Source organism: Corvus kubaryi, unplaced genomic scaffold (genome assembly GCF_017639235.1).
Source record: "Corvus kubaryi isolate FWS band 111438036 unplaced genomic scaffold, C.kubaryi_AGA036_p1.0 37398, whole genome shotgun sequence".
Taxonomy (NCBI): Eukaryota; Metazoa; Chordata; class Aves; order Passeriformes; family Corvidae; genus Corvus; species Corvus kubaryi.
Genome location: NW_024581137.1, coordinates 31513184 through 31585272, shown reverse-complemented (window position 1 = coordinate 31585272; position 72089 = coordinate 31513184). Strand labels below are relative to the sequence as shown.

The window sequence follows — 72089 nt, the reverse complement described above, 5'->3', positions numbered from 1 at the left end:
GAAAACACCGCTAAGAGAAGATCGTGGTTAAAAGCTATAGCTGTGGATTCTGTCCCAGGGGACAGATGCTATTACTGAGACAACTCCATGACCTTACCACTCTGCATGTTTCCCTTAACGTGTCAGAGAGATGGCTTTAAATACATACTGTGTTTGAGAGTACTAATATGTAAATAATCTCTTTTTCGTTGTGCAAATGTGCTTTCTTGGTATAAATGTCTGATCCTGTTCTTCACGAGATGTCTTCATCAGCTATTTAAAGTATATAAAATTAATATTTAACATCAAAATGTACTTTTTTGCTGCTACCTCTGGAAGGAAATACAATTGTACCTGCTCAGACTTTCAGAGTTTTACCACATGACCATCCTTAGATAGTGAGTTAACAGTACATTGAGAAACCTATCCCAAATTCAGTCTCTAACATATGCCTGAGAAAATCTTATTTCTCTGTCTCATTTTTAGCACACTCGCATAGTAGACTTGAATTTTGTATCTAGTAATTTATTTAAAGTCAGTCATATCGTATTGCTTAATGGCTTGGACCCAGACTTCAAAACTAAGAAATTCCTGAATTCATTCCCAGGTTCTTGAATTGTCACCTTTAAAAAAGCAAACTGCCTTATTGTGAAAATGTGGATATTCTTACTTGTTCTTTACAGACAGACTGATCAGGATGTAATATTTTCACGATCTGATTTTAACCATTATTATTAATGCAAATCAGACTATGAAAAGCAATTTTCCTATTGTATGAACAAGACCATATTTGACAGTTACATGTACCAGTGTATCTGGAGTGCCATCTATTTTCTTTAGACACTTAATTTTGTAAAAAATGGATATCTGGTCCAAAAAATAGCCTGGGGTGAATGAGTTATCTCTTCATATTTGAGGGAGGGAAAATTCACTGGGTGTAAAAGTTTAGTGTAACAATAAATGCAGTGATCATGTTTGTGTGTCACATGTTCCTCCATAGTTTTTACATCTCTAAGGCACTGCAGAACATCTCTGCTGTTGCAAAATATATTTGCGGTGACCATGCAACAGACAAACTGGTGTTGGATTTTAGGTTGATGAGGATAGCTTTTTTAAAAAATTTATTTATTTTCTTAGTCTCATCAGCTATTTCAATAATGAGTATTAGCAGTATTACCTTTCAGGGTAATCAGTAGAGCCTTGATCTGACGCTGTAATGCACTTAAAATTAGCTTCACTAAACACATTCCTGGCATTCCTGTTTTGTTTTGGGAAAGTCTTCTGGACAGCCTTTTTCTGCTACTGATGATGTGATACTGAAACTGAAATGTAAGTGGGTAGAATCTCATGCATTACTACTTCTGGCTAATTGTTCAACACCAAAAGTCCATGTTCATATGATTAACTATATCCAGCAATCCAGACTCTGATTCTTCACCCTTATACCTTCAGGAAAGTTTGGATCTAGGTTGGCAGCTTCTATTGTGAGACTCCAGCAGGTGTGGTCACGTTGCCAGACACTGTGGCCGTGACCTCTGGTGAATTGCTGTAGTGCAGCACTGCGGGGGTTTTTGGTTGGTTTCATTTCCCAAGCCTGACCATTTGAACTAATTACTGAAGAGATTTACAAAGGAATGTCCCCAGGTTTCTGGGATTTGAGTTCCTGTGGGAGAGCATCCTGCAAACAGCTTCGCTGCTTTGCAGTAGGAGTGGTCACTCCATTCCAGCAGCTGATGGATAGAGGTGGATGTGCAAAACACAGAAGTCTGCAAGGAACTGTCAGGAGACATGCTGGGGCCACACAGAATCTGACCCAAGTCTCATCTCAAGTGTCAAGAAGAGCAATTACTTTATTACAGAGGTATAGGAGATGATGGGTGATTCAGCCTGCGTGCCTATGTGCCTGTGCCACGTGTACACTTTCCCACGAGGGCTTCTGATCCATTGCAGTTGCAGCTTCCCCCTCATGCTTGTGAATTCTATGCTGAAAACTCATGGTAATAAATTTTAACATTAGCATAAGACTGTTCACAAAAGGATGGATTCAGGTGTGTAATTTGAAGATTAAACAATACTTTGTGTTTTCCACTGTGATTATCCTTTGGATCAAGTAAACAAATTCTGCTCTGAAAAACATGCATTCATATTCCACAAATGCTAAATAGTGATGTCATCAGGGTAGTTTAGAGCTGATTTTACAATTGATGATGGTGTAAAAATCACAGAAGATCTTTATTTCTGCTCATCACCACTAGTCATGTAGTGCTTCCACTTTAGCCTGAGAATTGTCAGGACTTTCACTGAATAACATCAAGTGTCCCTGGGAAAAAAAAGCATAAAAAATGAGGAATATTGAACCCTTGTGTAAGTAGCAAAGCATAGTCATAATTAGGAAAGATCTGGATATATAAGTATGTGCAAAGTTATGGAAACATTAAGTCTTTGTTAACAAAATCCTCTTAAATGGCAAACTAACTTCTTTGGGGTTGATGCGATACATCGTGTAATAAGTGCGTTGGTGAACCCTACTGGAAAACAAAATGTTAAAAAATAAATTATATATATATTAAATATACCATACAATGTGTAATATATAATATACAAATAATGTTCCTATACTGTGTATAATATGTATTTTAAGTAATACATGTAATATATACACACTCACAAAAAGCCTCAGTATGTGTATGTATATATATATGTGTGTGTGTGTGTGTGTATCCCAATAGAAATTACCAGGCAAGAAGAACAAATATGTTAGTTCTGCTGGGACTTTACACTGAAATGCTGAATCTATATTTGATATATTGATAAAGTGGATGGGTTTTTAAATATCCCCTGGACAGCGAATGAGATTTGCATGGGTGTTGTACCTTCCAAAATTAATTCATTTCAAAGATAGATGAATATGCATCTCAGTGGACTCCTGGCTTCTGTGCTTTGCTCTTGGGCAAGAATATGACTTCTTATTTAATAGATCTAGATTCTGTATTTCTCCATTTGGCAGATAGTGACAGGAAGCAGCAGAACCTGGAGAAATTAAATTGTTCAAAGAATCACTGCCAATGAACTAACTAAAAAATAGCCTCAAAAGGAAAATTAGCTCCTGCATAACAAAACTATCTGTATGTAGGTATCAGAGGGAGGAATGCTAAAGTCAATACAAAAATCAACTTTACAGCATTGTTTAGCTGTTGTTTTCTCAGATGGAAAAGAATATTTCCAATTGTTTTCTTTTTTTAATAGAAATAAGTATTATGTAGTAGGTTTTTTTTGTCATTGCCTGATACAAATATACTGGGTGATTTCCTTTGTCAACTTGATCATTAAATTAAAGATATAAAGCAAATAATTTTAAGTAATTTTGAAAAATTAAGTGTCCTTCTAATGAAATATTAAATGTGCCATATATAAGAAAAACAGTCATTCAAATGCAGCAGGAAGTTAAGTGTAATTAAGATAATGTTAGTAGAATTCCAAGTAGATGGATAGAAAGATACACTGCTCTTTCCTGGTAGGGTTAAAGTATGATTTATCCCTTGCACACCTAATTCTATTAAAAAGTAAAAAATAAAACAATCAGGGAGGAAGAGCTGTTTTATTAATGTAGTACAACACTCAAAGTCTGAAGCAATTTTCCACAGACATATGTGGCTTTTGTAATTTTAATATCTTGATCTTTGTTTTTATAGACTGCATAATCTGTAGATGTTTGCAAATTACTACTCAAATGCCTAAGTCTTAGCATTAAACTACCACTGCTGACTGAAATTTGATATCCATGGAAAAAATTGCATTTTGTTTTGAATCAGAAGAAAAATCAGGAGTTCTCCAGGTAGCATTATGCTGATTACAATATACTATGGAAACTCAAACTATAAGGATGTTAGCAGGTAATTTATTTTACTTTGCTGTAGGAGCAGGGTCCCAAAGGCAGCTTCAGTCCCTGTTGTGGTTTGTGGGTGGGGGATCTGGGTTACAAAGAAACACTGGAGATTCTATGGAATCTCATAGGTATAGCTAAACCCAGGATTTTGGAGACCTAAAATTGTTTAAATCAGGAATAGAGACATTTGAATTTGGTAAAGACTTTAATATGAGACCAATTGTGATTGGTTTGCCTACTAGAAAAAAAATTAAAAACAATGAACTAGACATTGGTAGTAGCAGTACCATTGCTGTTCTGACAGCTTTCACCCATCAGGTTTGTTTCTCTTCAGTGCATAAAAGTGCATTATAATTTTGACCTCCAGCACATGAAGAAATGTGTTTATGTGTATGTATACACATACATAAACAGACATTTTAGTTACTAAGCTCTGAAGGCCCATGGTAGAAGACATAAACATTGATGGGGTCATTGAATCTAAGGATTATTCTGGTTTTTTGCTGATGAATAGGCTATTAGGCTTTAATATCACATTGTTTAAACTACATTTCTGTGGAAGAATTATTATATAATGACCATCTCTGCCATCTTTGTAATATACTGATGGTCTTGACAGATTTTCAGGAGCCATTTGTTAACAGTCCCGGGGGGGGTGTCATGATGATAAATAATGACTGTATCATCCAGTGTTGTCTCTGGAGAGATGTTCCCTCCAGAACAGGGTGACTGGGGAAAAATGGCTAATGGCTCAAACTGAACTGACATACAGACTGAAGGTTTCATATGACAGTATTTCACGCTAAAGGCTGATTCTGTATATTGGTATACATCACCCCTCCTCAGTGTGTCGTTATCCAAATAATTTCCTGACACAGTTTATCCAACAGTGTTTCCTGCTTTCCTCTGACCTAATTTCTGCCTTCAAGTGGTGCAGCATCCATTCATAACGTGTATGATGGAAGTCTCTGGCTTGTAGGCTGTATCTGAAAGCATATTAAGCAAAAACACAGTAGTGCCTGTAAGCCATAAGCCTGGACATGTCAGGTGGATGATGCTGGAAATACAGTTTCTAGTTTAACTGTCATTTGAGATACATTGAAAGTGAAGTTACTATTTATACAAGTAACCCATGTGTTTTCCTGGGACATCCAGGACAAAACTTTCCATCTGTCCATGTATGAAATGAGTCTTACAGCCTCACAATCCTTACACTGTCCTATCTAGGTACACTTTTTGTGCCTAGCTCACAAAGGTGACTCAGGTGATAGCAGATCTCCAATGGCTGCCCAGGCGGGCAGCTGGAGTGGGACTGTGAAGGAGGAAGGACCAAACATTAAAAGCTTCATATATTCTGTGGATGAAATACTTGATATCCACAAAACACATTCACAGACTTGAAGGAAGAAAATTAGAACGCAAAAGAGATGTTCCTCCTTAGGGGTTTCTAACCTCCCCTTTCCCCTCTGTGCTGGGGTGTTTTCCAACAAAGCCATCTCAAGATTAATTTCCTTACATTAAATTTTTGCCATTCCCAGCAAAAATAGTCGCACCTTTTTGCTGGCAGGAGATTACTTAACACATTTTTTACCATATTGTCTGTTTCTATTTATTCTCATGAATACATATGCCTGTGCACATATCCAGAATACATGACTTATACATCAGATTGTAGTGGAATCTGCAGCAAGAAACATGAACAGTATGAGGCCAATAATATTCATTAAAAAATTATTAGCAAAACTTATTTCTACACTTCTGGTTAAACCTACAGCATTCAGTCAGAAACATCCTTTTGTGTCACATTCTGCAAAAACCAAGGTAAACAGTCAATGCAGAATGAATTGTTCATTGCTCCACTGGAAACTAGCTATGGACTAGGTTTAAGCTCCAGTATAGTCAGGATAAGACTCACTGAACTGAGATTTTGGAGCACAATTTACCTGAAACAAGGAAATTATTTTTCGTTAAAATTTTGTTCATGTACTTGCTTACATATTTAAAGATAACTTTTATTAGGTATCTAAGTTTTAAAAAGTTTTGTTAAGAGTTTTGTGAAGTTTATGAAATTTTGTTGAGATCTTTGGTCAAACATTATGTTAAAATGTTACTGAAACTTTTAATATAATTTAAATACAACAAGAAGCTGCTTTCTTCTTTCAAAGCCAAAAAGAATGTTGTAGATTAGATAATGTGCTTATTTAAATTTTTGGTTTGGGCAATCATCACTCTGCCAAGGATTTTAATTTGACCTGGAAAGGCTGGCACCTCTAAAGCTATGGTAACATTTGCTTCCTGCTCAGAAGCAGCACAGAGCTGGATCTGGGGAGGAGTTAAACAGGAGAGGCTGCTGGATCCAAGTAATATCCAGAGGTTGTAATGTAATGTGAAGTACTGTCTGGACACTCTGACCCATTCCATTTGCTTGTGCACTGGATGTGACAGTCCTGTTGGACAACTGGAAAATAGCCCTTAGTTTTGTGGTTGTTCAATGTACCTTCAAGCTGCTCATCTGGTGAACTTGTCAGTCACATTCCCCGTTGGAAATGCAGGGACAGAAGGACAGGGTGGCAGTGCCAAGGTTTCATAGTGTCCTTTCAGTTTCAGGTGCAGACACAGCACCCATGAGGAGAATGCTCTAATACATCTTACACCACTTCATGGCTTCTGCCTGAGTCCCTGCAGCTTTCCACACTCTTCTGCCTTTTCCCAGCAGGTGCTCTGCATGTGGCTGCAGGTGCTCCATGGACATGGGGTGGCAGGAGAGATGTGCTGTCTTACACATCTTTGTGTGTGTCCTGCAGCAAAGTCCCTCGAGCCTTTCCTCAGGGGACCTCCATACCCAGTGTGACAAACCCTGCTTGACAGACCCCATCAGTGTGGGGATTTCATGTCCATAGACAGAAGTTATTTGTTTATTTAATATTAATTCCATGCCTGCATTCAAGGCAAAGACTTTGTGCACGTTTACTCCCTCATATATGCACACTCACACTCTTGCACCTTTGGGTCATTGTACATTTAGCTGGAAAAAACACATGTAAGGGTAATACACTGTTAATATTTAATCAAACTCTATTAAGATTTCCACCAAACTAACGTTCAGAAAACTGAACAGATTAAAAAAAAAAAGGCAACCATCATAAATGGGGTTATTTTTTAAAGTCACAGGTGAACTAGGTTTATATAATGTAATATGTGATGGATAAAATACTGTAAATAAGGTAATCTTTGCCATGTATCTTCATTTTCAGAAATGAAAAATGAAAGCTCTGTGGGGGCTCATACTGCAGATATGGTTCCCACAGTCTTCTATATTGTTAAACAACATGTGCTTGGGTTAGTTAGTGTCCCATCATAAATTCAAGCAAATTCTGACAAATCCTAAACAGAATTTAATTACATTAGGAGGAAGAAACAAAGGTATTTCTTAGGCTAAGACTTTGCAGAGAAATGTAAGTTCCATCCCTCCTTGGGCTGTCTTGATGCAATGTAGTGACTGCAGCCAGCCTGAACCAAATCCTAGAATTGTCAATGGGCTTTTTATCCCAGGTCTCTTGCTGAAAAAGTCACTTTTCTTGCGGATATGCTTTCAACTCCGTGATTGAACTGTGAATTAACATTGCAAAACACTGTCTATAGTCTCTGGTTCCTGACTGTACAGCTTCTGCTTGCACAAAGTCTCCTCTGAACTGTGGAAGGGCTGGTTGCATCTATCCAACACTTAGACCAAAAAAAATTGCCATTTTTAATTTTGTGTGAACAAACACTTTAAAGCACTGTATTACAGTTGACAAAAATGAAAGCAGATTTTCTCATGTAGACAAGTTTACATGTCATGTCAGTGACCACATTGACAGAACTTAAGGTTTCCACTTCCTTAGCCTCATCTTCAGTCTCTCGGGCTACAGATTTCTTCAGACTCCCAAGTTTCAACCATGGAGTTGAGCTCAATGCCCAAGTTAATCTTCTGCATTTGTCAATGCTCTCTGGAGAGGGATGAGTTTGTTCTGTCTCCACCTTCCCAGGCACTGGCATGGTTTCTGTTGGAGCTGCACCACTGGTCCTGTTCCCAGCCTGCTGCTTGGCTCACAGGCTCTGCACAGAGCATTCTTTCCCTGAAAAAGGTCTAGCAGAGAGATGAGTCCATCCCTGGTGCATCTTCAGGGCACCACAACCCTGCTTGAGTGTTAACAACAGGGGAGGGCTGTGCCCAGCTCCCCAGTTTCTCCTGATAGGAAACTACCTAGGCAAGAACATTTATCCTTTCACAGAAAGACATTTACCATATAGTTCCTCTGCACCCTAATGATTGTACTTCCTTCATAGTCCCTGCTGCTGTGCCCCAGAATACTCCATGCTCTAATGGATAACACAGATCATTGCAATGCTGGCCTTAGTGTGTTTGTACTTCAGATTAAAGGATGTGGTTTTGACAAGACATCTGCTGAGCAAACCACTTTTTCCTTAATCTGCATGCTCTGCTCCTATCTGCTTAATCTCTTCTAACTCTCATGGCAAAAATAATCGAGCCCACAATCTCAGAAGCATAGGCTCTTAGGAGATTATTTATGGCACTGACCAATTTGGGATTTATTTCTTAGAGGGATTCTGTGTCTGGAAATCTAGGCACCCCTAATTTGCCTTCCCTTAAAACTTTTATTACACTGTCAGGAACTTTCTCTTTTCCATTTTTTTTAACAGTAATTACTCTGTCAGATAAATCAGTAAATCCTTTAGATTAGATATTTTGCAATTGGTCCATTTGTATGTGGAGTCTTCAGTGGTCCAAAAAAGGGGAATTTTCCTACAATTTCTACTTTTGACATCTCTTTTTTAAATGAGTATCTGTTTTTGCAGCAATTTCAAAGGCCTGATATCTCTGTTGTCTTCACTTCTGTGTTTGGTTGGTGGTGTTTAGTAGGTTCAAAGACAATAGGCAAGCTCCAGTCAGGCAGATAGACTGTGTGTATGCGTATTTATTTCTCTAAAACCAAGCTGAAAGCTTATAGTCCCTGTTCCATTATGATTGCACTTGTTAGCTACTTCATCTGTGGATTTGATTCACATGATTTTGATTTGGAGATGCCTTGAAAAACTCCTTACGTAAATGGGATTCTGTGTGATGCAGGAGTCAAATAACTGAGTGCCAGGTGAATGTGAGAAACCTGACAATCTCTCTGCACCATGCCCTGCAGGTGAGGGACATGGTCATGAAGGGAGTATGAATGAACAAGCTTATTCATGAGATACACAGGCATCTTCCATCAGCCAGTGTGACTTTGATGAACTTGATTTGGAGCTGGTTTCTTGAACTGGCTTCACTGCTGAGTCACTGTGTGTTGGTGGCAGAGGATGATATAAATAAGCCCCAGCACCTGTGTCCTGCTCCACAGCTGACTGAAGACTGAACTCAGTGTAGTTATTTGCTTTCTTGATGTTGTAGTCTTCCCACATCTGAAAAAGGTGGGGCAAAAATGAACTCGCCTTTTCTGGAGCCTGGACGCTTAGGAAGATCCCTCTGTAAATGCAAGTTACAACTAATTTTTCTTCTCCAATGTCCTGATCAGCCTATCTCTTAAGGGATGTGCTGAAACTTTTTATTCTCTTGGTGATTTATTTGGAGCTACAGATCCCAGGTGTTGTTAATGACATCACACAGGCAAGCAGATAGTCACACAAACAAAATTAAATCTAACTTTTCCTGTTTGTCACTGCAGTGAGCAAATATTCACATGCTGAACCAACTGTAACTCTGAGATGAGGAGGAGGTAGCTGGTATGAATCTGTGCAAGGAGGGTGGAAGTCGGAGGGTCAAACACTGGCAGGAATTGACATCTCTGCCTTTGATATGTGTTATCAATTGTGGAGAGCAGGAAGTAACTGCAATGGTGTCAGGAGCATGGTTGCTGTCCTTAATGACATATTTCTTTGGGGATTGCTGCATTCCTGGTTCATTTCAGAAAAGTGTGGCTCCCTGACCTGCTGTGCACACCCACTGAGTCAGGGCAGCAGCTGGGGCAGAGCACACCTGGCTCACGGCTCATGGCACCAGGTGTCTCAGAAGATCCTTGTCGTGATGCCCTCTGCTTTTCCTTTCTCTCTCCCGCTGTTGCCATTAAACAGATATCACCTCTGGCCAGTGTCACACTGGATGAAGCTGGCTCTTCCATCCTGGCCATGCAAAGGTGAAGCCATGCTGGTCCTGGCATGCTCATCTGCGCCTTTGTGACTGCTCAGTTGATGCTGTAACTCTGTACAGGTGAATCGGCACTGCAGGCACGATGTCAGCGTTTGGCTTCACCTGTTTTCCTGGCTCTGAGGAGAGCCTATCACCTTCCCCAGAGTGGGAAGGAAAATTATGTCCCTTGCTACTTTCTATGTTCTATAGAAGAATTATGTCTTGTGAAAGGGAGGAAAAAAATGTTCCTCACCTTCTGAAGTGCTCTTACCTCTTAGAAATACTCTCATGAAATGCTCCAAATGAAAAGCTTTTGACTACAAATTTTATCATTTAGCCAGAAGTGCCAGTGTTGTGGAGAGGCTTCATTTATTTCTTTGCTTAAGTGTGGAGTCCTAATTTCTGGTTTAATCTGAAGACTATTTCAGACTTGAGCTCTTTGGGAAAAGGAAATGAAAGTGGGCTCAAGAGTCCTTTGTTTCTGAGCCCCTGGTTACCACTCAGTAAAATGCTTTTATGCTACAAATGGATAAAAACTACAAGGGTTCATTCAGGAGTGGAACATCTATTTAATTGATCCATTCACTATCCCAAAATTAAAGACAGAATTTATTAGGCTTTGACATATGGATTGAGTATGCTCCTTTTGTCTCTAGATGACGTTTTCCTCCTCTCAAGTTTAGCTAAAAATGTAATAGCCCCTCAGTTCAACAGATTCACAAACATCCTTTGTCTCTTCTTGGCCAACCATTGACTCTTTGTAAAGCCCAAGAAGGAATCACAGTCTTAATGGATAGTCCCCTTATGCTGTGGAGTAAGAAAACCAAAAAGGACTATCATGAATTACTTATAAAGTTCACTGAGATACAGTGACTGACAAGAAGAGTAAGGACTAGCTCCTAGGCTTAGCTCTTCTAGGCTTTTCTTTCTTTTTCCTTCAGAAAAGACTTTCATTACTGAGCCACAAAGGTGTAAATGGGCTGACAGTGTTTCCTGCATTCACAGAGTGATGGAAAATCTAACAAGTAATGTAGGACATGGACATTTTTCATGGCATCATGTTTTATCTTTGAATTCAGAAGTACCAGCTTCTTCAGATAAAGTTTCCCTCAAACATGAAAGATACCTCCTGTCTTCTTCTTGACTGTGCAAGTCACAGCTGCTGGGCCTGTTTGGAATCCACCAGGAGCAGGTTAATCAGATCCCATGGTAATTTCTGTACTAAGAGGAGAAGCACTAACTAGATTCCTTGGAATGTGTGTGTGAGATTGAAGGCAATGTGGGCTAAGGTGGGCTTAGGGCATAGCCATGCTTTTCTAATCAGTGCTGTGCTAGGGGCTGAAGCAGTGAGCAGCCCTGAGTAGAGCATAACTGGGTTTCTGAAATGCACTGCTAACTGTCACCTCTGTCACTTGGACCCTGCTACAGAGTTACTGTTTCTGCAATGTCACGAGCTGCTGATAGCCATAAACTACATCAGACAAACCATGCAACACAAACAAAAACATTATTCATTTATTTAAGTTCAACCAGACACAAAAAATCCCACTGTTTCACCACCCTGCATATGTAGGATTTTCTTGCACATCTTCCAAGATAGCTGAGTCACCTCAGACTAAGACAGCTGCTTATGTGGGTAGGTTAAGGTGCAGACCTCTGGGCTGTGATGCTGATGAACCCTCTGAAAAACATCCTCCCACTCTGCCAAAGAGCTCTTGGAAAGAGCTTAAGGTGTTTCTCACCAATTCTGCCTTCTCCCCACAGCAACTCCAGCTCCCCCGGCAGGTTTCCCTCACCTCACAGTGAGACCTTCACACCTAACCAAGTCAAAGCCTCATCAAAGCTGCAGGGCCAGTAAAGTGCTAGTGTGGGCAATATAAATCCTGTTCTTTTGCAGTTAAAACTGGGAAACTCATTTCCTAACCTCACTTTCATGTTTGCATGGCCCTTCCATTGTTTTGTGCTCAAGAGCATTGATAAGGATGAGATGCATGTTGTGGACAGCACTTTGCCAATTGCTTTAATGCTGTTATGTGCTGGGATACAAGAGCCCTCAGCTCCACTGGTGAGAAGCTGTAGCCATTTCACCAGCGTTGCTGATTCACAAAGTTACCATCTCAATTTCTGCTGGCCTCCTAGACAGCAGGGAATTGCTTTACTCATCAGTCAGGGGCAGTGCTCAGCTGCCTTCCTGTTACCTGTCCCTCTTGCCATTGGTACTGTGTAATAAAATGGTACATTTTTCGGCTGAAACCTCACTGTTTTGAAAGATATTTGCAACAGAGCTGTCCCAGGGAGCTTTTACTTCTTGCTTTATTTAATGATGAGCCCTAACAGTTTTGTTTAATTAACAGTGTATCTTTTAGAAACAGGGTGATCCTTGCAGGCAGATACCCAGACTTTAAAGGCTACATGTATATCACCTGTTTAATTAAGCGTGGTATTTGCCTAGGACAGCTGAAATAATTTGCCAAGAGAAAACCAGATTTTTCCATCCCTTGCAGCATTATAGATAGAAACTTTGTTATGAAATAGGCAAATTTACCATTGTAGCTTTAAAGTTATTTAACCTCTCCACATTTTACCATCTGATACTTTTAATTTAATATGGCTTGCAATTAGCTTCTGCAGGCTTCATTCAGAGGAGCTTGTTCAAAAGCACTTACCAAAAACCACTCCTTTGGCACCATTACAGGGAAATGCTTGAAGCTCTGGGTGTAAGTGGGGCCAACCCCCTGCCCCCCCCACAGATAAGGAGGGTGAATTTTTTTCTACAGTGTGTGCTTGTCACTTGTGCTAAAAATGAAGCCAATTTTTTCTACATTTACTTCAGACGAGCTATATAGTCTTATGCTAGAACAAGTAAGGTAAGTGTGGTGGTTGTGAGGTTTCTCTTTCATGATGATTTTTTTAAGCTGTGTCTGAGGTGACACCAGGATTTCTTTCTTAGTATTTTGCAGAACTGAACTCAAACTGAAGCCTACAACAATTTCTTTTCAGATGTTGTTGGAACAAATAAAAAACATTTTAAAATATGTCCAATTTTTTTACAGTTTATGTTAAATTACAGGTGTCAAGGTAAAAGTATCAGCCTCTCTTTTTCTTCTGTGAGACTCATGCTGAGGTCTTTTGAGTTGCTGAGCAATAGAAAGTATAGTTAGAGCTTTATATTGATTTTTATGTGAATCACATATACATGTGAACCATCAGATGCAGGCAATTTAGAGGGACATTTGCTGCTTCCAGAATGTATTCAAATTGCTTGTTTTATCCAGCTATCTTGGTTATAAACAGTTTTCACAATGTTTGGTTTTGCTTTCTCATTTCTTTGCTGTTTAGCAATATTGAACCTGATGGAGAAACAGATTTGTTTTCTTTTTTTAATGATTATTGTCTACGCTGATGACTTTTCCCCAGTAAAATGTAGGCCAATTGATTAATGTTGTGAAAAGTAATTTGTGTTGTTTTGTAAAGCTTGCAATTGTTTCTGCGTTGCTTTTATGTTAGGCTGCAGACTGTAAGCCTGATTTTAGGAGCAAATCATAAGCAGAATGAATACGTTACTGTGAGAATAGACTGGGAACTAAAAAGCTGTGATAGACCATCCAATGGTGCTTTCCTCCTGCCTCTATTACCTCTCTAAATGACAAGTCTCTCATTCTTCAACAAGCTTTCTTGTGAATGTCTTCTTCCCAGATCATGTCAAGCTGTGGAGTCTCTCTAAAAGTAGTCCTAGTAATAAAGAAAACATACTCTGAACATTTTTACTACTATCGAGTCTGAAATGTAGCTCAGACAGAGGCTGAATTTTTGCTACAAAAAGAAAAGGTGTGAGAAGAATATTGCAAAATAAAAAAATAAACAATGGTATAAATAATAAATAAATCTCCATTTAGATGATGCACAATACAAATTGGTCTAAACAGTCCTCTATTAATCTGTTTATATCACTTTCTCTCACATTTCTCATCCTAAATATTTTAAATTTGACATTGTATAAAATATCAAATGAATGCTGAGCAATTCTTACTTGCAAGAACATAAAGTGGAGTGAGCACTTTACATATCTAACCCAATATATAAAAATATAATAGCATATGGCATAAAATTAAACTGCTGGCTGCTGTTCCACTGAACTAAAAGGTTTTTTTGGTCAGAGATGAATCACAGTTGTGTGTTTTCCTGTGTGCAAATCTTAACACGGTGACATATTGGATAATAGTGAATCTGGGGTAGATACCCCTATGGCACACTGGGGGATGATAGGGCTGTAAAGCTACACCTGGATTAGTGTATTAAAAGTATCAAGGTTTGTTTACTGATGAAGAGACCAACAGGCATGATGTACCCTGCCCATGTAAACAGTCTTAGGCTATGAAACAACGTGGTGGGGCACACACTGCTTGCTGGGAATAGTCCTCAAGGAGTTCATCCCTGTAAATGTCCTCGGGAGTGACCTGTGAGAACACTGGCTCATATGGCCAGGGACCAGACTGAGGGTGTGAGCTGTGTCCTGCAACACAGAATTTGCCATTTTCCCAGTCATGGTCCCTGGCACTGTTTAATGCAAACCTACAGGTTTAGCATGATCTTTGTGCTGGTTTCATATCTGCTCTTGCTGTTCAGCTACAGACTTGGTTCACATCCCAAATCCATCATGTCAGACCCATTTGTGGTTTGAAGGATTAGAGCTGCTGCTTTGCCAAATAGAGTATGGAGGGGAAGGATGACTACTCAGGGGGAAATTCAAAGCTGAACACTGGGAGGCCTGGGCACACTTTGTCCTTTAAACAGATCAGGAAATATTAGAATGCTGAAGTACCACTCGTAATATGTACAGTCAACAAACAATCATCTAATTGCACAGTCTGGAAATACAATGTACAGAAAACAGTAAAAGGAGTAATTAAGTAGTCCAGAACATGGGATTATGTGGGATAGACATGTTTCTGTTGCCTCCATGCTTTTACTGCCTTTTATCCTGACTTCAGCTGTTTGTTTCTTTTTTCACAGTTTGGATTTTATTTGTTTTCAGTTCCTTGTTAAGAGTTTACCCCACCAGTTTCATCAGAAACTCCAGGACAGCTATGTGTGATACCCAGATATGGACAAAAGACTTTTTCTGTCACTGTTTAATGGAGATTGAATTTAAAAAATCTACAAAATTGTTATTTTCTTCTGGAAAATGGAAATAATACAGACAGGATTGATTTTCAGTGGGCTTTAATTTTTGGCTGATTCTAAGCAGAATAAATTAAACACTCATTCTTCTTCACAAAACCAAACTAAAAACCTCTGCCAAGGCAGTTTGTATCATTACTGTGCATATGTTAATATGGAATTGTATTTTGGAATCAAAGACTACAATCTAAGGTGATCAACAACAACAACAACAAAAAATCATAATCATAAGTTCCATGTTATTTTTCTATGGCTGTCTTTTTTTGACCATATCAGACAGTATCCTGTTTGGATTTGGTAGTTTGAAAATACTTCTTAATTACACTCCAGTATAATTAAGATTATTTGTTACTAAGTAGGTATAGTACCTATATGCTGGATGTGAACAGAACTTAAACAGAACAGAAACTGAGGAAGTTATTGACAAGGAAGAATAATTATGCTTCTGGCCAGCAAAAAATCTAGTATGTTTTGGAGGGGAAACAAAACCTCAGGGGGGAAGGAAAGGCAGCTAGTTGCCATCAGCGAATAAGTGGCAGGAAGTCATACTTCACATCGAACTAGAATAACACAAATGACACAGTGAAGCACAAGCTAATAACTGCAGCCATTTTGCTGGGGGCAAGTAATTGAGAGACATGGGAAGCAGTTTTAGGAGTGCCAAAAAATACATCATTATTGGCTATTTGATGGGACATGTCAAAAAGGCACAGTCAGCTGAATATTAAGACACATTTGAATAGACATATCTGTAGCAGCTCAGACAATATTCTACAGATGGAGAGCTAATGCTCAGGAATGACATAAGCAGAGAAGACATTAAGGTATTTACACTCCACTTTAGCTCTGCTGTATCCATAAACTGTGAGCAGCTCACCAAGTCCCAGTGAGACAATGGGATGCACTATATGGGCTGTGCAGATTGCTGGGTCATCTCCTTCTATTACAAATCCATAATGGCCAGTAGCTAATGTGAGGATTACAAAGAAGACAAAAATTCTTACAGTCTCATAATGACTCCATTCACTGCACTAGACTGTATTGTGTGTTGACTTCCATGTCTGCTTATGGATAATAGCTTAGAGGAGAAACAGCTATGAATATGGAATTATTCCATGTAGGTGTTCTTAGCACCGAAAATAGGAAATAAAACTTTCTTTTTCCAGACTATTAGTTTTATTCTTATTATGAAACAGAAATATAACACGTGCTTTTACAATTTTAATTTTTGCAACTTCCCTTGTTTCGTACCACTTTAAAATCAGTCATGCTTGGCTTTGGCTATATACTGCTTCTTTTATTTCTGTGATTAGGCTCATTGCAACAATGGCAGTAACTCACAAAAACAGTATCCACAAGTACACCTGCGAATAGTAGCATTGGCCTGCTGTTGGCCAGTACCTGGGCCACGACACTGGTTTTGCACCAGGGAGACTCCGACTGAGTGGTTTTTGAGTAGGCAGAATGACTGCTACCTGGTTTTGATTGTGTTGCTCTAGAGGAGCTGGTGTCCTCCTTTCCTTCTCACAGACTGGGCTGGCAGGGAGCCACTGGTGGGGTATTTCTTTATGATGAGAAACATTTTCTTCTTAGGGTTATTTGGCTTCTCTAAATTTTCACTAAGATAATTCCAGGCAGGTTTAAGCAAATGGAGCTTTTGCAATGTCTTTCATATACTTTGGTTTCTTTCTGAGGAACAACACAATTTTCTCAACAGGTTGATTTTATGTACTAAGAGTTTTTGTTTGTGTAGGGTGTTGGTACTGGATGACTCAGAGGGCTAAGAAGGGGTGCAGGGACCCAGTGTCTTTGGAGCCATTGGGATGGTGCAGATTCCCATTAGCCTTATCTTCTTCTGGCAGTGTAAAAAGCCAACGGTGAGTCAAGCATTAGTGATATTGATTACTAAGTGTGAAGGGCAGTTTGAATTGCATCTGGAACACTTGAATGCCACTGTTGAGCTGGCTGGGGAGGGAAGTGATGGCCCTTCATTTGTGATCTGCAGCCCACATGCTCCTCTGAGTGCCATTAAAAAGAAAGGGAAATGGAGGATGTATGATTTATAGAAAAGAGCATGGCTGTTTTGTCACTTTCTTCCTTGCAAATATATATTGACTTGCACATGCAGGGGCATCTTAATTTAAGGTGCCAGGGCAGCAGGACACCAAGTTTCTCAAAGCAAGTGACCAACTTTAGAAATTCTACTCGACAGCAAAAAACAAGTTTTGACTTTACTTCATCAGCCATGTGGTTTATTTTAGCCCATAAGCTAATACAGCATAAAGCATGAAAATTTCAGTCCTGTAAAAATTAAGTCAAGCACCCTCTAACAATGATTTGTCTTAAAACAGTGTCCTGTAACCTGTGTTAATTCTGCAATCCGCCTTAACAAGCCCTTAAAATAAATTCACAGAGCAGCATTTGACATCCTTTACTGTAGTATTTTTGTCAGCCTCTGTAGTCACCAATCCAGGGTCTTAAGACAGAACAGAATGTCTCCAAAAATGAGCAAATATGTATGAGACTGTTAGCACAATTTTATATGCAGATATGTTCTTTTGAAGGATTTTGCTGGCAAATACTATTGGTGACATGTTTGTCACTAGTTTTCATTGCAGCAAAATAAAAATATGGGTATGAAATTATTTTTAGAAATGAAAACTTCTGCCACTGGGAATCATTTTAGAGAAAGGATAGAGATATCATAATCTAACAGTATTAACTGAATTGTATTTATGTTCTTTTATTCTGTTTTGACTTAGAGAAATTGCTAAGACCCTTCTTGAAAGTATGTAAAAAAAAAATCTAAAAAAGGGGAAGGTCTGTTTGGTATTGTCTGGTTGTCTTGTTTAGGGCACAGAAGAGGCTAAGTAATGCAGGACTGGACTTTTTTGTCACTTTTTAAACTTCGGTTATTCCTTCCTCCTAAAACAAGACAGAGAGCATATGTTCAGTTTACCTATTAATCTCCAGCCAGCAACATGCAATTTGGAACCAAAATCCTCTTGCATAGAAGTATGAGTGCTGAAAGTCAAAAGTGCTAAGCAGCTGGGCTTTTATTAGTCTCATCTTCATCAAGTGTACTCAGTTAAATTTGTATAGTCAGTGTTTTGGGTTAAGTTGTCAGAAACATTTTTGCTGAGTTTTCTTCTACTGTGTTTCAAGTCAGAGCTGTGTTTGCTGCAGCTCTGCACTCTTCTGTTCATCATCTAAGTTTTATATATATGGTACAACATCCATTATACAGCTCTGGGTGGTATCAGCACAGAGGTATGGGATCATTTTGTGTCCATGGGGCGCATTTCATCCAAGGACCTCTTAATTTTAAGTCTCCCAGTGGCTGGCAATTAGGTGCAGAAAGATATCTCTTTTATTTACATTGAATTACCAGCTGTGGGGACCAGGACCCCAGATTTTGGTATCTGCCAGCTATGTTGATGCTGAATTTAAACCACTTAAGAATAATCATGAATAAAATAATAATTGTGAAATGATCAGGTGATAAAAGGAGAATTGTCCTCTCTCCACACTGGCGATTCACATATAACTTGCAATTGTAATTTTGTAACAAGGAGAAGGAAGCTTCCCAGAAGAGATACAGCCTAAGAAATTGGTTTAAAAAAATGTCAAACGACAAAATCACCTTAGGTAATGCAAGGGATGGCACTGTTAGTGCTTGTAGATGGGATGTCTAAACTAGTGAATGGAGAATCTTATGTCTTAGAAGTATGAATTACAGGATTTTTGGACTCGGACTGTGCTAGAATGCCAGGCCACCTCAGGCTCTGTTTTCATGAACATGTATTCCCAGGTGTGCATGTATGTACAAAGTTGCTATTTTGCATTTATAAAAAGTGAAATTAAGAACATCATTATGCACCCTTTCAGGAGCTCAAAAGATACACACACAAAAATAAACTTCTTAAACCCAACATTTTTTTACATTACGATTTCTATTTTTTTTTTTTTAATCTGCTTGAGTTTTCTAGGATTACACTCTTAAATCTTTGTCACAAGTTTTAAAATTCAATCAGTGCAGACAAAAGTGTCCATCAGAGTTAGTGTCCATCAAGGGGTTGAGTTTAAATGGAGCAGAGTGGTGTATAAATGGCAGAGAGAGCTGAGCTCAATGACTGGAGATCACCTATGTAATGGGGTGTTTAAAGAGAGACAATGACAAAGATCAGGTTTTTTTCTACAAATGTTAAAATTTTCTGGATATATTAATTTCCTCCAGCTGTTAGCCACACATACATGAGTCAGAGTAGATCTGATACATTTTTATTGATATTAATGTTCATTTTCCCTTTTTTGTTTGTTGGCTAACATGAATTTTAATTCAATATCAACCTGTTTGCTCTCTAGTCATTAAGGATTTTAAAGTTTCTGGGGCTCAGATTCCAGCTCTGTTCAAGTTAGAGGTGTGCTCCCTTGAGAGTCAGTAAGGAAAGATGATGCTGCCCAGTGTTTTTTAGATGAGTGACGGAGCTCTTTAGAAATAAACTACTATCTGACCTCCTTCTTTTCACATATTCATTTCCTGGCCAGACAAGCCCAGATCACATGAAGACACATTTGCATTAGTCATGCTGTCCTGTTTCAAATGTGGACCAAACAATACCATGTATACTTCCGCTTTGCTATTAGCTCTAAAAATGAGTTGCCAAAAAACTTTTTGATGTCTTGGCATGTATAAAGTGGTTATGCTGTTTAATTTTCCCTCAGAAGTGATGTGAAAATGAATACAAGCTGGAAACATTTACAATGAATTTTAAACTTGTAAAGGGCTTCTAAACTTCTAAGTACTGTTTAATTGAGATACCACTTTCTTTTTTCAGATGTCGATTTGAAGCAATATATCTTAACAAACATAAGACAGGAAAACCCTAGAAATATGTATTGAACCAGTTTTTTAACAATCAGCTGCCAAACCTAAGTCTTCTCTGTTGGTGGACAGTAAAGAACTGATTGTAGTTTTTCCTTTTTTTTTTAAATAAGGGAGCATTCAGAGTGCTGATGCTTTGAATGAATTCCAGCATGAGTAATTACATCCTACCATATTTAAATATCAATTAGATGTGGTCCTTTTTTTATTCATTTCCTGTTTCACATTGCTGGATAATGTTGCTGTGCACTGCTGAACAGTAGCCACATTCACCCTAAAGCTGGCAATGTTTCTGTGGCAGACAAAGTGATATCTTTATGTCTTAAGGATGATTCTCTGAATGCTTCCACTCACACTAATTTTACTCTGGGACAGCTTCAGTAGTGTTGCTTTGGCTTACAGCAGCCTAAGTGTGTATGGGGATTATGATACAATAACAACTAAATAAATATCAAATCATCGATAGTGCTTGATAATGCAGGAAGTTGATTGATGAAAGCTGAATCCTGTAAAATTCACTACTAAATATTAAAACACCCTATCTTAGAATTAGTATTTAGCCTCTTGGTTTTTTCCTCAAGTTAATCAGGATGAATTGTGAATATGGACTTTCCACTTCAACCGATTTACAGAACATTAGGCCCCTGGTATTTGTACTGTGTGCAGTAGCGTGGTATCTGAGTTTTACTCAATAGTTACACCAAGTGCTATTCAATTATTCTTTTCATTGAATATTATGCCAAATTTCTCTGAGGGCAAAATATAAGATTCTGTGACCATAAAAACCCCCATATTTATTTCTGAGGGACATGGCTGAGAGCCCAGGAGTGGTGAGAAAATCAAATTATTTTCATTTTCTTGCAAGCCAATTTCATGCAGTGCAGAAAGAAAAGCAGATGAGAGAGGACTATTTCAGTTTGATGGTATTGTGAGCTACTGAGTCCTCTAAACTCCAGGCCAAACACAAATTCAAGATAACCATGCAGTATCATGCCCATTATTTGCCAGAATATAGTCTGATACTATAGTGCTGACAAAAATAAAGTGTTTTCTGGATGGCTCTAAAAGAAGCTGGATGTGATAGTTAAGTGTCTTGCAGTCTTGCTTGCTAAGAACCAAGACTTTGGTTCTTAAGAGTCATTTTTGTATATTATTCATAATTAATTAATAATTAATCATAATTAATAATAATTTTTGTATATTAATCATACATTTGGGTTCCACTGACGGGTATCTGCTCAGCATCTTTCAGATGGTGCATCTATAGAATGGGGCTGGTCTCAACACCTATAGCATGAGCAGAAATTCCCTTAGTTGAGACTGACCTCAGCTTTCAAGTTAAATTGGGTGTTATATTTGTGCAGAAATTTGATGTCTCCTGGTTGCAGTGGCTAAGCAAATGATCTGCAGTGGAATGTTAGGGCCTCGATTTATAAAATTACAATTATGAAGTAATGCTTTATGCTTGTGAAATCAGATAAAGGGTCACTGGTCTACTGGCTCTGTAGAAATTGAAGGTTTCTTAGCTTAGACATCACCAAACTATCCCAAAAGATAGAACAAGATCCAACAACAAATTAAGGTTACTGCTGAAAGCTGATCTGTTTGCCAAGCAGCAAGACAAGCCTTGACCTTTTTTCGCAGTAGTCTTTTAATGGACAAAAGAAACACCCATCAGGAAATTTAAATCCAAAATTCAAAAGAGGGAGTAGTGACTCGGTGACCTTGACTTGCATGGAACAAAGCTTCAAACAGAGTTAAACTGTTCCTAGTGAGCCTGGCTGGTCTTTTGACAGTAATTTTGTATTACTTTGGGTTACCCAGAGTCCCCAGGCAGAGATTTATTCTGCACTCTAATTGCAAATACCTACATAAGGTGGCAATCTGAGAGATTTATAACTAATTGCAATGATTAAATTGTTAATTCTGAAATATCTCACATATACCATTTTCATGTTTCTATCTAGTAAGCAAGATAAATCTGTGAACAGGAACTTCAGTGCACATCAGTCTTGTTGACTAAAGATCATGTATTGAGAGTTTGCTATTATGTGAAGAAAATTACTTATTAGAATAATGGTTTTGAAGTTGCATACAGGGCTGGCATCCTTTGGATTAATGTATTCATTTCACATAAATTAAAATAGGGTTTCGTATTATGGAACCAGGGCTAGGTGCAGTAATGGAGACAGTATGTACATGCAATCCACAGATGCCCTTAGTTTTGGACACCAAGAAGAGTTGTGCCTGGAAGTTGTGGATGAATGTTTGTACACAGCCTGTACATGTATAATATTTCTGTTCACCTAATTCACACATAGACATGTTTGGAAATAAACCCATATATCATCTTCCTTCTTTAAGTGTGGATGCTCAAAAGCTAGAAGCAGAGAAATTTTCCAGCTTTCTGCCAGAATCCTGTGAAAGTTTTGCTTTCTCATGGAGGCTAGATGAAAACAGTGAAGAGGTTTTTGTAAACCAAGACTTTATCTGCACCTGCAAGCTTGTTATGCAGTATTGTTACGGTACATTGGAGAACTATTTTGAAATGGGTGTTGTAGGGTCTTAACCAATCATCCTGGGAGGTGGATGGTCAGAGGACCAATAACCTTATGCCATTCAAGTGAACCAAGTTATATAAATGAGTTTGTAATTTATTAAATAATTCCATTCTTCCTGGACCTGACTTATGTCATTATTCTCGCCGTGCCCGGTACAACAGCAACATTTTAGCAGAACAAGAGTGAGTTTCATTCAAATCCCACTGAAGCCCAATTGCACTGGAAGACAGATCACTATTCAAGCTGTCAACAAAGAAGACTGATGTTGGTCATAAGTCCCTATTATCTGACGTGGGCTTGAGTTGAGATACAGCTGTGATCAATGCTACTTGACTGTACCATTTCCTGATGGCTCATCTACACGTGGTAGAACAGAGACCAAATTATGCTGAAAAGTACTTATAAATGTGGTTGCTACCTGTGATGCTACACTGATAAACAAAGCATCAGCTCTGGATGATGCATTTTTTAGATGTACTTGGGTACCGCACCCAGTGCAGCTGTAACAGTGCAGGGATGATTGTGCCAGAGCCTGAACTGCACATACTGCGCAGGACTAGTAAAGAGGTCAGCTGTGGAATACACCTCCTAACATTACCTCTCATCCCAGCAAATCTAGTTGATTATTGAGATACTGACATTTTATTAGCTGGTTATGTATCACCACTGCACAAGTACCCTATAAGATTTTGTATCCCAATTTCTAGGCTTATTGTTTCCTTGCAACTACTACTGAGAATACGTTGTGCTATATTACAGCTGGCTGACTCATAAACTGCCATGGCTTCTGAAGATCTGAGCTTGTACATCCTGAATATTTGTCACTCTGTAATGAAATAAAAGCCTCTGAAATAGGTGAGAGACATGTGGGCATGCTCTAAGCTGGCCAGAAGTGGTGTCTTCCCATAGGGTCGTTGGGACCCTTGTTTTGTACCTGCTTTGCCTTACATGGAGCAGAATCTCAGACTCCAGGTGAGCATCCTTATTCCCATAATATACCACTCCACAGAGTACCTTAACTCTGATTATAATGGAGACTTCATTTCTTCCCTGTCTTCTTCTTTGGGCTGGACAGCAGTATCCCTCAAGAGGCTATTACATATTGCTATGATACAGTATTTCAGGAGGATGTTGACACAAAAATGAGCCTGTGAATATCCTATGGCTAAAACTGCGTTATTTTGGTTTGATTTTGAAAAGAAGTATCAAAAATGACCATTAAGGCAAGACTGAATGAATCTAAATTCTCTTTGTCTAACTCTCTACTTAAAAACTTCATTATCTGCTGTCTTTTTTTTTTTTTAATCAGATTGTGCTTCTAAGGCAAAAGCATGTTGGATGCCTGGAAGCATTTCTGTTTTCAGTGAGAACCTCTGTTAACGTGACTCAATCCCTTGTAAATGCAGACATGCACTCAGCAAATTTGATAAGCCCTGAGATGAATTTAGATGCACAAAAATGGTGGAGCAGCCTAATCCTTCCTACAGAAGATAATGTTTAAACAAATTTACTTCATTCAGTGAAACACCTGGGCAAGCTTATTTAATATAGTCTTTGCATTTAATTATCTCCTCTGAAGGGGCACTTGCCATATTTCAAAATATGATTATTTTCTTTGGTATTAATTATTTTAAGATCCTCAAAGGAAACTGGGAGGGAAATAGAAAAAGGGGGTCTTAATTAACCTGAGCCACAAAAAGTCATCTTTTGGAATACGGAAGATGGGATATGGAACTGAAAATAAATAGTGCTTTAAAAATCATGAATAATGAAGAACAGCTCTTAGAACCTGAAAAGAATTCTGTATGGAGGTGTTGTTGCTAGGCATTAATATCAGAAAGGCACACTTCCACATTAAACTGTCTTATGGAGGAAAGACAGTAATGGAAAAAATATTTCTGTGAAGAAATCAATATGGACAAAATTACTGGCAGAAATCAAAGAAGTGCAAAATTATGATATACCCAGAGAACAACACAGCCCAGAATCGGCATCTTTAGTTCTTTTCTTCTCTCATTTTGCTCCTGTGGGGATGGCATAAAGAAAGCTATTCCTTTTGGGAAGGATTTATTCCACAATATATTTCTGGCAAGTAGTTTTACTAAAAGTGGTATCACTGCACAGTCCTGTTACTCCTGTCCTTGCAAGAAGGAATACTGTATGTGAAAACAGGAGGCCCTGTTCTCCCCACCACAACTGGAACTGAAATAGGAATGGGATGTTCTTATTCTAGATAGCAAATTAGCACACTATGGCAACTTGTGCATAAGTAATTAGATCACTGGGAGGTTTTGCTTCATCAATACTACATGAAAGGATATTTGCTATGTAGGTTTGCACAGGACAAATGTAGTTGTATGTATGTATCCTCTAAAAGTTGCTTTGGTTGCCTAGGCACAAGCAAGAGGGAATTGTGCATGTTTTGGGCAATTACTCAGTGTGGAACTTCCAGGTTACTCATTTAATGGTAGTTTGCTACTTGAAAGTCTAAATGCAGTCTTGCAAAGATAATTTTATATGTGCCTTAACCTTTGCAAGAAGCCAGACAGCACCTCATGCTGTTAGCAACAGATTTGCCTCGTATTCTACTGCTATGAACTGTATGTTCCACGCTCTGTAGGTGTGAAAAGGGATTAAAACCGGTTTTACAGAAGACATTCCTCTGACTTTTATTCTGTCAATTGTGAGGCAATCACACAAATTTTAATTTCCAGACAAAGTGAAAGCAGTTACCAAATCATACTCCTGCTTCACCTAGAAAACAAATTAAACTCTTTTATGCTACTTGGAAAAGTAATTCTAAGTCAGCTCTCACAGTTGAAGACAAGACTTGGTTTTCCCTTAGTTTTTTAAAAGGCATGAGATTTATTTCACTTTTCTGTAGACACTGTGTAGGTGGTTAAAATCTCTCTTTTTCATTACTGATCATTCCAACTCATCCGAAAATGCTTTGTTGGGCTGAGTCTTGGTGTTGAAAGTGTGTGCTTTTTCTGGGAAACTTTTGAAATGATAGGAAATGCTTGTGAAATACTGGAAATAATGAGAGAAAAATGTTTTCTGATCATCTATGTGTTCTTTGCAATGGAATATATTTTCATGATCAAATTAAAATATATTGCTATTTTGTCACAGAATTGTACTCAAGCCATTCCCAGAGACAGCATGGCAAGCAGCAAGTCCAGAGGAGGGCAATCAGCATGCTCAGAGGGCTGGGATACCTCTTCTATGAAGCCAGGCTGAGAGCTAGAGCTGTTCATCCTGGAAAAGAGAATATTCTGGGAAGAACTTAGAGCACCTTCCAATACCCAAAGGGCCCACAGGAGAGCTGGGGAGGGAATTTTGACAAGGGCATGGACAGGACATGGGGGAATGTCCTCAAACAGAAAAAGAAGAAATTTGGATCATATATAAAAAAGAAATTGTTTATTGTGAGGGTGATGAGGCACTAGAACAAATTGCCCAGAGAAGCTGTGGACGTCACATCCCTGGAAGTGTTCATGGCCAGGCTGGATGAGGCTTTGAAGTGGAAAATGTCCCTGTTCACGGCAGGGGTGTTGGAACTAGATGATTTTTGAGGTCCCTTCCAAATGAAGCCAGTCTATCATTCTATGAGACCCATACTCCTCTCCTCTGTAAGGTGACAGTGAGTTCAGTACGTCAGTCCTCTCTGAAATCATCCTTTGAATATTGTGTCACCATATTCACGTACGGCACCCTTGAAGATTGGAAGTGTATAGAAATCAGAGTCTGTAAGGTCTCAAACGGGGCAGGAGCTCAGAGCTGTGCTGTCCTGGAAGTAGTGGCAGGGCCAGCAGCCGTCAGGCATACCAGCAGGCAGGTGCTAAGGTGGGCTCCTTATCAGACATGCCGTGTGACTGCCTGGTGGATGGATGGTTCGCTGCCAGCAGAGGCCTCTGCACCTGCAGATAAAATCACAGGATGAGTCAGGTTGGAAAAGACCTCTGAGAAGATTGAGTCCAATCTATGACTGAACCACCACTAAGTAACACGTCTAGTCTTTCCTTAAACACTCGCAGGGATGATGACTCCACCATCACCCTGAGCAGCCCATTCCAACGTCTAGAAACCCTTTCTGTGAAGAAATTCCTCCTAATGTCCAACCTAAACCTCCCCTGATGCAGCTTGAGAGTATGTCCTCTTGCCCTGTCCCGTCGCTGGTTGCCTGGGAGAAGAGGTCGACCCCCCACCCGGCTCCAACCTCTTTTCAGGCAGTTGTAGAGGGCGATAAGGTCACCCGAGCCTCCCGTTCTCCGCAGCCCTGGCCCGGCCCGCTCACGGTGACCCGCTGGGCTCACGGGCGCTCGGGGGGGCTCCCAGCGCCGTGACACGGCACGGGGGGCCGGCGCCGAGGAGGTGGAGGAGGAGGAGGAGTGGGAACGGACTGAGAGGGTAAAAGCGGGGGGAGGTGAAGGAGCGGGGCTGAGAGCGGAGGAAGCGGAGAGGAGGCAGGAGCGCCGCGGGACGAGCTGCCCGGGCCCGGGGCTGCCCTGCCGGGCCATGTGGCGGCGGGACGGCGGCGGGACGGGGCTGCCGCGGCTGCTGCTGTGGCTGTGGCTGTGGCTGTGCGCGCTGGGCCCCGGCCCGGCCGCCGCCTGCAGCCCGCGCTGCCGGCACGGAGGGCTCTGCCTCGGCGACGGCTCCTGCCTCTGCTCCAAGGGCTACGAGGGCGAGCGCTGCCAGCACGGTAACAGCGGGCGGGGTGCGCCGGCTCCGGGGCGCCTCCGGGTGCGGCAGGCATGGGCACAAGCGCTGCCTTCGCGCTCTGTCAGGCCAGCCCTCCGGCGACTATTCCCTCCGGGAAGGTCTGAGGAGCTGGGGTTTGGATCTGGTGTGAGAGGCGGATAGTGAGGTGCCGGGGATGACCTAAAGACGGAGAGGTGGAAGAAGAGAGTTAATGCATCCTTTGGTAAGGTGAGGCAGTGATAGCAAACTGATGGAGCACAGCCAAGAGCCGGCGTGAAGACCTCACGTTGGTAAGCAGACGCCGCTGTCAGAAACGGCTGTGGGTCCGTAGAGAGCTTTTTCCCACTTGGATGTTGAGTAAGAAGCCACTCACTAGACAGGCTTCGGCGTTTTATTCCTCCTATTGCTTTAACTGTGCATGCTTAAATACTCCCCTGGAAGTATTTAAGGAATCAGAGAATCAGTCAGGTTGGAAGGGACCACAGTGAGTCATCTCATCCAACATCCCTGCCCAAGCAGGGTCATCCTAGAACGCAATGCACAGGATTGCATCCAGATGGTTCTTGAATGCTTTTAGAGTCTTTACAGCATTCTAAGCCTCAGTAGCATTTAACTAGTATTTCTAGGTGCAATTAGTCAGGACTAGTCATTAACAAAAACATAAAAAAAGTGTGTAGAAAGTAGATTATTTTCCGGGTTCCTTTTTATTTAGAATATGTTGTGCTTGTAAAAGTACTGTAGTTTACTTCCTGGATGTTACCTGACGCACGGAGTCATTTGTACATCCCCTTTCCACGGTAGGAGGCGTAAAGCTAGGGTTGAGTCTGTTCCTGTTAGTGTCCGCGGAGAGACAAAAGTATTTTTGAAAATGCCACCTAATATGCAAAAGCAAACATTGGGAAGAAGAGTTTTAGTTTAAACCCTGTTCAATGTAACACGTTAAATTTCTAAATCCCTTTTTGAAAAGTTTAACTGTAGAGCTTGTGGCTATTAATTGCTAAAAAATCACTCAGTGTCAGGAGTTCCTTTGCTTTGCACGTTGTCCTATGTGAAGAGGTGATATAATTGTGCAATATTTGTTCTAATTTTCAGTGTCGTTCATTTAAAATGCAATTTATTTTTTTTTAACTCTGAGATGAGTTTCTGAAAATTTCATTCGGCAGTGTAGTTATTCATGGAGTGTTGTTTCATTTAAAGGCTGAGGCTAGCAGGTGGTAACAAATGATGTATAGCTAATGTGCTGTGCAGTGAAGATTAAAAACTATGCTATATGAACTGTTCCAAACAACTGTTGGTTCCTAGACATTTTGGGGTTTAAGGGAGAGGTAAAATATTGCTGGAGAGGCAGATCAGTTCTTGAACTAGAAAGATGAACTGTCTGGAGTTGTTAGGGGAACCACTGAATCCTTGTGCTCATATGGCCATCAACGTAGAAAAAAAATAGGGTAAATGAAGATTCATCCCTTGTTCTGTCAAGAAAACCGAACTGAAAATTCTGTGAAATGACACAGAAACAGAATTTTTCTTAAATCAGGAGCTCTTGTATGGCTCTTCCAAAGAACTGAGAGCATCTGGTAAAAGTTAGGGAGAGCTGAGCACTGGCTGGTTTTTTCATACATGCCTCTGTCCTTTATTTGCCTGCTAATACTCATTCTGCATGTACTAATGTGAAAAGTCCTCTATTCTTCAGCTCGGTTGCTTGAGAGTGCTGTAAGTATATGGGGACAAAATCAGGGTGGTGTTATTCATCATTCATATTTTCGCTTTTCTTCCCTCTCATACTTTTCACCCATCCAGTCAAAGGATTAGTAGAGAAGCATCTCACACCAGCAGCTAACTCAGATGAGGCTCCCAGAAAGAGATGGGTTCTAAAATCTGTGTGTGAATAAACAAATGTTTTCTCGGACAGCAGAGCTGATTCTATCTATATGATAGGTAATTTATTTGCAATCTGACTGGATTTATCCAGAATTTTGCAAAATTGAGATTTTTATTTGTACCTTATTGAGCCTGTTCAAGCTGTCAGCAATGAAAAAGTTGCAGGATTTCTGATGATCATAGATGCTTTGCTCCCAACAGATAATTACAGTTATGAGAAAAGTTACATTTATCTTGGATGCTTGCTAAACAAACACTGTACATTTCAGAAACGTCTCTGAAAAGCCAGCTGAAGCAAATAAAGGAAAAAAAAAAAGAGCGTGGGGGAGAAAGAAAGCCTGAGTTATTTCTGGAGACATTTTAGAGAAGAGATATAAGGAATAGAGCATGTAGTTTTTCTGAAGAGGAACATAGGAATCCAGTAAAGAGTAAAAAGTCTGATGTTTCATCTCAAGAATCACAAGATGCCTCTCAAGTTGTAACATCTTTTTATTAAATCATTTCTACTTATCACCTATATTCTTACCTGTCATTTCTCCACTTTAGTTATCAAAAGCTTTTTTGGCAGTCCAGCTGTGTTCCTTTTTAATATGGCTCTTTCTTCTGCCTGTTCTGTCCAGGCTCAAAACATTCCTTAATTTGGAGTGCTTAAAAGCTCAGTATGGTGGAGTACTCCCTGTGCAGGGAAATCATTTCACCTTATCAACAACGTAAGATGACATGGCAGGTATATCTTAGAAAATAAGAAGACAAACTGATGAAAATATAATAATGTGCAAATTTCTTACATATTTGAGTAGTAACTTTAGTAAGATTCACCAATATTTATCCAACCTTTCTTTGTTGTCTGTCTTACAGCTACATGTTATCCAAAATGCAAAAATGGTGGAGAGTGCCTCCGACCTGGAAAATGCAGATGTCCACCTGGCTATGGGGGTAGATACTGTCATAAAGGTAAGACCCAAGCAAGCAGTAGCTTGGAAAGACAAGGAGTTTGAAAACAGACTAAATTAATTTGGGACTCCTTAAAGCCCTGGATCTGATGCATTTTGAAATAATGACCTTAATTCTGTAAATCTCTGAGCTTACTGTCAAGACATGCATGGCCTAGAGGATGTGCATGCTTGCAGGAGGATGGGATGGAGTACATGTACTGAAATGTGTTGTGAGAATCTGAGCGAGTTTTTTCCCTTGGAAAATACCCTGTTTATGTGTTACGTAAATATTCTATTCTATTTAGCTCTATAACAGATTCTGTCTAAATAATTTCTTGGGATGGTTGTATAGATACATGTTTCTTCATTAGGTGGTTGAAATTTTATGTAGTATCTGCAAGATGGTAACATTGAGGGCAAGTCACTGAAGATACGTGTGTCAACATATTGTTGAGACATAATGGGAGATGACAGAAAAGGAGTAGCAAAGACCATTTTTATGGTTTTGTGAAGCCTATTGAATATAGGCATGGATTGGAAAAGGCAATCCAAGAAAACACTGTTATGTTGTGCATGTACAAACTTGTGTTGTGGGGCAATGTGCTATTATAGAATCTCGCAGAATCACAGACTGGGCGAGGTTGGAAGGGACCTCTGGAGGTCATAATTTCCAAGCTCCCTGCTCAAGCAGGGCTACCTAGAGCCAGCTGCTGAGTGTCATGTCTTTATGGCTTTTGAATATCTCCAAAGACAGAGATTCCACAATTTCCAGGGCAATCTGTAGCACCATTTGGTCACCCTCACCGTGAAGACCTGATGGTGATTTTCTCATCCTTAATGTGGCTGGAAATGGTTTCCAGGGTCAGTTCTTGTACTGCCTCACCAGGGACTGAGGTGAGGCAGACCAGCCTGTAGCTCCCTGGGTCCTCCTTGCCCTTCTAGAAGACTGGAGTAATATTTGTTTTCATCCAGTCTTCATGCACTTCTCTCTGTCACCGTGATTGATCAAATACAATCAATATTAAATACATTAACCTACATTGTGTGACAAAGTAATATGCAAACAAGCTTTCAAGAGCTTTTCCAGCTGTGGTGGATTTGTCTTTCATGTCCTTGCGTGTTCAGTATTTGTGCAAAAAATCTGTTAGCTGAAATTGTGCTCAATACTTGTGGTTGAACAAGATATTTGGACATTTTTTTCTGCAAATTATCAAGCAGACATCCAAACTGTCCATGTTTATAATGAAGGATGGCTGTTTCTCTTCAATACAGTGAAGGTGGTGTAGAATATACTTTCATACTTGCGGAAGGAAGCATTTGGTTGTACGGAACAGTAATTGTGCCACTTTTCGAAGATCGTTCTCTCCACAGTTGATACCAATCGTATGTCTGGCATAAATAATGCTTCATTAATGAGGCCTTCAGGGCTTTGTTGTGTAGAACAATTCTGAAATGAGGAGGCTAACTTAAGTATTTGGCCTTTGGGAAGGCACCGCTTGACTGTAGTGATAGTTTCATTTGTCAAAGGAATATCCCCATCTCTTCTTCCTCCTGTTACATGAAGGTCCTGTCAGGTAAGGAAATACATGAATCCTTAACCACATGATACTGGCTTACCAGCTGTGATTTGGCAAGCTTGATACAAATATGCATGTTAGTAGTTCCTGCAGTGTAGCTGATGAACAGTGGTGTTACTGGTGAGAAGCAGAACAGTGCCTTGCTCTGAACAGTTGAAATTTTAGTCTTTGCAGATATGATAAAACAAGTAGTTGATGCCAGATGAGCTGTTTAAAGACAATTATTTGAGGTCCTATGCTGCTTTTGAAATGTATGGTGTATGCTGTCTTCCACAGTCAGCTGTGAAGGAGGCTGTCAGAATGGTGGGGAATGCATCTCTGTCAATGGAGTGGTGAAGTGCCTTTGTGCTTCTGGCTGGACAGGATCAAGATGTCAGGAAGGTGTGTGTCAACATTCATGCAAATATTTATATTAATACTAAAACTGCAGTAACAAAAACATCTTAAAAGTATTAAGGGACTAATAAGAATGGAAATTGCATTACTACAGAAATGAGTGACCTACATTATGGATACTTACACAGATAAAATAATGTGAAATTATTTTGCATTAAGGTGTACAATGTTCACATTTAAACCAAGGTTCATAATACAGTACCTATATATTTTTTTTCCATTTCCATGGTCCTGGAAATGTTTTTGGAGTTATACAAGTTGAATATCTGGCCTAGAAGAAAGTGTGTTTTGCCATTTTGACTTGTATCATCCTGAATCTTTCATTCTGTCAGGATTCTTTTACATCAGTTTTATAAATCCTGCTGACTTTCCCATTCTTTTTCTTGTAGCAATTTGTCCTCAAGGTTGTCGGAATAATGGAGCTTGTGTGGCTCCTGGGATTTGTAGCTGTCCAGCTGGATGGGTTGGTAGAGCATGTCACTTAGGTAAATGACTTCTGACATTTTTCATTTATCCTTTCCTCTGCTTGTTTAATTTACCAATCAAAGTGTTCAAATCTTCAGTGCCTAACAAAGCTTCCAGGGAAAGTATCTTCGAATAGTAACTGAGAGCTGCTTCCATGTACTGGGGCTCTTACAAGCATGCGTAAGGAGTAGATGGCTGTTCAGTTTGGCCAGAAACACAGAACTTTTCCACTTTGAAAGAGCTTCAGATTTTGGTTGTCACCAAATTAATTACTGGGTATGTCTTATTGGTATTTCTGAAATATTGTCTGTAAACTGAGACCCAGTACAAAGAACTGAAAACTACAGAAATACTATTGCTACTGGTGTGGATTAGAAGCTTCATTAAATTTTACAGACATGTAAAATTGAAACTCACTTCTCACTTTGAGGATAAGTTGAAGAATCAACTCCAGGTGTTCTTAGAATTCTGAAAGCTGCCTGTAATCAGGATTAGTACTGACACTCTTGCTGAACAACCGCTTCTGTTTTCACAAACTTTGATTCACAAAGGCAGGTGATTATAAAGTCTTTAATCTACACTTCTCAGGCCTTCTACGCTTGTAACAGCACTGCCCAGATGCTAAAGGCAATAGTCCTGACACTACAAAAGGAAAAGGTTTTTTATTTGCTCTCTGGGAGACTGAAAAAAACCTTGTGCAAACATTGGTTTTGAACTGGATATTGTGGGTGCACGGTCTCTGGATTAAGTCCTCTGCATCTGATATTTTGGCATGGCTGTGGGAATTTAATCAGCTAGTGTTAGTTCTACAATATATATAGTCAAACAAACGTTAACAAGTAACCTTTTGATGTTCCCATTGACCATCAGAATGCTTCTCTTTTGTATTCATCAGGGTATTGAGATACAGGGTGATATTAGAAGCCAAGTGTGGGAGTTGCAGAGAACTTACAGAATGCTAGCTCCATTCCCTGCAGCTGCAGTAATGGTGGAAGTGTTCAGGTTCTTAATGTCAAAATAATTACTGTTCCCAAAGTGACTAGATCTGCGTCAAGTTCAACTTCTTTTGGTGTACATGCTCATAAACAAATTGCAGCCCCTGGCTTGTCAGCTGAACTGGTGTGTAGCAGGGGACAGCTGAAGCTGTGCCCACTCAGCCTTCCTCTGTTCTTGTGGGGGAAGAGGAGGGCAGTGTGTGAGACACTGATAGGATGTGGTGACTGTTTCCTCATGGGTGTGGATCCAAGAACAGGTTTGAATAAGTTTCAGCAGGAATTTTTATTGTTCTCTCACTTTTATGGGGGCATCTGTCTCAAAAAACGCCTATGCCTTAAAGAACAGAAATTATAGTATTTTAAAAGGGAAATGGAGCATGAATAAGACTAGATGTACTGTGCCTGTATTCCAGTGAAGGCCACGATGGCATAAATTGAGAGGCATTGCTTTTCAGTTCTTCCATTATGCTTTTATTTTTAATGTCCCAGTGCAGTCACCAGGGAACAATTCTGCTACCACAGTGAGACAAAGAGAAAAATGATCCTGTGTTGTGCTCAAGACGTACTGTGTATCTGGTGTCTCATTTCAGCTGTGTGTAAACTGCCCTGCCAACATGGAGGGAAATGCATCGCTCCAAACGTGTGTAGATGTCGACTGCCGTACTCTGGGCCACAGTGTACAAAGAAAAGGAAGGAATGAAGCAACTTCAGCCAAGATAAGCTGCATTTTTTTTCATGTAACCATACAGAGAGGAAGTCTGCAGCAGTGTTATCATAAACATGATAACTTGATTTCAGATAGCTTTTTGTACCCACTATATTAAGTAAATACTTTTCTATATGAAAGGAAAGTATTGCTGATTGTAGGGAAGTTATTATAAATATCCAACTGTGTGCAGTGTATGACACAAGTTTTCTCCTCATTTTTTCTTCATAAGCAGAAGTATTATGCCTTGGTCAATACAGCTGACCTTGAAATAAAATTTTTCTTCTAATTGAGTACTTCAGAACAGATCTCTGCTCTTCTTTTTGATTTTTCTCCCCTTTGACTAGACTTGTTGTGTTATATAATTACATTTTTAAAAAGCACATGAAACAAAAATCCCTCAATTCAGATCATCAGAAGTGAATGTTAGTTCAAGTATAATTTGCTTTCAATGAGATTAAACAGTTGCAAGAGGAAACTTGCAGAGTTTGCAAGTCTCTGGAACATTACCAAACAGCAAAGCTTCTTATTTAAATCGTGGTTATCACTTTATGTCTGCTTCCTGTCCCTCCCCCCAGTCTGATCTGGATCTCAAACAGCTAAAGAGTATTTAAATAAAAACCCCAACAACCGACCCCCCCCACCCCCCATACTTGTTCAGACAATTCTGCTGTTACTTTCTAAAAGCTTAATCCATGCTGATACTCTAAGAGTCTTTATCTCGACTACTTCTACAGTCATATTATCTGATCATCTCTCAACTACCAATTATTTCTTTTCCTTATCCCAGTGAGACAGGAAAATATATTTTTCTTCTGGAGACATTGATAATTCGATGCTATTCAAGACTGTGTTGTTACAGGAGCAGTATAATGGCAGGCTACAGACTAGCAGGGAGGAAAAGCCGTGCCTGTCACAAATCACATGTGTGGGGGATGTTTGTGCTTGCCTTCTGGAAATGTTCCCGTTTGGCTTCATTTAGGTTTTGCATGCTTTTGAATGACCTGCAGATTGGACTGAGTCTCCTATGTTCGCTGTTCCTTGTCTCATTTCTGCTGTTTCCTGAGTGCTACTGTTGAGGAAGGTTTTGCCAAAACATGCTAGTCGAAACAGTCAACTTTCTGAATGATGCTCAGATCAATTTTTATTTTTTTGAGACATTGATTTTCATTGTCTTCTAGATGAAACTGGAATAATTTTTTTTTTGGTGGGAGAATTTTACTATGCATTACTTTAGTCCATTTGTCGGAACAACATTTTAACTGTGTTTAACTAGCAGAACATGTAGCTCTCATGGCCAGTAATTTATATGGACCTGTTTCTGCCAGGATTACAAGCCACTGAGCAAAGAGGCAAAGGTAATGGGGTCTTCTTAGTTACCAATTTTTTCTACACGAGAGAACCCAAGCATGCAGAGGGCAATTGAAAGGCAATGGTTTATTTCCTGAGACTCCTGTTTCCTGTTACAAGCAATTGCTGTGTGGTGCAGTTGAGCTTTCTCCTGTGCTTTCTTTGGAGGCTGTTGCCTTTTGTTCAGAGGAAACCTGCTGCAGAGATGTTGTGAAGGATTTCTTGCAGGGACAGGGCACAACACAAGAGGAATGCACATTTTTTTGTGCTGCTTTTGCTGTGATACACTGGCTATTTCACACTTGCTGGTGAAAAATGTGATTCTCGTGTGTGGACCAAGATGATTCCATCAATGGTTCTGAATAATTTTATAATGATGATGTTGATGAAATTCTGTGTCACAGTCCACTACATCATGCCATAATTTAGAAATTCAGGAGCTAGGCTGAATACATTAGGTGACATACTGCTTGTAGGGGAATGAAAGGGACAAAAATTACTTGCACCAGACCCAAAATTTAGAATAAATAATCAGTACTATGTAAATACAAAGAGGCATAATATCTCAGTATTATTCCCAAAAAGACTGACTTCTCCTAATAAAGACAAAAGTGACAGTAATAGTGACTAGAAGGTTGAAGAAATACTGGCATTGTCAGGAGCAAGAGACCAGGAGCAATCATTGAGACACTGTAACTGGTGTTTCTGAACAGGCCAAAACAAATGCTAATTTAGTTTTCGGTTTAGAAATGATTGAAGTAAGCAGTAATTTGATGCCACACAGAATGCAATGGTGCATCTCAGAAATACTACTTGAACGTAGCACCATCTACTGGCTAGAGGGTTTTTTGTCGTTTTTTTTTTTTTTTTTTTGGTTTTGCTTTTAAGAAATACTTCTTCTTATTATTCAATTAAACTTTAAGTGAGTTTAAAAGTGATTTTTCTAGTTAGTTAGAGAAATCTTAGAATGTATTATTAATGACAGTCTGTGTCCCCAGATTATTATTTTCACAGTTCAACATGCATTTACTAAAAGAGCTGCCAGTAATTCTTGCCTTTTGTTTGTTTCCTGCTCGCTGGACGATTGAACATACGAGCTACAGCATGTAATTTCTGGAGATAGGTCTTCCTGTGGAGAGATGTCATACATGCAGCTCAAAGGTCAAGAGAAGCAATACAGAACACGCTAGCTCTCTTATTCATTAGAGCTAACTGTAACACCTTACACAGATACTCTAAAACAACTGTAAAAATTTTAGCGGTATTGTAGTGGTTGCATTTTTGATACTCTGTCTTTTAAGAGTGTGCATGGAAAGGTGGGGTGTTTCTTCTTTATGGTTTACTTACATGCACATTTTTGTTTATGTTTTTTCTTCTGCTCTAAGTGCTTCTGGCAAGAATGGATTTACTTGGTCTAGCTGTAAAATATCATTTGCTGGCTAAAATGAGCTGTGGGCAGAATGACCAGATACCAGCATGTGACACCTTTATATGACAGAAACTGCATAAAAAACTTTAGTTATTAGTAAAGCTTTCTAACCTCTACATTTGGATTTGTATATGTACCTAGATGCTATGTTTTGAGAATTTAAAATTTAGGTTTTTCCATTTGGACAAATAATGGAGTGGGGGTAGACAATTTGTCAAGTAGCTTCTGTTTTTACACGTATTTACTTTAGGGTTTGTGCTGATTCTTCTTCATCAGTTTTCTTTTGGTAAATGGAAATGTTAACTTGCTTTCTCTTCTTAGCTATGAAAATATATAATTAACTTTTGTAGAAAGAAAGAGCCTTTCACATAGGGCCCACTTGTGGTTTTATTTTTAAATCACAGCCAACATGACTATCTGTGGTATCTTCTGTGATACAAGCCCTTCCTTCAGAAAACATTAATTGTAGTGCATTTTAAAGATCTTTTCAAAATCAGGGGCAAAAATCAACATGCACTTGGGAGAATTTCTGCTGGCTTGCAGAGCAACTGCAGTACAACCAGGTAATAAATGGATGATGTACGTGGGTATGATGCCTTGAAGTGGCTACCTGAAAACAGAGGCTAGACAAAATAACACAATAAAAGTAGGTTATTTGAAGGGCCTTCAAAGGTACACCTTGGGAGTGCAAAGCCCACAAGGAGCTCCACCCAAGATGGACACTGGGTCACAGGTTCTTCATACTTTTGTAAGTTTGGTCCATTTGCACACCAGGGTTAATTCTCCAATTATAATTTCAGGCAATGATGTCATTACGCCAAGTTTGCCTGTCCTCTCAAAGGCTTTTAGTTTGCACATTTTGGGGCCTGGGACAATCAAGGTGTCCTCGAAGTGCAAACCTAGAGAGGGTTTGTTATGTCTGCCTAGCACGAGAGAACAGTAGTTAACAGGCTACGCGGAACTTCAGAGTTACACACTAGGCAGTACAGGATTTAAAAAATATAAAAGTTAAAACCTAAGGCATCAGGTACCTTCCAGCACTCTTTAGTGTGTAAAGAAATCTTGCAAGAAAATTCAGTGAAGATACCAGTGTAGTGCATAATGTGGTAATCACTGCAAAATCTTCGATTTGATACAAGTTGCCCTTCATTCCTTCAGAGTGGAACTGTGTCGACTTCAACCCTTCTCCCCACTCTCAAATCCCCTAACTCTTTTGAGCCTAGTTTCAGGTTGCAATTCAAGCGGTTCTGTTAACCTCTGTACACAAGCCCTCTGTATGATTCTGCATCTTGTTACACTGAGCAATTTTACTGTATTGTTGGCATGTGCTTTCTAATTACAGTGGATCTTGTTTCCTGTGTATGATGAACAATGTAGTAACAAAGTAGTTTCAACTAATCACATAATTACTGGGCAGTTTTGAAGTAGCTGCCTGGCATTTTGCATGTACTAATAATTTTTCTGCACTATGTGCTTGCTGGAAAATAGCAAAAATAGCACAGCTTAGCACTGAGCATTTTTAGCTACTGTAGCAAAACTCTGGATGTGCCTTTGTTCACACAGCTTGCATTTGGAAAATATAAAAGAAATAATTTCTCCCTTTAAAACAATTGAAAATAAATGGCAAATACTAACAGTTATGATTAAAAATCCCTTTATTGTGCCTGAAATCCTAGAAATGCACATATATGTATTGATTAAGTTTTGTGAATGAAGGATTGCACAAACTCATTAACCAAAGTACTATTAGCAGTGTTCCAGGCAGATGTTGTCTTTCTTTTTCACACAGCACCCCTATAACTGACACATGGAACAGCAGTGATTACAGTATGAGATTATGTGATATTGGTGTGTTTGTACTTTCAAAACTTTTTCAGACACTTGTGGGTCCAAAGCATCATCCTGAGGCAGCAGTTCCGAGAGCTAGTCGGGTTTTGTTCATCGACATCTTTGTGAGATGTGAGAAAGGAAATGGCTCAAGAGGAGTAGTTTTAAATAATATAACAGTTCCCAGATCATCAGGCTATCAGCCATGTGGATGCTTGATTGAAAGAAACTATGAAAACACTAAAATTTAAAATGCAAGTGGGAAATTGGACATTTTTAAAATACACCTGTCAGGCACTTGAAAATCCATCAGGTATCATTCTGGAATGATGCTAAGCTCTCAAAATGCCAGCTTACTTTGCAAGATGACTTAAGAAGACTATCAAAAGGTGAGGAGAAATCTAGGCACAGAGCTGCTAACAGCTATGATTTGGTAATCAGCATCACAGAACTGCAGTAAATGGCAAAATTACCTCTATTTTCTTCCTGTTCAGAATTAGAGTATATAAACGGAATATTGCTCAGGAGAACAGAAAGTCATGATGTTTATTTTTGGCTTAAAAAACCAAAGCAGTAAACTTCAATGTCTTAGCTAAAGGGATGTTTGTGTCTGTTACCAGAGCTCACTTTGTTATGGCAGGAACTGAAATGTCTTTCACAGCTCTAGGACAAGAAGATAGCAGTCCTCTATAGGAAACTTCAGAAAAACTGGAATTTTTTTTTGTAAAAAACTACCTGGCAGCTGGTAGGTGCTAACAGTTCATTGGAGCAATAGGTAATGGAAAAAAGTCCTATGTTAAGTCTTTACAAATACTTTCTGATGTGATGAGTATGGATGGCATGATGTACAACAAATTTCTCCTCTTATTAGTTCCTATTTTAAGATTCAGCATTACTGAACGCATTGTTAAATTTCTCTAAGAGGCTTGGGAAAAAAATTTCCTCATATTACTGACTTCCATCTCAGGGGCATAAAAGTCTTATAGACACAGGAATAATTCAAAGGCTGGCTATTCAAATTTGTGACTGTAAGTAATGAAGTCAAGACAGAAAAGTTGGAATCTGGCTTCTGGCTGCAAAGGCTTGTCGTGGATAAATCAGTCATTCTGCATCTGGCTGACTGTTAACAAGAAGGAGGCCTTGCCTTCATTGTTAGTAGCCCAGCCTCAGTTCAAGTTTCCCCTCCTTCCTTCCTATTGGCTTGTCATTAGAACAAGACTGATGTAAATACAAAACAAAGAAGAAAAACCAGTTCTGCTTTTTCTTCTGTCTGCAGCCAAATAGTATGTATGTAAACAGTGTTTATAAACAGAAGGTACCATTCACAAGTGCTGAAGTGCTACCTTCCTTGCTAGAGTCACTCAGCAGCTGCTACAGTCTTGTTCCCTCAAAAGAAATTTCATAGTCCAGTTGACTACATCAACAAACTGCAGAATTTTGGGCTCAGTTATCAGATCTGGGAATTCAATGAAGACATCAGAAGCTGTGGGGTTTGTACATGAGGTAGCAAAAAATTATAGAAATATACATACGTTTTAATGACTACAAGATTGTTGTTTTGAAGCTTGCCAACATTTGTGACTAATATGAATCTTTTAAAATAAGGCTTCTGAATATTCCTTTCATTTAAATGAACTCTGTAATTGCCTTCAACCCTTTTGCTATTTTCAAGTCTCATACATCCATGCAGCACTGCAACTGAATTGCCACACTTCTTCAACCATGATGTCTTTGTACCTTGGAGAGAGAAAAAAGTATTAAAACCAGACTTTAATGATGCAACCCATTTTTATGATAAAGTTTATGAAACAATTTTAATGAATCTCTGCTGGCCTGATATGCAGAATCACAACATTAAGTTAAACTTGTGCATATTGTTTTTCTGTTTCATTAAGAAAATGTGCCATTGTGATCAATGTATGACACGACACTGTCTGACTGACCAACAATATATATTTTCTAGACTAAAAATACACTAACTCTATGCAGGACATATTTATGAAAACATTTACATCAAAATTATTTCTCCCTTTGGGTCACATTTTGCTAAATCAATATAGCAAACATTACAGTCATTGATATAGGATTTGTAGTTTCATATTTTCAAAATCTGTACGAACACTTCCTTGTTTCAATTTCTGAAACATATCTACCACACCTCTCAATTCTGCTGGCACCAGAAATGTGTCTAAATACACTGAAATTAAAAGACTAGAAATACCACAGATGATGTAAGAAGAGCAGAATGCTTTTACTTCAGACACCACAAAACAGTTAGTTGTAACAAAATGTTTAATTAACAGTGAGTGAGCATCAGCACTCAAGCAAGGGAATCCAACAGAAAATTGCATGTCAAAACAGAGAAATGGCCATCATTTCCTCTGAAACAAAAAAGTAAAGTTATTCTTGAGTGACACTCGGGGATAAGTCATACTTGTATAAAACAGAGATGGACTGGCAGTGTAGCTAATTGGGAAAAGATCAGGGCTTGACTTGGTTCAAGCTGCGAAAGTCAGCAGTAGGACACTGTTCCCTAAAATGGGGCCACATGCTGGAAAAGAAAATAGTGGTTATTGTCAAGAGGATAGTTATCAATTCCTACTGCATGGCAGGAGACAATCAGCTTAATTTGAAACAAAGGAAGTTTACATTAGGTGCTGAGAAAAATTCTGTAAGTATTAGAACCTAAAAATTACTGGAATAGCTCTTAGGAATTCCATTAATTTTCTCTTGCTGCGGAATGAAAGGAAGAAATCAGACAAAATACACATTTGATGTATATCACGCTGCTTCACTGGACAAGAGTGGACTAGTTAATTAGCTCCCAGATCTCTGGTGTCTTAACTCTACACATACCTGAATTTTCTTCCCACAGAGGACTCCAGTATAACCTGGACGACATGAGCACATGTTGGGCAATACACACTTGCCTCCAAACAGACACTTCTGGGTGCACACAGCTAAAACAAGAGAGGTACACATAAGGCTTTATTCATGAACAAATGAATAATTCATTGGTGAAGGAAAAGTGGGTGCCATCTCTATATACTTATTCTGTTTGCTTGTAGGAACCAAGACCTTGGAAGGCATTTTCACAGGGTAAGGACACTTAAAGGCCACATGGAGCCAACAGTGTTCTTATGTCTATCCCATCCCCCTTTTGCTTTGATGCAGATTTAACATGAGAACACACTGAGGGCATGAATGAGACTGAGCAAAGAACACGAGTAAGGTGTTTTTTAGCACACCTTGCTATTTCAAGCTATTGCAATGGCCTCTCAGCAGCATACAACACTGGAGCAGGCCAACACATACTGCCAGGGTCCCAGAGTGCCATCAGATCCTGGAAGGCTTCAGAAGGGGCAGAGCTATCTTTACTCTTTATCCTGCCTTTGACACAGATGTGGCTAAACTACATGCAAGGTGTAGGACTTCTCTGCACTGCATGTGGCTGAAGCACTCTGAACTGTGCTGAAGCAAGAGGTTACAGGTCACATCATTCTTACGTGTTTGACACTGAATTCCTTCCCACTGTGGAGGACAATGACAGGTACTCGGTCCAATACACTCCCCACCGTTCTCACATTCCTGAAGACAGATTGCTGCACAAACATCATCACAAAATATGGTTATATCCCAAGTGGTTACATTGAGTTTTTATTCAGATTTCAGGATGCCCACGAGAGGTTGTGCTTTTCATACTCAAGAGTCACATCATATTCATTCAAATATCTAAGGCCAACAGGATATTAAATAAGAAAGGCAACTAGAAACAAAAATCTCTACAACCAACCACAGTCAGAGGTTCTGCTGCATCACAGATTGCTACAAAAGCCTGAAATACTGAATTAAGACAGCAACATTAATGAGCTTTATCTTTTGCAAATTTACCTTCTAAAGCATACACCTTGGTGAGAGATCTTTTGTCTGTCATGCAACTGAATACCCAATGAATCAAGAATATTTGATCCAAAGTTACTTTCTATGACCCATTTGCCTGTACATTTGTCCCTGCTTATTAAGCCATGATCTAACCCACATTATTTTCATTCATTCATAGCTGACTATTTGATAATCAAATCTCTCTTCCACAGTGTCCAAGAATATCTCACCCCTGTAAATACTGGTAATATATTTTTTTTAAAAACAACCCCTTTCCAATAATTACAGAAAGTAATACAGGGGAATTTATTTTTCCTCCATGCCATTAGAGAGCTCATTGCCCACATCAATTCTCAAGCCTCGGGTGGGTACTATGACAGACACTAACACTTTAGCTATGGGATTTCTACCATCATGCTGATTTTCATGCACACTGTGCTTTTATCCATGCTGACACAATTTATTTATGCACCATCAATATCTTTATTAAGATACAATGTGACCCACAGATGTGCAACCATCACAGTACTATTTCTACCTGTCCCAAAGAGCTTGTACCCATTGCATATTTTATTCCCATCACCTCCAACTGTTTCCACAGTTTTCCAATATTTCACTGAACTTCTTTTTCTATTATATCTGGTTTTATGTCCTACAGCACAAATTGAATTTCTTTCACTTTTTTGACTCATCTCTTTGCAGAAATGCAGATGTTTTTATTTACACAAGAATCCAGAAAGAAACAAATAATAATTGCTATACAAGAATTTAACAGACATTTCGGTCTCATGATTTCGCCTAAGAACTGCATGGTATTAGTTCTCCATTCTAAATTTTGCTGCCAAGTTATAGATCACTATTTTTTCAATGTGAATAGATGTGTATATATTCTTAAGTTCTTTGGCACTAACTTTGTATTACTTGCATGGACAGAGTTGTCCTGAGTCACATACTACTTTTAAGGTATGGTTCTCCTGGTAACTACGAGGTACTTACGAGAGTTACATCTTTTTCCTCTCCATCCTGAAGGACAAGAGCAAATGTTTGGGCCTACACATCTTCCTCCGTTCATACACATTGGCTCACACACACCTTAAAATCAAAAAATCTGCTGTTTAATACATTTAACTGATTACAGAATAATTTATTGGTTATTTTTGGGTCACAGAAGATTTTAACGCTGGCTTACTTTTTTCACATCTTCTGCCTGTGTACCCATCAGGACAAGTACAGATATTATTTCTCATGCAGTGACCACCATTCTTACACGGAGGGCTGCAGACAGCTAAAAGATACAAACAGGAGGAAAAGGCTGTAGTTTGGACTTTGACTTAGTGATATACTTTTGGGAAACAAGAGAGCAACACTAAGATTCTGACAGTTTGTATGGACAATTCAGCACTATCAGGCCTGCCTTGTAAAAATCATACTACTGTGTTTTGGTGCAAACATCAATAGTAAAGGCAAAATCAGATAAAAAGGAGTCGAGGTTTGCAACTGTATGTGTACACAAGCAACCAGACTACACATTACATACAATGAAACTGGTTGAAAGCTGCATAAATGTTGAGTGGAATACAAGACTAATTTTGAGTCTTCATTCTCCTTGGACAGTTGTTGAATCAGCCATAAAATCTAAAAAATAATGTAATTTTTGTTTTGCACCACTTCTCAGGTACATGACTTGATTGTTAATTTTGTGTCATGATTTTTTCTCACAGATTTCCTCATAATAGCAATTAAGGAGTGGGGAGAAGAAAAAAAGAAAATATTACCATTCTGACAGTGGGCACCAAAGAATCCATGTGGACACAGGCAAACATCTGGCTTAGTACAGGAACCACCATTGAGACACACAGGATTACACATTGCTGCAGAAATAGGGTCAAGAAGAGTGGGAAGCACAACATCCAAATAAAGTCCATAAAATACATGTGTCTGTTTCAAGAACAGGAATTAAACACCTAAGATAACTGCAGGCAACATCATTCCCATAGAATCTTTACACCAAATTAAGGCATCAGTATAAGATTTCCCAGAGGTGCTGCTGGCAGCAGAAGTAACATGCAGAGACACAAGGGAGTGTGGAGGCCCTGCAGCAGAGAGCAGCTGCCCATTGCTGCCACCTGAGCCATGCAGTTCCAAATTTCAAGCTATGGGAGGTCCTATGGATGCTTTTCCAGGAACATGGAAGTTGCAGGGGTGTTACCTGTACTGCAGGTGGGTCCGTACCACCCAGGTTTACACTGGCAGACGTCTGGGGTGAGACATTCACCACCATTTTCACAGTGCCTGTTGCAAACCACTACCATCCGAGAAGTTGGGGAAAACCATCGGAGAAGGCAGGGGAGGAGACAGGGGGTGGGAGGACAAGAAAGAGATTACAAAGTATTCTTGATTTGTTTTCCAGTTCCTTCCCAAAAATTAACACTGGAAGTAACATACAATTCCACTAGTAGAAGAGGAATTGCTAAACAGAGTAATCTAGTCTCATACCCATAATAGCTAGCACCAGATGACAAAGGTAAGTAAAATGTTTTTCCATGCAATTATCCATGGTCTGGTTATATATAATGTTAAAAATCTAGAAATTTAGAAAAAAAAATTTCTAAACCAAATGGGAAATGCAATACTAAGAGACAAATGGACTGTGTTACATGATGCAAGAGCAGCTGCATGCACACAGTAACACGAGACTGACAAGCAAAGACATTAAAATATCACAGCTGGGGAAAACCATGAATCACTTCTTCAGGGAGACATCTCATTCTCTTTAGTACTGCTTCACAAAGAGCAGCTTTTTTTCTGTCAAAATTGAAACTAGAACAAGAAAACCTGAAAAAAAGTCCTGGGATTTGAGGAGGACAAACAAAGGACTTTCTGAATTCAGGGTTAATAATGCAATGGTACGTTCATGTGAACAATACATAAACAGCATGTATAAATTTGGATTCTCTGAAGGATACAAATTACCTGTATAAAATCTACCCAAAATTTGGAGTTGCCAAATTGCAGAATGTATGATTTGATATGTAAAAGACAATTTATGTGAGACAAAGAAATTCCAATCTTTCAGTTATGATCACAGCAAATTTTTCAATTTTCAGGCCAGGTAAAAGGAAAAAGACACCGTAATGTGGTTCTGAATTCAATTTTCCTGTATCCCAGTCTTTCTGACACACCATTCACTGACAACAACTTCTGAATGTACCCAAGTATCTAATCAATCTGAGCTAATAAAAGTTAAAAAGCTGCCAGGACATATGAAACATCTGCGTGTTTTTCTAAAGATGTTATCACATACAAAATGTACTCAATTTTTCCATGCCCATGAATCATAAAATATAAATTATTTGCACCTTTTATAATGCATTATGTTTTCAAAGTGATGTGCAGTTTCATGATGTTCAAAAAGCTCAAGTATGGGAACCTTCAAAGAGGCACAGGTATTATGTAATTTGCTAGCATAAGACCGAGGGGATAAAAAATCTGCTTTCTTGCTCCCGAAGAACAGGAAAAACGCCATTTGTTTTTCTCTTATGCTCTTTAGCTTACTTGTATCACATCTTGGTCCCACAAAACCATATGGGCAGGTGCAGAGATTTCTGGCCAAGCACGTCCCTCCATTTTGACACGGTGGTTTACAATGTGCTGCAGATATAGAATTATGTTGTTCAAGGAATCACCTCTAGAAAGACGCATGGGCTGGTTATGCTTTATAAAAAAGCAAATGTTAATATCTGACAGTGAGCAAAAAAATGGAAATAAAATAAGGAGATACATGCAATGCCTTTTGACAAGAGTAAGTAACAACAACCACTTCAATAGTACGGAGTCCCAACTGTGGTGGTCACCCTGAAGAAAAGAAAGCTGACACAATTTCCAGACAGTGCTTCCCACTCTTCAGGAGTGTTTAGCTTAGAGGCAACTACATTCACTGGTGAACTGCTCTGCTTACTGTGAAGGCTAAATTTAGGAATATCCAATCATAAGCAACATTTACAGTGTATATCAAGAAAACCCGGACATATACCAACATGTAACTCAAGAGTCCTGTTGCAGTGACAGTAAAATGAACACACCTTTTTGCTGGCAGAAGGAACAGACATAGGAGCTGTTCACAGCATCCTTTGGGTAGTTATGGATTTAAAAGCAAAAACTACTATATTTACCTTCCTCACAAGTGGAGCCACTGTATCCTGGTAAACACTCACAGACGTTGGGCTTAATGCACTTCCCATGGTTTTTGCAATCAGGTCTGCATAGAGCTGGCAAAAAAATCAACAGCACTCTGCAAGTTATTAATTTGTGCATATGAGTTACCAAAGGCAAAATTAACATGCCATACTCACCAGCCTGACAGTTATAACCAGCATAACCAGGCTTGCATTTACAAATATTGGGTGCCACACACTCCATATTTTTGCCACAAGGTTGTCTACATCTTGCTGAAAGGCAATGAAGAAGACAAAGAAAAGAATAAGGAAAATGAAAGTGGCATTTCAGCACAATGTGTCTTGCCTAACGTAGTGAACCAATTACAGAGAATCCATTGTGTCCCTGCCCATAAATGAGGAGTCTAAGACACATCAGAAAAGTATTTTTAAGTGCATCAATACAACTAAAAGCCTGTAGGCTATGCCAATATTAAGAATGAAAATGAGAAAATTCAATATACCACACTTTCCACTGATTATACAGTAACAATATACTTTCAAGTGATAAAGACATCTCGAGATTCTTTTCTTCAAAGCATTTAAGCACAATTATTTGTAATACCTCTGCAAGTGAAGCCATCTCCATAATAACCATAAGGACAATGACCACACTTGACACTTCCATCTTGACTTGGCTCACAGGGTACACCAGGAAAACAAGGTAAATCAGAACAGGTCACTGCTTTAGGAATCACTGTTTCACTCAATTCTTCAGGAAACATTTTTGGTGGGACAGTGACTTCAACAAGGGAAAAAGGTAAATGACTAGCTTTATGCTTAGCTAATAGGTGCAGAACTCTTTGAGCATTTCCACCTTTGAAGGCTTTGTTTGGCAAAGAATATCCTTTGCTTATACTTGCTCTGCTACTAGGGGAAGTCTTCCTGTTGCTCTCAAAATAGCTGAAGGCCTCAGTTTGTGTTCTTGTTTCCTTCTCAGGTGATACAGCACAGCTCCTTGAAGAGGCAGCCTTCACAGCATGTACCGAAGAACTGTTTTCCATGTCAGAAAGGTGACCACTGATGGTGCTCAGAGCAGGTTGTACAGAAGCAGTTCTCTGAGAATCAGGTGTCTTCCAGCCAGTGATTGTTTTTACTCTGGAGGCTGGTGGCATGCTGCTACTGACCATTTCTGTAGAAATAAATCTCTTTGGGACATCTGTAGAACTGGGAATATAACTTGACATTCTTAGAACCTTCTCAAAGGATGATGGTTGAAAACCTACAACATGTTAGAAAGAAATGGGGAAGAAGTATGTGAATACCATCAGACTTTTTTTCCTTTTGAGGGTGGGGAATGTTTTCTGAACAGATAAACATACAGCCCATTCATTCTGTGCTTCAGGAAGTCTCTCCTTGTGCTACCTCAGAATGTAAGCATGCAGTAGAACCTAACTGAGAGAATTAGAGAAGACCAAGGTATTCTGATTATAACCATTCCTGCCCTCACCATGGCCTTTTCTTGGCTGGAAGAAAAGGAGAAAGCACGATTTATATGAGGCAGACAGCAGAGATTTTCCCATATTAGGTCAATAAACAGATTTACTGTCAGCAGATTATCAGCTCCATACATTGCTTTCAACTAGGTAACTGAAAGAATTTAAAGCAAAAATATTGTATATGGTTCATCAGTGTGTCTCAGCACTAGAAGCAGAGATAAAATCACATGTATTTAGATGCTTAGACACACTGATGCACCACGGACATTCTAGGTGAATGAGCCACCAACTTGTAGCAAAAGTATTAACATGTTTTATTCTTCAAAATTTGTAATCAACTTTCTCAAAGTTTTTACTTGGGTTTTAGTAGTGGGATGTTTCAACTGTTTAATAAACATCAGAGATTGACTCAGTCTCCTCATTCAAAAGAGTGCAAAATGAATGATAAGTTCTTCGTATTCTGCCCAGGGAAAGTGTGTGGTTTGTGGAAAGAAGTACAGCACTGTAATTCCAGACTGGTAGAATACTGTATATGTGGTTTTAGCATTATGGGGCAGTGGAGGAATGAAACCTTAATCCATTTATAACTAGAAAATGGTTTACAAAAGGTTAAACTTTACTGAATTGTAGTAGTGTGGTCTCCCACTGCCTAAAAGCAAACCATTTTGCAGCTGATGAAGAATTAGCCAGCACTGGCAGTGCAGTGAGAGAGTCTTCCTTCTACCCCAACAACAATTCAGAGATGAAGGGAAAAGACACAAAGAAACCCCCAGCAGGCACAGACCAGGAAATGCCAGCAACAGCATTTACAGAGTTTTGGAATAAAGACATGCACTTGCCATATCCTTCACCTTTGCTTTGAGTTCAAGTAGGAAAATGGCATTCAGCATAATGCCATAAACTTTTGCTTATCTCATATAACAGATGTCCCTATCCCCATGTTACCTATTTTATGTCAGTGGTTAGTCACTAAAACAAAAGGCAACTGTAAGAGTGTCATACATCACACTGTTAATAAAATGACTTGACTGACCCAAGGGATTTGTTGATATTGACATTTCAGCCTCATTTTTCAGATCAGAATACAGCCCCAGTAATTAATGAATTGTGCCAAACTGAAAAATAAAGTGAATAGCATAAAACTGACTAGAACCTTTATTTGCCAGTTATATTCTTATCAGTGTGTGAATCAGAAATTCCATTTTCTTCATGAAAAGAATCACCTTTATTCCCTCCAATTTCTCCTGTGGAATCCTTCCTTCCAACATCAGCATCATCAAAGCTTTCTGAAAAGATGTGAAGGCACATTAGTAGTGCATAGAAGTAGCTACATTTGTTTAAATTTAAATAAATTACAAACAGAGTTAAAGTTTTACTACATAAAAACAACTCAAAATTCAGAAGGCAGATAACGTTTAAAAATGTTTCTTAAAAGTTTTTTAACAGAGTATTTTAAAGATACAAGTTATTCAGTAATTGCATATAAATAAAATTTTGGCAACTGCCTTGACTTGGGTAAATAGTTCTATATTAATCAAATAGAAATATATTTTTTCAATATTTTATTAATAATTTATCGTATTATGAAAATAATGAAGAAAAAAATGCCAAAAGTATTCCATTGTATTCTACTTGGGTATAAAAGAATGAGGGTGTCTTTTTTATATGTTTTTTTCTACACTGGAAAAAGTGTTTCACAGCTGTGTTGACCCAGAGCAGTCTGACATTGCCATCAGGAGAGACACAGCCCTGCTTTGCTGACTACTGAGAAGAGTTCCAAGTTACTGTTAGAAACATGAAGCACAATCAAAGATACTTTATCTGAATGACAATAAGACAATACCATTCTTCTGAAAATCAAATAATTTTACCATGACATGACTTCCCATCTCCTTGCAGATTATTTGGGCATGGACCACAATAGTAAGAACCAAAAGTATTGAAGCAGAATACTCCAGGGAAGCAAGGACTGGATGCACATTCATCTACATCCTCTTGACAATTTTTACCTGTATTGAAATACAGATTTAATTTTTTTTATAATATTGTGGCACTAGACTTTGATGGTCTGTTTATAAAAGTACAATGTAGGCAAGTTCTGAAATTAAAAAAAAAAAGTGCAACCAGGCATTTCAGTCCATCTAATAAGAACAGCTGATTAGATTTGCTATTCACACTTTTTCATCTTATATCAAGTATTTTGCTTATTGTAGAATATGGAGAAGGTGGGCTGTGGGGACTACATGCTTATCTGCAGGAGGAATCTCCTGTGTTTTTCCATGTTGCTGAATTTACCTTTGCAGAGGAAAACAATGGAAATTAGCTTTCATAATGAACTAAAATAAACAACCATTAGAGCCATGCAAGAAATACCTTGAAGTATATCACATATCTGTACCACAAGACCATAAAATTTCTTCATAATATAACAATAAGCTATTTATAATGGAAAATTTAAAAAGAAAATTGTAGACATGAAATTAAAAACTCCTATTTATCATTAAACACGATAAACACATGTAAATAAAGTAGCAATTTACCTTGAAGTTCATGTGGACATTCACAGTAATAGCTGTTTACTCCATCCACACATCTGCCAATACCACACTGGTTAAGTTTACAGTCATCAGTATTCACTTCACAGAGATCACCTTCAAATCCAGCCACACACACACAAAGATATCTTCCACTTCCAGGTGGGAAATTAATGTTTGTCACACATGAGCCATTATTTAGGCAATCACATGATTTTACACTGACCTACAAGACACGCCCAATAAGACAGTTTTCTTTTTTTAAATGAACTAGCAATGAGTTCTATAAATAGATATTTTAAATATCTTATTAGTAGGTGTCATTTTACTGTAATATTCATTACCTCTATTTCTACCTTAGTCGTTGCATTGCAGTCATCTGTCAAAGAAAATGTTAATTTATGGACATTCATTGTCACAGCTTTCCACAAAAGGAGACCTGATGCAGAAAGACTGGCACCTTCTGGACCAGAATCCAATGTGAAATGAATAGCAGAGCCCTCTGGATCTGAAGCCAAAAACTGATATACAAAATCTTCTCCATAAAATGTCTGTAGCATACCCTGAAAAGTTTCAAGCACTGGAGGCTGGTTACCTGTAACAAAGGAGATATTTTCCTCTTCTAAGCAAAAGTCCCAACATACTTACAGAAATTAAAAGGAACATATCTTTCTACTAAAGAAATCCCATGTACTTATTTCTCTTAAATTCTAATGTCATTCAAATGGCACAGGAAAAACACTTGATATTTTCAATACTAGAGAGTGCCTGCTCCAAGCAGGAATCCAGCCACTGTGGCAAAAACCATGAAGAGAGAAGAAGGCATAACCAGTGTCTCAGCTGCTAAGCTCTTATCCTATTTCTAACATCATCCTCCTTGCAGAAGAGGTTGTGCTCCTTAGTTTCAGAGCATTGCCTCTGGTTTACATTCTTCTTGCATTTCTGACTGTCAGTATTGAGTTCCAGTCACAACATGGCTGTAACATGGAAATCCCTTGACTCCCTGTCTGCTGGATGAGTTGTGTTTCATTCCTTCCATTCGTGTCATCCTTTTAGGATAGGTATATATACCTTGGCTTTCAGTACAAGTTCAACTGGGACAAGATTCACCAAGACAGGCACCAGAAGTCCCATTCAGCCAGGACCTTTCCTAATCAAGGCAGAGTCTTGATTTCATGAGTCTTTCACTCAAGAAGACGTGGATGAAATGATTGTATTTGCGACATTATAGACCTGAGTTGGCAGGACAGGCTGGATGGCTAATATGAAAGCTCCAAGAAACATTCCATTTGATGAAAGGACCAATGTGATATGTATATCCAGACTAAAATCTGAACCAAAAGAGCTACAATAGGTTAGAACTTTGTACTACAGAGAAGGAAAATTAAAAATTTAGACTTAGGTTTTCCCTTCATAATGCAGTTTCTAACTGAACTGGAGTACAACAGCCTTGGATATACTTTCAAGTAGTTAGGCCACATATCTATGCCATCAATGTAAATGATGCACAGATATTAAGTGGCTAATAAATATGACATGTCCTTTAATTCACTTTGTGATCTCCACTTGTGTGTTATCAGAGTAATTTGTTGAAAAATACCTGTTATACCTATATGTTGAAGACAAACATATGTGGGTGTAGCTGTGCTAAATATCAAGACTGCAATGTGCTTATTAGACTGAAAGTTGTTAATTTTCACTAGTTATTTGTAATGGCTACTGCAGGAGAGTCAGGGAAAGAAAATTTTTAAAAGCCTGACTTTTACATATATGGTCTGGAAACAAAAATATAATTTTCAGAAACTAAGAAATGTCAGATGAAAACCAAGATCAAATGACAAGCTCTAAGTGAAACACTGGCCTAGTTAAAACATCACTATTGCCATAAATTTAAAAACTTTGCAGACTTTCAACTTCTTGGTATTAAAAAAGAACTATTTAGAACTTACTTTCAACAACTGACCACGTTAGCTTTGATAAGTCAGGTCTGCACAGTAAGCAAGGGCTGGTTGGATTTGTGTCTCCTTCACCATAACAGAGTCCATCTATGTTGCATGTTTTCTCCTTTTAGAGAAATGAAAATGTGATTCATTAATGTTTTTGGTTATCAAACTGGTTATGAATTTGTAAGTATCAAATAAAATCTAATCATTCAGCACTTCTATTAAACAGCTAAGCTTGTTTTTAAATCTAAACAACTGACAGCAAGTTTGGTTTTATCTGATAATTATATGAAGTGCTTTTGGTTTGATTTTTTACATTTAAAATTGCTTCATCCCAGCTTCTCTTTCTGTGCATTGACAATCTCTCTTGGAAACAAGAACAGAGCATGGTCTGCTAATTTTTCTAGATTCTTTTTCTGCCTGAAAAAATGCATATTTTCATAATAGAGAGTAGTGAAACACATACCTTTAATGTACATGACCCAGATTCTTGTGGTTCACATGTCTGACAGGCTCCATCATATAATACCATTGTTTTAGAGTTGCTATAAACAAATCCATCATTAGAAATCTGCAAGGTGAACAGTAAAAATGGATTAACTGATACAGGTATCAGTATATCACTCGCATGTTCTGCCAGCATGAGCTTCCACTCATTAATAGACACCCACATGCAGGTTTAAAATCTCACAACAGCCATCAGAAATCTAACCAAACCTGCCAATGACTCTAGGCAGATTTTGACCAACCACACGTAGGTGTCTGCTTTAAGGTAAATTGAATTGTGTGTGGGCTCTATTGATCTTATTGACTCCATCTGTAGGAGAGCTCAGATATCTGCTCACACAGGGATGTACATATGGCTGAGCTCAACTCAATTCTACCAAAGATGGATCCAAGGTCATTTGAAATACTCTAAGGTAACTACCTGGCCTTTAACTTCTACTCTTGAAGAATGCGTGTCTCTGCAGGACCAAGGTTGTATCTACCAGTCTCCTTGCAGGAGAACACAGCCAAATGACACTCGATGCTTAAGCTTAGGTGACAAACTGAGACCCCCAAGTTAAGCAAGCTGACTTCTCCCTTTAGTACCATTAAATAAAGGACAATATCTACATGATGTGTTTCATCTTAATAGGAATATTTGTAAGCGAATATTTGAAATTTCTGAGAGTACCTTTATTTGCCATCTGGCAATGGGTTTATCATCAACCACCTCCATGACATCAGACTGCTGGCCATCATTTGGTAACTGGCAGTCGACAGTCCTGGCATTTTGGAAGGCAGCTGGCATAGTTAGAGGTTCTCCAGGAATCCATTGTCTATCACTATACTGAATGTTAAGACAGAAGATTTTTTTTTCACTGAAATACGTCACAAAAACGTTTTTATCAGAGAAGAACTCCATGTGTATTGCACAGCATTTGAACAAGTCTAATGTGTCTGGATTAGAATTCAGTGGCAAATATTAAATGACAGTACTTGCACATGCAGATTTTTACCTAAGCCAGCTACTGTGGAGGAACAGGCAGAGAAGTCTTTCCTGCACGGCCCTTTGGCACTGCATTGCCAAGGACAAACAGTCCTTCCAGCTGGAAAGTAACAGGAGGGTGAAGCAGTGGGTGGTCCTCAAACACCACTGGTCTGATGTGAAAGTGCCTCTGTTCCCCTCCATCTCTGCTCCCACGCAAGGACAGGCTTTAGTCAAAGGAACAGATGAGGGTTTCGGCAGGGCTCAGGAACCATTCTGGGTGCTGGGGCAATGCTGGCAGTTAGCCATTTAGCCCTTGTACAAGCCAACAGCTTGTTCAATAGTACAAGATGCCATCGACCTGCAGACTTTTCTTCTAAACTGCAGTGAGGACAAGGCATCCAAGGGTCCATCTTGAGAGTTCAAGGTAACAGAATAAGGGTGATAATACCATTTGACTGAAGCATTGATGTGGAAGTAGGGATAAGCATATGGAAAATAAATAAAATGAGATGGAAGTAAGAATTCAGGCAGACTAAGAACCAAGAGAACAGCAAGTAAAAAGAATTTTGAGCTTGACTAGTTTTTACTGAGCTGGCATATTTTTTTAGTTACTGGAGTCAATCAAGACATTTATTCAATCCCAATCCTCGCATGGAGACTCATCTGCTATATAGGCCTTGCCTGGTTTTTTTTTCAGACAAAAAAATAAACACTTTTCTAAATAGATGTATGTGCTACTTCTGTTCCTACCAAACATTTTTTTCTTTCACCCTATACTCAGTTAAGGAATTCACAGCAAGGGTAAGTATAAAAGGTAAGTATTTCTAAATATGTAATTTTGAGTGCATTTAGTACTGTAACCGTTGAAATGTGATACAGTCTAATTCTTCAGAGAGGTTTTGTTACTAGCTGGAGGCAAATGAAGATAATTTTTACAGAAACAGTTTAACCTTGCAAAAATCAATTAAAAGGCCTTCAGATCTGTAAGCATTCCAGCTCATAAGGTTCACAGAAATTGAAGTTCAATGTAAAACAGAAGGAAGTAAAACTGTAGTTTTGTTTTGCAGAGATTAAACATACTCTCACCCTTTACACTTAAATTCTGTATCCCTATAATCATAGGTTCCTGGCCATTTCCTATCCAAATGTCTTGTAAATTGCTTATATATTTGCCTTGAAAAATTTTTTTAAGAGTGAGCAACAACAGTCTCTCTACACAAATTCCCCTTAAGTTTACAGTGAGACATTTTTTAATTTCCTGTTCAAACCTGACCCATATCATTAAATATCCATGGCATTCTACCTCAGGGAAATGGACAACATATCAAAAACACCTTTATCTTTTCCTAATAGATTTATTATGTTTATAAAAGACTATTTCAACCATTAGATTTGAGACAGAAATCTAGTAATGGCTTTAACCTTGCTGTCCTTTTTCAAAGAAGTGGTACTTCAATTCCTCTCCATAAGCACTTAAAAATACGGTGATGTACTGGTTGTTACTAATAAGGCTGCCCTTGCCCTTTTCTGAGGGATAACTGCTGTATTCTGTTATCTCCCTCCCAGCTGCTGAACATTCCCATTATGTTTTGTATTTTTCTTATCATGGAGGAAATGGCAATCTTGCAAAGTTTTGAGTGTTTGCTGCAAAGTGCTGAGTGCCTTTGCTTTTAGCTTCCACTAAAGCATTGGGTTGTAGGCACATCAATGAATAATATGTTTGACACTTTGTCCCTTGTTCTCTAAGAAATTTAAAATGTAATTGTCACTATTCAGGGAGACCTACTTGCAATTTGATGATTTCACATTTCAGGTTCAATGAGTCCCTGAAGCCATGTCCAAAAGCTCTCACTGATGTGCAGTCATACTGCCGAATATCGCACAGCCCAGCATTCTCCAGCTCTGTAATTTCTGGAGCCTGGTCTTGGAAGCAGAGATTAGACAATAAATGCTACTATGAGAACTCATTCATATGCATTCACATTATGCAATATGTTTATTTTTCTATCCAACCATGAAAACTATGTAAACAACAAAATCTGGACCCAGCTGAAGGGAAGCATAAACAGAAAGATTTTACATTGTTAAACTGAATCTTAAATTTAAAGCTAGGCTTCTGTCTTCTCTTACAACCTCAGTATTATGAAGCAGAGGAAATTCAGCTGATAGCAAACACTTGTGAATGCATGTTTTGCTTTCTCACCTATGGTTCTTTACATCATACTTCCAGATTAAAATTGAAATGAAACTAAGGCCTTATAAATAGAACTGGAAAGGAAACAGTTATGCAATAATTTATACAGGGATTTTTTTTTATTACAAACTAAACAAAAATCTCAGATGAAAGCTATTTCAGGAAATAAATTGACTCAAACCCAGTTTTTATGAAGTAAAACCAGCTTATTTTATTCCTCTTGAAGTCAAATATTTCTTATTATTCTATTCCCTCTTTCTCTATCTGCTTTTAAATAAGTCACTAAAACAAGAACACCATTGCAAACCAAAATAGAACAGGTTTTATTTTGGAAGAGTTTTGACTTTTGTAGTACTGTTCATATTTTTCCAGCATTATTGTTTAACTGAATTTTTAGTGAATATCTTACCTACTGAAAATGAAAAAAAACCTGCCCAGCACTATTTGCTATACCTCTTTTTTCTTCACCATCATTTCTGCTCCCATCCCATCTAACAGCTTAGAGAGACGTAACATCACCAAAGACAAAAGCATCCCACTTAGAGTTAACAAACAGGATCACATAAACTGTAAAAATCCAGGGGAGGGATGGATGTGGAATATTTTCCCTGAAGAACACAGCAAGTGGAAACATTGCCAGTCTCTTGGGGCTATACTCTGCATTGCAAACTGACTTTTAAAATCTGGCATATTAGAAACCAAGATCATGTTTTGTCCTTGAAAACAAGAAGGTTGAATGGAAAATAGCTATAGCTGTAGTAAACTGGAACTAAATAACTGAGAACCCTTGTCCGTGTATAAAAGCAGGAGAGAAAGGCAGCAAAACAAATACACTTTGCACAAACACAAACACAGAGCATTATTGAAGCAAATCTCATTTTCCCCCCACTTACCAGACAGTATTCTGCAGTCATATGAGCTGTAGCCTTGAAAACATGCACAGCCCCATTCTGTACATTCCCCATTACCACTGCAGAGACTGGGACACTTTAAAGCAGTAAGTAGGCTCTCAACCGACTCTTCAAGTTCCTGTGGGTTGTAATTTATTTCTTCTAAAATTCTTTTCTCACATTCATTCTCCAACAGAGCTAAGGAAGCTTCTGCCCAACCGAGGTCATCTTTCAGCAGCAAATCTTTAACACACATATCGATGGCATCGCCTGTTCGCCGGCCAAGGAGGGCACCACAAGATCTTCCTATGCTAGAATTAGCTACTGCCTGCTGGCACAGGAACAAAGCACTAGATTCAGTGAGGCCTGAAGGTGTGGGCCAAGAAGGAAGGAACTTTTGGTCTGTGTCAGTAGCATGGTCCTCTGGGAAAAAATAACTGTATCCCTCTAAATCTGTTTGGCTGAGACTTTGGAAGAGGAATATCGGATGGTATTCATAATAATTTTGGCGCTTCCCTCTACTTGTAGCAGATTGACTTTTGTGAATATGACTGCTGTAATGGTGTGAATTTCTCCTAATGTCTAAGCTTGAACTTCCTTCTCTTTCTGTACCAGTATTTCCCACTGAGGTGGCAGAGAGATGCGAGTTTATTAGTGATGTTTTGTGAAGTTTGGTTTGATTATTCTGCCTCTGCAGAAGTGTAGATGAATCCATTTCATGTGTAGATGAACGTTTCTTTAAGCCTCTGACAAGATCAGCAGGACCAAGATATTCATCAGTGACATCCAGTCCTGGTATCAAAGAAAGAAATCTACCATTTTCACTTTCTTTACAAGGCAGAGGAAGTTCTGACCGAGTAACCACCTCCAGTTTGTTCACTGGTTGATATAATCTGGCATCTTCAAGTGCACAGTCACAGAAGACAATTTTTCTAGAAGATGTTAAAGAAGCAGGTGTCTTGTCAAACAAGCTCTCTCCTGGTAAAATTCTAGCGAGGAAAGAAAAAGGTGAAACTGTATCATCTGAACTATTTTCTTTATGTTACTAAAGTATTAACTTTTTTTTGTTCTTTGTTGCTTCATACATACATAACATAATGTTATATATATAACGTTATATATAATATGTATGCTGTAAAGACAGCATGTCTGCAGCACACAGCTATAACACAAAACCTCAAGAGTAACTAATGAAAGAATTGAGATGAGTGGATGTTTTCTGTACACCCTGATACTTTGTTCTAAACCTAATCAAAACAATCTTACATCATAGTACTTGAACACTTATTTGGCAATTCAGTTTCAATTTTCTCTTAAACTAATTATGGAATGCAATGATGACATTATAACATCAACTTTAAAACTTAAGGAGATTTTTTTTTATTATTTTGACAAGTTTTTAAGACTGTGAAGGAAAGGTAGAAGCAAAAATGATGACATTTGATTTATCAACAGAAGCATTTTGTTACCTCCATTCCTTAATAAAAGAAAAAGGAACATTAGCATGGTTTGGGATTTCCATGCCACTGGCAGTGTGATAGTCATTCTCTGCATTTCCATCAAAGGTGCCACATAGTCCCACTGTATGTCTGTAATCTGAACTGGGTGCCCTAAGTGTTATGCTCATTCCCCATTCACTCACATCAGCACGAACGAAAGCTCCAGAAGAAAACAAAACCTAAAAAGAGATTGAAGATAGACTCATGAGAAACGTGAGTTTTTTATTTCACCTGTTCTGTTAGCAATTATTTACCACTTACTGTTACTTTTCTTCCTTGATAGGACTCAGTGATTCTGACATTGCTTCCTGTTGTGTCTCTATTTATTACAGATAAGTGTGGCTGTGATTCATGGAGCTGACCACTGCACATGTCAAATGCAATTATATCACTTCCTTCCTTAGCAACAAAGCCACAGTTGCAGGATGCTGGGTAGTGAAGACTTCCACAGTCCCACTGGCGAACATGAACTTCAAAATCTCGAGATGTACTCTTGTAGAGAACAAATGTTCCTGTTTTAAAATTGTCATAGACTCTGGAATCAAAAGAATAGCACATGATATCACTTTGGTTATGAAATAACTGTACCACTACAGCTCAACAACTTTATTTTCAAACAGATTTCTAACATTTGGTGAAAATATTGATAGGGAAACTCATTCTGCCAAGTCAGAAAAAACAGTACAGCCCACAGAGCAAAACACAGCTTTATCCTGAGCAAACACCATCATATCTTCCTCTGAGCAGCGTTAAATCAAAAAACAAAACAAAACAAAACAAAAACACCAAAAAAAAAAAACCACCTTATTTTTACAGCAGAAAAGAAGGATCATGAGTAGAATATATGTAGACAATGGCAGTGAATAGAAACAAAAGCATGAAGATACTGCCATTCCTTGATTTTTTTTAACAGTGCATATGGAGGGTACTTCTCAACCTTTGTGTTTTTACAACAGTACACCTCTGCAGCAAGAGCAATAAGATGCATAGCAGTGTGCATGTGGGGGCAGCTGCTGAAAACTGCACAAGTACCCTTGACAAAATGATTTAGAAAGTCACATCCTTTTAAAAAGGTCTGCTTTATTAAGATGGAGATGGGGAGTGCTTATTCCCAATGATCATTTAAGATGAAAACCATAAATAGCAACTTGCTTTTTTTCCTTAGGGTTAGCCATCTGTCCCCTGAAGCAAGGTTAAAATAGCCAATTTAATGATTCAGCAGCAAGAAAAAAAAAAAAAAGAAAAAAGAGAAAGAAAACCCCCAAACTTTTGCTGTAAGTTTAATAGCCTCTTGGCTACAAATGGCATTTGACAGTTGATTGTAGACTGGCAATTTGCTTTGTGTATAATGGGCCAGCAGGCAAATTGCAGATGGCTGCACTACTGGGACTGCATCGGACTGTCCATAATTCAGTACATAATTTGTTTCCTCCGTTTGTAGAATAAAATAATTTATCCTTAAAAAGAAAGGTCTTTCCGTGCAGCATCATGCTTCCAGATAGATCACATTGCAGTGAAACACTGTTTCATGAGAAAGCTTGATCACAATGCATTCATGGTTACTATGCCCAGTCAAGACATCTAAAATTTCCACTGAAGGAGAAACTGCAAGATCAGGATAACCCCACTGACTTTATTAGTAGAAGTAGTCAAACTTCTATCACAGAACCCATCACAACTTTTATTTCTCCTTCTGTTATCATGTGTGGGCTGAACATCCTTATTTGGAGGCAACATATCCTCCTCTTCTCACCCAGCCACTTGAAGAAATGTGTTCCTGCTGAGCAAAGAATGTAAAACTCTCAGGTGTAGAGCTTGTGTTTGTTCAGACGTCTTTTGTGAATTGGAAACATCTTGAAGGAAAGAAGCACACCAAAACCAGCTGCGGCCAAGAAAGCTGTTTTCACTTCAAAATCCTTTTTGGCCAGTGACATGCAAGTGACAGCAGTATGTAAATGACTTTCACTTTCAATGCCACTAACAAACACAGCAAAATACTACACAGACAGCAGACAGCTTCCAGTAATTCATCCTTACAAGGATTCAGATACTGACACACAGAAATAGGGAAAGTATGCTTTTGTTTGGAAACACCTCTGCATGAAAAGTTTTGTCTAATCAATCATTTTATCATGGTTCATATTTAATATACAAACATTTTTATCTTTCATAGTCAACAGGCTGCACAGCTACCACTCCTCTTGTCCATTTGCTTCATTCTCTTACCACAACCCCAAAACTTACCTTTAGAAATGCAAATATTACAAACCTCATCATGTCTGGCAAGCTTTTACCAACTAAAGCACATTTATCCTTATTGTCACAAAAAAAAAAGTAAAACAGTATAATTGCAGAAAACTACAGCTGACTTGTATCACCAGCACAGATGTAGAATAAATATAGAAATAATTAAAGAAATAAAACACACACCCCAAAACCCACCCACAAAAAATCCCAACACACTTAAAATTAAGAGCAGCAAGCCAATAATTACCTTCCATCAAATGTAATTACATGAGGGTCAGTAAATGAGTAGCAGTAGGCAGTGGGTAGGTCCCTAACTGTAATCTTCAAAACAAAGAAACAAATTGTAAAACATGTCAGATTAGGAAATAAATGGACTCAGGCACATTATTTATCTTATTATAGTGATGCCATGAAGATTTTTGCCTTTTCTTTTATACCCCTGTTATACCTTTTTACAGCTTCTGTATTCCTGGTGCTTTTTGCCTACATTCTTGAACTTGTTTGTCAAGCTAAGAGACTAAACATTTTAGAAGCTTTGTAGCTAAGGATCAGTGTGCCCCAGACCCCAAGGTCCTCTCCAGAACATATTCTGTAAACCAAGATAGAACCATCCAGGGGAAGGTTCCTTGGGGAGGGGGGGCTCACTTGAGGCTCTCATTGGGGAATCTTTGATAGATATGCTAATTAGTAAAACCTATAATGTTATACCCAATGTTGGGGGGGAAGTAACAGGAAGAGAGACACAGAGACACAGAGATAGACTTGGCGGGGTGCATCTCGATGCATATGACCTGGATGTGTACACCTAAGGATCCTTAAAAATAAATACCAAAGTAAAATCCCTTTTCCCCTTCTAACTGTGTATGACTCTTGATTTTAAGACCAGGAAAAGGCATCAATAGTGGTTTACTTTATACTAAATACATTATATTATACTTTTAATCAATCTGAGTAATTACGTCAATATTAAAATGTAAAAGAAAAAAATTCAAATTAAAAGACAGAATTTCAAGAAAAAATAAAGCAACTAAAATCAACCATTTAGAAATCTTGGTGTGAATCAGCAAGTCACAACTGAAATAAAAGCTTCATTAACACCAGCCATACTTCTGGTCAGTTTACAGAGCTTATGAAGATTTTTAACCTGCATGCTTTCTGGAACATAGCCATTCCACAGGAAATTCTCACTGGATATAGGTTCGACTGCAATTCTGGTAATCCTGTCTCCATCCTGCATGAAGTCTGTCACAGCAGTGAAATAAATTACAGCTTGACTACAGATTCCGTTATTGCAAGATTTCTGGAGAAGATCCACATGACAAGAAGAAAGAGCCAAGTTTAGACCTAACTGCTCTTTACCTGTTTTAAAGAAAATACATTATTAGTGAGTTCTTCTAAATAAGTCACGTTCTGCATATTACTGTTAATATAGATACTAACTTATTTACACACACTTTCATAAATTAAAATAATTACTCATTTTTCTTGGGTTTGGTTCGGTCATGTAAAAAACCTCCTCTCTACCTCTTCATATACACACCCAACAAAATGTTTTTGCATTTCCCAGTTTGATAGACAAATAGGAATCATGATAGGCTTGCTAATGTGAAAAAAAATGGTTGTCTACATAGGCAAGGCTCCTCCTGGTTCACAGGATTTGTGCTTGAAAAAATATTACAGAAAATGTCTATAACAGTAAAAAATGAAGACTTTGTGACTGCATAGATCATACTTGCAGTGCAACAGGTAAACAAAATCAACTGAATTATAAACTTTACAAGTATTACAGTATTCTATCTATTCAAGTTAAAGAATGTGACTCTGATATCAATGTCTACCAAAACAACACTTACAAACTTCAACAAGTAATTCTTTCATATTTTCAGCAGCATTATACAGACTGTGAATCCTTTTTGTAATATTTTAGAAAGTATTTTACAGTGTCACAACTTCTTTGAAGAAGGAAACCAGCATAGTATTTATAAAACTCCATTAAATATGCAAAATATAAAAAAATCAGGGTAATACTTACCTTCATCAACACTATTTAATGTCAGTGAGATTTTGCAGTCACTTTCTAGCTGGCTAAATTCAGGACAAGGAATAGGAATGCTACTTTCTATTGTCAGTCTGTATTCCTTCCCATCTTCTGATATATCATATGTTTCTGCATGTATCTAGCACAGAAGAAAACGTACTTAAAATGCAATCTGTGAGTAAACTGCAGCACTGCTTCCTAATCAGTTAGGAGTGCTTATTTACACAGGCTGAGGAGCAGCAGCACATTGAGAAGAGGCAGACACAGCAACCAGAGTCTTGAAGAGATGGGTAAAGGGGCAAGGATAAGGAAAAGGCAAGAGTAAAGGTTAGCTAGAAAGGTAAGGAGTTAGCAAACCACATTAACACCACAAAAGTTAGTAACTCCTGGAAGCCAAGATACAAACAGTTTTGTGTACTGTCTGGGGGAGGAGGGGAAGGAAGGAAGTGGGAAGCTACCTGCAGGCAACAATTCTGAAAGAATTTGGAATATTTCTCCTGGGATTCCTCTCTGCAAGCTTACAATACAGATCACCAAAAACATATAACCAAAAACTCAGTTAGAGATCAGTAATAGGGGCCTACAGCTGAGCTTGGTAGGCTGGGTGGAATCCTGAATGCAGACTCACAGGAAAACAAAGATAACCCATTGCCTCTTTGCTGGGTACACTGTAGAACTGCACTTCCACGAGAGAAATCTGGGCCCTGATCCCACAGAAACAAGCTCAGGCTAAGTCAGCAGGACTATACCCAATATGTAATGACATGCAGTACATCTTTCCGGGACTGGGATCCCATTCTTGGCCAGCAAATGGCTCTCTATAGCTCTATCCACAGTAGGAACTATCACTGGTTTGGCACTCAGCCTCTGACCAAGCAGCACAGCACAGCCCACCTCCCAGCTACCCTTCTTTAAGCCCAGACCAGGCTGGCTCAGGGCTGTCACCTCAAACTTTATGAGCACAACGCCAGTTGGCTCCAGCTGCTGGAAACCAAGGCCCACACTGGGGGGTGCCAATTCAGCCTTCCTGCACCTTGAGTACATAGGGAGCACACAAACCACTGCCACTCTCTTGCTTTTGGACAAATTTAAGTGCACCTCAGCTGACAACATGCTCTATTAATTCACAGTTAATACATTTTAAGTGCCTTCTAGTCAGATGACTGATTGCTGTAGCAACACTCAAAGATTACTACTACGTTATGTTTTTACAAAGTTACCTTAATCCCAGCAAAAAATTCCTTGCTCTCAACTGAAGAGCTTTGTATATCTGGCTTCTCCATGAAAAAAGCAGAACTGCTACAGTAGACCTGTAGGGTAAAACCAGAATAACAGAATACATTTTTGGTATGAAGTGGTCACATGAAGACAAAACCCTACCACCATGGGTTGGTTCAATGGATTCATTGGCCTATCTTCTGGTTGTGCCAGAAGGTACCAGTTGCCAGTGGTAAGTACAGCTAAAGGAAAAAACAGAAACAGACTGAGCATGCTAGGACCTTCTCCTGGCATATTCTAACAGTGGTGCAGAGACTTGTTCAACTAATGGCTGCATAGAAATCATATTTAATGGATACCTAAAAAATCTTTTCTGGAGCACTTCTGCAACCAATGATACCTGTGAAAATGTATTTTACACTTGCTTATATGTTATTTACTACGTTCTTTTCCATTTCTGTTTTTGCCCTTTAATTTTGTTTAGTGACCATTAGATCTTAGATTATGTTTTTCCTGCTGTTATGGACCTGGATAATTTTTTTCAAGATGAGGAATTCAGTGCGGTTTCCCTCCATTGAACCAGTTCCATGCTACTAGACACTATGGTTTTGCTTTGGTTTTGTGTTCATTTTGGGGTTTGTTTTTATTTTGCTGTATCCATTTTGAGATGTGTTGACCACACATGCAGTATTTCTGATCCTGAAAAAAAGAAGAGATTCATAGCAGCAGGAGGTAGCTTATGATTGTGCCTTTCCTTTTGACTGTCACCAAGCCAACACTGTCAGGCAAGTCTTCGCAAAGTTCCCAAAGGATTTTTGAGGATTAACAATTGCTATTGCTGTCCATAAACCATCCAAGCAGCCTGGCTTTGGCCTGAACATACATATGCACACCAATCACGTTTTTTTGGGTTTTATTTTCTCCAGGAAAAATTAACCTGTATTTCAGTATAGATATGTAAAAGGTTTATTGATTTTCCAGTGCTTAGGCTTCTCAAAGTTACCATGAGAGCCTAAGTCCTCATTCTGGTACAGTGGAAGGTAGGGCATCACACTGCTTTTGATGGCAGAGATTAAAACATATAAATCCAAGACACAAAACCAGTAAGCAGCAGCTCATCCAGAGAAAAAATATCTATCTAATGAATCAACAACACAGCTTTTCATAACCTCTGGCTCTTACAGCCTCTCACTGAGATGCAGTTGCATCCAAAAATCCTCTTAACTTACAGTATTCTAATAAAAATTTACCTCCTGGAGGCACACTGCACTGTATTGAGACAAACAGTATCAAAACCTTAAAGGCAGTGGTAGTTATAGTTCTGTGGTATTTACACATTCATAAGGGCAGTTGGTGTAAAGTAGAGGCAGTAGGCTGCTGCCAAGAAAACTTATGCAGCAAGGTGCTGGACCTCTCGCTAAAAACTGTCAGTGTCTACTGAGCCATATTTGCAAATACACAAAGAAATCACATTAATGTTTTAACCTACTCTGTCTCCAAGTCTGACGTTTATCCCATCTAGTTCTAGAAGTGAGAAGGTATGAACTGCTGTTTCATGTGTAAGTTCTTCCTTGATACCTTCAGGAGAAAGTCTTGACCAAGTTACAATGAATCCAATAGAGCTGTTTGCAATAGGAATGTCAAAGGTACACCTTAGGTAGATGCTGCCTTTGATCATCTCTGCTACAACTTCAGGAACAGATGGAAGTGGTGGTGACACAGACGGAGATGATGTAGGAGCCAGGTTACCTAGTCAAACAGAAGTGTGGTCTGTGCTTTTTATTCTGCACAAAATCAGTATTGGATACAATGACATTGACATATCTTTTGCCAATTAATACACTAATATTATTACCTTTTTCATTTGTGGAAATACTACATAATTTCTTAAGAGAATCAAAGAAAAATGTGTATCTTTCTTTTATTAATTATTACATGGAGAAAAAACTCTTTATGAGCTTTTGATTAATTCTAGCCAATAGGGAGGTGATAAAGAGGGGAAAAAAAGGTAGTCCAAAAAACCCCAAACAAGATAATAAAATACAATTCATTATTTTACCAGGCAGGAGAGAACAACAAGCAAAGCAATGTGTCTTACAGAAGAATAATTTCACTATTTATGAACACAGTGGGGAAAAGAAAAAGAAAAATGAAAAAGAAAAAGGCTATTTAGAAACGAACAGAACAAGCAGCAATATGATTTGTAGATTCCTCTTATATTTTACTCCTGAAGAATCAAAGTAATCTGTCATTCAGCATAATTACAAGTACTTCCTGACATTTTGATATTCAAAATATTCTGAGAAAGAACTTTTGTAATCCAAAATTGTCTGAAATTACCTCCCAACTGCTCACTTTGCAGCAAACCAAGCAATACCCTTGATAACATGAACATGTTTTTATTCAAGACAGAATATGACTAAATGGTGACATTATTGGGTCACAGATGCACAGAAAACCTTGAAAATCAAAACAAAATACTCACTGCTACAGATGCCTTCAATTCCCATTCCCTCAGGATCACAGGTCTGTGGCCTTGCATCTGAAACAACTACAGATTGTTTTGACATTGTATATTCACACACATACCGAATACATACACCAGTGCTCTTAGATTATAGACCAAATGTCACAAAACACTAATTGAAGTGCAAACTTGCAGAATAGAAGCAGTCTTTTAATCTGAACCACGTACAGCTATGACAGCAGTGAGCACAAAGCCTTGCGTTGGAAATCATCTAGGACGAAGGGCACAGAACATTCTAACACCTCTACAACTTTTACTGCTGATGTGCTCAGCCAATACTTATACATGTTGTTAGCAAATAAAAAGGAATTATACTATTCTCTTAAATATATATTTTGCCTCCCCAAACTCACATCTGAACACTTCAACTGTAACCCTGGACAGTGAAGTTCAGTGCAGACCTGCTTTGAAAAAAAATCACCTTTCCTACAGAGGCCTAAGGAAAAGTGCTTGCACACTGCTATTGTTTTGTATTTTGAACACTGTAGAAAAATAAGTGGAACTTGGATTTAACATGAAAATGCCAGTTAGCCACTTTACTCAAACAACATCAAAAGGGCAGCAGCAACACTGGAAATCCCATTCACCAAAAAGACTTAAGAACAGATTTTGCTGTTCCACACTTCAGTGGTATAATGTTTGAATTCCATAGCATGTAGAGGACAGATTGAAAATTTGCCTCAGTTGTTTACAGCTATCAAGTGTTAAAGAGAAAACACAGTACACATGGTAACCTAGATACAAAAAGCAGTACAATAGTACAATGTACTTTAAATGACAACAACATCTTAAATGCAGGGATTTAAACTCAAAATGTGTTTCAGATTTACAGCATTCAGCAGAGGCAAACACGAGTTATGCTTTTTGCCTGCTTTGCTTTGAGGCAGTAAAAATTTGCTAGTTCGCTGTCTAGCTGTGATTTTATATCTTCTTTCCTCATCACGTACCAGGATGCAAAGTAAATTGCAAGTCCTATTGTGCAGGAGTTCTTCATTGTTTCAGGCACATGCTTCCTGAACCCTTGGAGAATGTCTTAACAATAGGATCTAAAGGTGCCAACATGGCACCAGAAAATCCACTGATAGATTTGCTATTAAGCTTTTGAAAGAAGTCAGTAATAGAAAATATGACTCCAAGCAATACAGCATATGATGCATGAAAATATTGCTGGTATTTTCACAATGGTGTGTTACACAAACTAACAAGAATTTCCTACTACACTAATTTGTCACAGTTTCACTGTATTTATAACTGTAAGGATTTAACCATGGGTTCCTTATCTGAAAAATCTGTCATGAATAATGAAATACTGAAGTCTTGAGCTGTGAACACCAAGATACTTCTGCAGCACAAGCACCCAAGACAGTGGGAGACATCGCAAAAGGTCTCCTGTTCTTTCTCATAGTACTAATAAAATGTGTATCAGTAGAGCATTTGTGTGTTGAATTTTCTTCTAGCAACAACATGTATTCTCTCCAGAAAGATGATAAGAGTTACAACAAAAATATTCCTAACAATGCTAAATAATAATTGATATAAATACAGTTTGCTCAAGTTCTTGAGACAAAATTTACTCTGATACATAATTCTATGCATTTTAAGTAATGAATATTTGGAGAGTTTGAGTGCAATGAACTACACTGAATTTTGACTTCTAGATGTGTCTTATAACCCCACCTCATTATATGGAAAATTTCAATTCTTGAGTTTCTGGGCTTTGAAAATTAGTGAGATGTTACATGTAAGTTAAAGAGGGGTGAAGTGAACCCACCTCATCATTTCAGATCATTTCTTCTCTAGTATCCATATTGAAATTCAGGATTGCAAGAAATTTTAGCAAAACTATTTCCTGACATTTCCACTCCACCAAATATCAGACAGATTTAGATCAGAAACACACCCCCTTAGCTGAGTTAGAGCATGCATTTTCTTACCTTCTGCACAATACCCCATGCATCCTTGGGTGGGCTGCAGTAAGTAAACAAAGAAATCTCCGCAGTTCCTCACCCTGACAGGGATTCGGAAAAGACAGCAGTCTTTTGAAGTGCTGGAGAAAAACTGCCATGTAGCACAAGCTGTTAACTGTTTCATCTCACCAGGTTGAGGCATGGATTCTGAGTCCCTCAGAGACAACCAGACAGGGGCTTGAGTCCCACAGTGATTCATCTTCAGCACCAGAGAAAAACATCAGGAAATGGTTAATGCTACATCAAACTGTTGCTGTGCTTCAATGAGAGGTACATATGTAATTAATTTCTCGCATGAGCTTTTAGCAAAGTTCAGACAGTATAACAGAGGGATTGCTGACTTTCCTCCTCAAGGTTGAATACAAATGCACACAAAAGAGACCTAAGACCTTTTTTGAGCCTATCAAATTTGTGTTTGTTTCTAAAGACAGGCTACAATTTAGTGCCTGAAGAACTTAACTGGAAGCCACACCTGAGTGTTTTGCTCAAAAAAGCTCACAGTTGTGTTATGGCTTAGTGAGCTACTTTGCACCATTAACCTACAGTAAGTGACTGTGTGGATGCTATCAGAGCACAGCAAACACAGTGTAGAGCATAAGTACACTGAGTATCAACTAAAGGTGTTAAAGCTGACACCTTTTATCTGCCCTTTGCCATCACCTGAAGGCTCAGCTAACCTGGATTTCTTCTTAGAGATGTGGGCAGCTGATGCATTCGTATGTTTAAACTGGTTTGTATTAATTTAAAAGCAGTTAATTGATGGAATTTTAGTTTATTTTTTAAGAGACTGTGACTGTGAAATTTCAATTCATTAGAAAAATCAAGGGTAAAATATTCTAACGACATTTTCAGGCTTTTTAAGGAAGGAAGTGTCTTAAAAAGGGGAAACTAAAAAGATGTATCTCCTTAGAATATAACAGAGCTCCAAAATAAAGCTCCAAATAAGCTCCAAAATAAAGAATTACACATCTGAAGCATTAAATATTTCAAGCAATTATTGAGTCTTTGGAGGCTTTCAGATGGCAAGGAAACTAACCTTCAGTCAGCTCTGTTAGTTCAAGCTATTTTAGGAGTAATCTCTTCTGTGACATGATGACTTTAAAAGCTCCACAGTTACTGGATTCATGTGGCTGCAAGTCTTTACACTGCTCTCACATGGCCGTCCTAACACACTGGCCATCACAGAGTTCCAGCTTTACAGCATGATAGCCGTGCTATGCTGCCACTGAGAAAATTTCTTTAGCACTGAGTAGAAATTACAGTTTTTGAGTCCTCTGAAAGGGATTTAATTTATCATCCTCTGCTACTGCCAATTCAGTGTAAAATTTTCAATGCTTAAGACTTAATTTTCCAGCTAACACATTTTAATATAATCAAGTTTTTAGGGAAGATAGGTACTTTGTATTGTTCGACATCAGTTCCCTTAACCATACTCTTTTTTTATACCTACCCTACTGAAAAATTCTTCACCAAAATATCTATTTCTCAGAATCAAATGATTTGTAACAATACCTCCACGCACTTGGTTGGCATCTCAGCAGGCTTATCAAAAACCATGAAGCGATACCATCCTGGTGTTAGGGAATGGTCACAGATTAAATCCTGAATAGATGATTGCTGGAGGTGGGATGAATCAAAATCCACACTTCGGTAAGGGCTCTGCAGGATCTGATGTCCACCAGGAGAGCACTCAAGAACTGTGGAGCAAGAGCATTTCAAGTATCAAGATGGAATGCCTAACAAGTATTTTAGAAAAGATGTTAAGCATTTTTAAGTGAAAAAAAGGATATGTTGCAATATCATGTGAAACTAATTTTATGAAAGAATATATTGAAGTCTTAGTAACAACTACTGTGGATGTTAGCACTCTGAAATTAAATAGAATTCATTATGTCATAACTTTCCTTCTTTTAGTGGACAGTAAATGCAATACTAACCACATAGGCACTTACCCTGGATGCAAAACCAGTGGGAAGGAATATGTTTATACATATACCTGGATTTGGGTTTTCTCATCCCACTGGTGTTTGCGAAACCTGAACACAAATGGGGTGTCAGATATATGAGAATATAAAAACCTTACCTTAAGAGGAGTAAGGATTATCCAAAGGTCTTTGGATAGAATAGACTATCACTTTACAGAACTCCTCTGGATGAAATTAATTCCCTCATATGGATGAGAGAGTTGGATAGCTGCATGCAGTTTGCATGTATACATGCAGAACATAGCAAAAGCATGTATGAAAATGGGTAGATGCTTGGTTAAACATTTTAAGTCAATTTGCATGAATGACATACTAAATACATACTAAATACAACTGCCAAACATATTTTTTGACATTTAAGTGACCTTGTGGCATCAAAAATTCTCTCAAAATTGATAGATAAAATGAAGGATCAGAATATGAAGAAGTCTTTATCACAATTTTTTTTTTTAAATGCAAACTCATTCAGAAATAAAGCAGAATGACAGAATTTCTGAGTCTGATCAGGCAGCTAAGTTGACTTCTGTCAAAGACAGTGACAACAAAAGTTCTGGATAATGGTATATTTGCATGCAGAATACTGAATAGCCATTGTTGTTCAGGAATGTGCTTGAGAAGTGAAAGTAGGGAAAAATACAATAAGGGAATGTTTATAAATAAGTGACATTAAAAGTATACCTATCTATTTACCTTGCTTCTAAAAATGGACAGCAACTGATGCTGACTGTGAATAAAATTTTGGGTTATACTGAATGATACAGTGAATCTTAATTCTTGCCTTCATTATGCTACTACTGACTTTAAAGATGCAGCTGTAAGCAAAGCTGTCTAATGTTACATTTTGAATATGAAAGCTCTGATCTCCAGGTTTGTCTGTATTTGTCACATATTTTGCATGGTATAATTGTGTCACTGATTAGAAACATCTTGGCTCAAGTCATGCAATGATTTACTATCTTCCACATTTTTCATGTCATTCTAGATAACCACAGTTATAAAACAGTTTCAAAATCAGGTAATTCCCCACCTTTAAATGGAGAATATGCCCTAGTGAAAGAATAGACTTTATCTCTTTCAGCACAGTATGAGAATCCTACAGTCTT

The 72089-nt window shown here is 38.5% G+C and overlaps 2 protein-coding genes across 5 annotated transcripts; one reads left to right on the top strand and one right to left on the bottom strand.

Moving 5' to 3' along the window:
• The first annotated feature begins 27101 nt into the window (after positions 1–27101).
• On the top strand, positions 27102–34625 carry LOC121671623 (von Willebrand factor D and EGF domain-containing protein-like). The gene is made up of 5 exons (XM_042043625.1): positions 27102–27378; positions 30114–30209; positions 32044–32148; positions 32553–32648; positions 34214–34625. The coding sequence occupies exons 1-5, from the start codon at positions 27192–27194 to the stop codon at positions 34321–34323; spliced, it is 594 nt and encodes a 197-aa protein (XP_041899559.1). The 5' UTR covers positions 27102–27191; the 3' UTR covers positions 34324–34625.
• Positions 34626–38765: 4140 nt separating this feature from the next.
• VWDE (von Willebrand factor D and EGF domains) lies at positions 38766–70705 on the bottom strand. Of its 4 annotated transcripts, XM_042043624.1 has the most exons (30): positions 70514–70705; positions 68969–69200; positions 66993–67058; positions 65997–66256; positions 64510–64599; positions 63284–63428; positions 62396–62610; positions 61499–61572; positions 59266–59539; positions 58975–59183; positions 57509–58494; positions 56208–56344; positions 54125–54280; positions 53414–53518; positions 52954–53068; positions 51349–51599; positions 51011–51230; positions 50342–50479; positions 49694–49756; positions 47597–48253; positions 47170–47265; positions 46990–47085; positions 46373–46468; positions 45027–45122; positions 44593–44688; positions 44007–44102; positions 43814–43909; positions 42442–42537; positions 41792–41895; positions 38766–40672 (listed from the first exon to the last, which is right to left on the bottom strand). In XM_042043624.1, the coding sequence occupies exons 1-30, from the start codon at positions 70556–70558 to the stop codon at positions 40652–40654; spliced, it is 5331 nt and encodes a 1776-aa protein (XP_041899558.1). In that variant the 5' UTR covers positions 70559–70705; the 3' UTR covers positions 38766–40651. The 4 variants fall into 4 exon arrangements, with proteins under 4 accessions (XP_041899558.1, XP_041899556.1, XP_041899555.1 ...); XM_042043622.1 differs by having other exon boundaries at positions 38766–41486; positions 46990–47265; positions 70514–70692; XM_042043621.1 differs by having other exon boundaries at positions 46990–47265; positions 70514–70692.
• Between the last annotated feature and the right edge of the window lie 1384 nt (positions 70706–72089).

Coding starts and splice junctions, on each gene's coding strand:
- VWDE (XM_042043621.1), bottom strand. CDS start 70,558: ATGGTTTTTGATAAGCCTGCTGAGATGCCAACCAAGTGCGTGGAG. Junction 61,573..62,395: donor ATGTTCCAGAAAGCATGCAG/GTTAAAAATCTT, acceptor TTTGTTTTGAAG/ATTACAGTTAGGGACCTACC. Junction 44,689..45,026: donor CGGACCCACCTGCAGTACAG/GTAACACCCCTG, acceptor CTATTTCTGCAG/CAATGTGTAATCCTGTGTGT.
- LOC121671623 (XM_042043625.1), top strand. CDS start 27,192: ATGTGGCGGCGGGACGGCGGCGGGACGGGGCTGCCGCGGCTGCTGCTG. Junction 27,379..30,113: donor GGGCGAGCGCTGCCAGCACG/GTAACAGCGGGC, acceptor TCTGTCTTACAG/CTACATGTTATCCAAAATGC. Junction 30,210..32,043: donor GGGTAGATACTGTCATAAAG/GTAAGACCCAAG, acceptor TGTCTTCCACAG/TCAGCTGTGAAGGAGGCTGT.